Source organism: Heterodontus francisci, chromosome 6 (genome assembly GCF_036365525.1).
Source record: "Heterodontus francisci isolate sHetFra1 chromosome 6, sHetFra1.hap1, whole genome shotgun sequence".
In the NCBI taxonomy this organism is placed as follows: Eukaryota; Metazoa; Chordata; class Chondrichthyes; order Heterodontiformes; family Heterodontidae; genus Heterodontus; species Heterodontus francisci.
The window spans coordinates 95743326-95815414 of record NC_090376.1 but is presented as its reverse complement, the minus strand read 5'-3'; the positions used below and the strand labels follow the sequence as shown (position 1 = coordinate 95815414).

The 72089-nt window shown below is 43.2% G+C and overlaps 1 protein-coding gene across 1 annotated transcript; it reads left to right on the top strand.

The window, feature by feature from the left end:
• Positions 1-13837: 13837 nt before the first annotated feature.
• Positions 13838-31815, top strand: LOC137371458 (collagenase 3-like). The gene is made up of 10 exons (XM_068034088.1): positions 13838-13978; positions 14095-14351; positions 15761-15909; positions 19258-19383; positions 19906-20067; positions 21072-21198; positions 21786-21919; positions 22333-22492; positions 22583-22686; positions 31715-31815. The coding sequence occupies exons 1-10, from the start codon at positions 13865-13867 to the stop codon at positions 31813-31815; spliced, it is 1434 nt and encodes a 477-aa protein (XP_067890189.1). The 5' UTR covers positions 13838-13864.
• The last annotated feature ends 40274 nt before the right edge of the window (positions 31816-72089 follow it).

Sequence of the window (72089 nt, the reverse complement as noted above, 5' to 3'; positions counted from 1 at the left end):
TTGTTCACAGGTCTGTTGGAGTATCTGTTGTTCACAGGTCTACAGGCATATCTGTTTTTTAGAGGTCAATTGGAGCATCTGTTGCTAACAAGTCTTTCATTTCCATCCTGGTGCTCGATAAGGTGTCTACCAAAAGTACTTTTTCACAGCTACATTCCCTTCCTCAGCAACAGCCGTCTGCACTCAATATTGAGTTCAATAATTTCAGACCATGAGCCCCATTATTTGTTTACTGATTGATTTATATCTTTATGTATTTATTGTGCCATTAGCACTCTTTCTGGACAAATGCTTTGTCTTTTACTACAGCTAACTAGCACTCTATTTGCCTTAAAATGATTTCTGATGACAGGTCACAGACCTGAAGCATTAACTCTGTTTCTCTCTCTACAGATGCTGCCAGACCCCCTGAGTATTTCCGCCATGTTTGTTCTTATTTCAGGAGTTCTAGCATCCGCAGTATTTTGCTCCCAGTCATCTCTGGCTTGTACATCTGTTGCTGAGAACAGAATCTTTTGGCTACTGATGGAGCTCAGAGCCAGACAGTGCCAATTGTCTCTATGCATCCTAAACAGGTTCCACCTACCTTGCCTTGATTTCTTCTGCTTATTACTGGACCCCTTCAGTCATTGGGATGTTTAGGAATAAGGCCATAGTGAAAGTTTCACAGGGAGGCCAGGAACACTGGCCTAATTAGCATGTTCATCCTTCACATCCTGCAGGCAAGTCCCAGATATCCCAGAGCAACATGAAAGGGACAGTGATCTTGCGAAGCAGGTCTCCCCCCTTTCCCTGATCTTTTCACCACATAAATTAGGTTGTTCATTCAGGATAAAAACCAGGAAGATCTGCTCTCATAATTTTACCATAGACTGTAACAGGTTAATCCAAATTGCGTATTCATTAATAAATAGTCATGCGATTCACCATTGAGCATTGAGTTATGTACCCTGAGTTTGTAAATCATACTACTTAGTGAATGTTACAGAATATGGACAGGACATGGACAGATCTGCTCTAATTTAATGTGGGGTGGGGGAAATCACATCATGAATTATTCAGAATAGCTTCAGTGGATGTTCTAGATGTGGATGCATGAAACAAAAGCTACTTATTAAATCACAAAACAGATTTGCAGTCAGTAGGGCAGATCAAGTGGTCTGGCAGAATCATATGACAAGACACATAACTGGACTTGTTTAAAAATATTTGCTCTGCTTAGAACTGGGCAAGGTTTAAATTAATTAAAGGGAATACTACGTAGCATTTCTAATTCAGTTTCATTCAGCTTCCAGTAAACAATCAATTTGTTAAAGAATTACACAAATGCATCCAGTAAGCTGAAAAAATGGCTTTATCTGGTCTAGAGAAAGAGTTGGATGGAACATTAAAATCACGTAACTGCTTCAGGAAGTTGTTTCGTAATCCCATTTATTATTGTAGGGTAGATTCTATTGCAATAAATCTATGGCTGTGCACATACTGTTGTTTTAAAGTTGATGTTTAACTTTTTACTCTGGCTCCTGCCATCCACAACCCTTGGGCTGACAAAATGCTAATGATCAATGATCAGCAATGATCTTCTTTTGAGGCTCATTCTCTGTGCTAAACCCAAGAGAAGAACCACACCTCTCTTGACCTCTAGTAGGTGCAAAGGGCTTCATATGCAATGAAGTGATTTTGAAGTGTCGTCATTGTTATAGTGTGGCGAAACATGGCAGTCAATTTGTGCAGAGCAGGATCTCCCAAAACACAATTGATAAATGACCAGCTGATCTTAATATTGGTATTGGTTGAAGGATAAATTTTGACTGGAAGATGAGGAGAGCTCTCCAGTTCTTCTTCAAATAGCAACATGGGATCCTTTGGGGTGAATGCGCACAAACAGGTGGGTTGGGTTTGGGTGAGATGTTAAAATTTTAAAAATCTGAACCCCCATCCCAACCTGTCCATTTCCATCCAGGTTTTGTGAAGGTGGAACAAGACGTGGACAGTCAAACTGCTCCCAGAGACAGATCGTTAATTCAAATATTTTAATGAAGCTGGCAGCCACTGATTTAATGTGCTTTCCCAGGCCTTGGGAAACACAGCAGCTGATGTGAGGCAAGGACAGTGTCAGGGAGGAGGCATGAGTGCTTCCCCTGGCCTCTCCAAGCTCCACCTATCAGACTCTGCACCTCCATACATAGACCCCGAGGATAATGGATTGGACTCCCCTCACATCGGGATCAGACAATCTCTCTTCGGGTTGAATCTCACTCCATAGAATCAGCCCCCACCCTGAGATCGAATGCTCCCACACTGTTGGGATCAGAACGCACCTCCTCTCAATCCCAGGATTGGCCCTTCCCCACGATTGGACCCCTCCGATCTCACCCCCAGAATCATACCTTACCCCACCACAGGGATTGGACATCCCCTGTGATTGTGGATTGGACCCCTTCAGCCTCCCAGAGTCGTGGATTGGATCCACCTGTTATGCAGCCTGCTCCGGAGTGCTTCCCGCCCGACTGCTAGCCAAGCCTGTTAATCAGATTAGCTGCCTGGAAGTCAGCCTACCAGGGCCAAAAGATGTATGCTGCTGTGTTAAAACCATTCTGACGATAGGCCATCAACTTGAAACGTTAATTTTCTCTCTCCACAGATGTTGGCTGACTTGCTGTGTATTTTCACCATTTTCTGTTTTCGTTTGAGATTTCATGCATCCACAGTATTTTTGCTATTGCCTTTAATGTTAATTTCTAGGCTGAGTGTTCTGGTTGTGTGCCAGCCAGCCAGCCCATGATGAATCGGGGCAATCACAGGCTGATGAGTCCCTAAGTGGAAAACCCCAGCCAATGACTTACTGTATGATTCAAGGAAAGCAAGTTTATTCTCATTAGTACAGGAACAGTCATCTCGGAGTTTTTATTCATTGTTTCTATTAACAGATTGAGATAGCGAAGGAGTGCCCTGAGGGACTGACTGGTGACATTTAGAAAGTGTGAACACTGAATCCATCCATTGATTGCCAATTAGACGTTAACTGCAACTAATAAATTTATGTTTTTTTTTTGTTTTTTCCTGTTAAATAAACAGAGACTATATGCACTCAGCATAACAAATACAGCAACAAATTAGGAAGTGTAATTAACAAAGAACCAAGAATATTGTCATTATTCATGAATATATGTAGCTTCTCATTTCTAATAGAAACTCCAAAATGAATATAGAAACAACATCAAAATGACAAACCTAGCTAATCTGTAGAATTTTGTGAGGTCAATTTTCTTACCGGGTTCAAAATGGCCTTTTATGTTTTTTAGAATTTTGATCCTGTTTTGGAAGAATTTTTTTAAATCATTTTACAGGATGCAGGCATCACTAGCAAGGCCATTTATTGCCCATTTCAAACTGCCCTGAAGAAAGTGGTGGTGAGCCACTTTCTTCCACCACTGCAGCCTTCCTGCAAATGTCAGAGCAGCAGTGTCACTGAAGACTACACCTCTCCAGGGAGGTGGTCACCAAGCTGTGCGACACTCTGCAGGAGGATCTGAGCCCAATGGGAAGTGGTGGGCACCCATTGTCTGTGGCAGTGAAGGCCACCATGGCACTGAATTTCTATGCCTCAGTATCATTCCAGGAATCTTCTGGAGATATCTGTGGGATCTCCCAGTCTGCAGCTTATCGCTGCATCAAGATGGTCACCAGTGCTGTGTTTAAGTGGCCAGCCAGCACATGCGGTTTCCCACCAATTAGGCTGAGAAGACTATTGGACTTGGGGCCATCGCTGGATTCCTCTACGTGCAGGATATCATTGACTGCAACCGTATGGCCATCAATACTCCCACAGATCAGGCAACAGCCTTCATCAACAAGAAGGGCTACCACTCACTCAATGGGCAACTGGTCTGTGACCACCCCAAATGAATCTTTCAGGTCTGTGCAAGGTTCCCAGGAAGCTGTCATGCACCTACATACTAAGGCAGTCCGAGGTGCCTGACATTTTCAGGCCACCCACGCATCTTCAAGGTTGGTTACTGGGTGACAAGGGCTACCCACTGAAGACCTGTTCAGAGGATATAGCAGATGAATGCATGTCTGGACAGATGGTGCAGAAGGGAGGGTCTTGGATTCCTGGGGCATTGGGACCAGTTCTAGGGGAGGCGGGACCTATACAGGCCGGATGGATTGTGCCTCAACAGAGCCTGGACCAATGTCCTTGTGGGGCGGTTTGCTCGTGCTGTTGGGGAGAGTTTAGGCTAAATTAGTAAAGGGATGGGAATCGGACGTAGCATTGGAAAAGAGAAGCAAGATGCACAAAGTATTGGGAGAGTCAGATAGCACTAGAGTAAGAAATAATACATTATTAGTTAGGTCAGACTAAGTTGGAATACAATAAGGTTTAAATTAGATTTACAGTGCATGTATGGAAACACGTGAAGTGTGGCAAATAAGTTTGGTGAGCTGAAGTTATAGATAGCCACATGGGAATATGATGTTGGGCTGATAATGGAGACCTAGCTCAAAAGGACAGGACTAGATACTAAATATTCCTGGGTGCAAGGTGTTCAGGAAAGATAGGAAATGAAAGAAAGGAAGGGTGAGAGTATTGATTAAAGAGAATTTTTTTAAAATTCATTCATGGGATGCAGGCGTCACTGGCCAGGCCAGCATTTATTGCCCATCCCTAACTGCCCTTGAGAAGGTGGTGGTGAGCTGCCTTCTTGAACCGCTGCAGTCCATTTGTGGTAAGAATACTCACAGTGCGTTAGGAAGGGAGTTCCAGGATTTTTACCCAGTGACAGTGAAGGAACGGCAATAAAGTTCCAAGTCAGGATGGTGTGTGACTTGGAAGGGAACTTGTGGTGTTCCCATGTATTTGCTGCCCTTGTCCTTCTAGTTGGTTGAGGTCGCGGGTTTGGAAGGTGCTGTCTAAGGAGCCTTGGTGCATTGCTGCAGTGCATCTTGTAGATGATACACACTGCTGCCACTGTGCGTCGGTGGTGGAGGGAGTGAATGTTTATAGATGGGGTGCCAATCAAGCGGGCTGCTTTGTCCTGGATGGTGTCGAGCTTCTTGAGTGTTGTTGGAGCTGCACCCATCCAGGCAAGTTGAGAGTATTCCATCACACTCCTGACTTGTGCCTTGTAGATGGTGGACAGGCTTTGGGGAGTCAGGAGGTGAGTTACTCGCCTCAGGATTCCTAGCCTCTGACCTGCTCTTGTAGCCATGGTATTTATATGGCTACTCCAGTTCAGTTTCTGGTCCATGGTAGCCCCTAGGATGTTGATAGTGGGGGATTCAGCGATGGTAATGCCGTTGAATGTCAAGGGGAGATGGTTAGATTTTCTCTTGTTGGAGATGGTCATTGCCTGGCACATGTGTGGCGCGAATGTTACTTGCCACTTATCAGCCCAAGCCTGGATATTGTTCAGGTCTTGCTGCATTTCTACACGGACTGCTTCAGTATCTGAGGAGTCACGAATGGTGCTGAACATTGTGCAATCACCAGCGAACATCGCCACTTCTGACCTTCTGATTGAAGGAAGGTCATTGATGAAGCAGCTGAAGATGGTTGGGCCAAGGACACGACTCTGAGGAACTCCTGCAGTGATGTCTTGGAGCTCAGATGATTGACTTCCAACAACCACAACCATCTTCCTTTGCGCTAGGTATGACTCCAGCCAGCAGAGGGTTTTCCCCCTGATTCCCATTGACCTCAGTTTTGCTCGGGCTCCTTGATGCCATACTCGGTCAAATGCTGCCTTGATGTCAAGGGCAGTCACTCTCCCCTCACCTCTTGAGTTCAGCTTTTTTGTCCATGTTTGAACCAAGGCTGCAATGAGGTCAGGAGCTGAGTGGCCCTGGCGGAACCCAAACTGAGCGTCACTGAGCAGGTTATTGCTAAGCAAGTGCCACTTGATGGCACTGTTGATGACACCTTCCATCACTTTACTGATGATTGAGAGTAGGCTGATGGGGCGGTAATTGGCCGGGTTGGACTTGTCCTGCTTTTTGTGTACAGGACATACCTGGGCAATTTTCCACATTGCAGGGTAGATGCCAGTGTTGTAGCTGTACTGGAACAGCTTGGCTAGGGGCGGGGCAAGTTCTGGAGCACAGGTCTTCAGTACTATTGCCGGAACATTGTCCGGGCCCATAGCCTTTGCAGTATCCAGTGCCTTCAGTCGTTTCTTGATATCACACGGAGTGAATCAAATTGGCTGAAGTCTAGCATCTGTGATGCTGGGGACTTCAGGAAGAGGCCAAGATGGATCATCAACTCAGCACTTCTAGCTGAAGATTGTTGCAAATGCTTCAGCCTTATCTTTCACACTGATGTGCTGGGCTCCTCCATCATTGAGGATGGGGATATTTGTGGAGCCACCTCCTCCAGTTAGTTGTTTAATTGTCCACCACCATTCACGGCTGGATGTGGCAGGAATGCAGAGCTTAGAACTGATCCGTTGGTTATGGGATCACTTAGCTCTGTCTATCGCATGCTTCTTACGCAGTTTGGCATGCAAGTAGTCCTGGGTTGTAGCTTCACCAGCTTGACACCTCATTTTGAGGTATGCCTGGTGCTGCTCCTGGCATGCCCTCCTGCACTCTTCATTGAACCTGGGTTGGTCTCCTGGCTTGATGGTAATGTTAGAGTGGGGGATATGCCAGGCCATGAGGTTACAGATTGTGGTTGAGTACAATTCTACTGCTGCTGATGGCCCACAGCGCCTCATGGATGCCCAGTTTTGCATTGCTAGATCTGTTCGAAATCTATCCCATTTAGCACGGTGATAGTGCCACGCAACACGATGGACAGTATCCTCAATGTGAAGGCGGGACTTCGTCTCCACAAGGACTGGGCGGTGGTCACTCCTACCAATACTGTCATGGACAGAAGCAATTGCGGCAGTCAGATTGGTGAGGACAAGGTCAAGTATGTTTTTCCCTCGTGTTGGTTCCCTCACCACCTGCCGCATACCCAGTCTAGCAGATATGTCCTTTAGGACTCAGCCAGCTCGGTCAGTAGTGGCGCTACCAAGCCACTCTTGGTGATGGACATTGAAGTCCCCCACCCAGAGTACATTTTGTGCCCTTGCCACCCTCAGTGCTTCCTCTAAGTGGTGTTCAACATGGAGGAGTACTGAGTCATCAGCTGACGGAGGGCAGTAGGTGGTAATCAGTAGGAGGTTACTTTGCCCATGTTTGATCTGATGCCATGAGACTTCATGGGGTCCAGAGTCGATGTTGAGGACTCCCAGGGCAACTCCCTCCCTACTATATACCACTGTGCCACCACCTCTGGTGGGTCTGTCCTGCCGGTGAGACAGGATATACCCGGGGATGGTGATGGCAGTGTCTGGGACATTGTCTGTAAGGTATGATTCCGTGAGTATGACTATGTCAGGCTGTTGCTTGACTAGTCTGTGGGACAGCTCTCCCAACTTTGGCACAAACCCCCAGATGTTAGTAAGGAGGACTTTGCAGGGTCGACAGGGCTGGGTTTGCCGTTGTCATTTCCGGTGCCTAGGTCGATGCCAGGTGGTCCGTCCAGTTTCATTCCTTTTTATTGACTTCGTGGCGGTTAGGTACAACTGAGTGGCTTGCATGTAAGAGTTAAGCACATTGCTGTGGGTCTGGAGTCACATGTCGACCAGGTAAGGACAGAAGATTTCCTTCCCTAAAGGACATTAGTGAACCAGATGGGTTTTTACAACAATCGACTATGGTTTCTTGGCCATCATTAGACTAGTTTTTAATTCCAGATTTATTAATTAAATTCAAATTCCACCTTTTGCTGTGGTGGGATTCGAACCCATGTCCCTAGAGAAATACCCTGGGTCTCTGGGTTACTAGTCCGGTGATAATACCACTACGCCACCGCCTACCCAGTGCTAAAGAGAGAGGATGTCCTAGAAGGATCAAGGTCACATTCGATTTGGTTAAAGTTAAGAAAGAATAGAGGCACCATTACACTACTGGGTGTATTCTATAGGCTACAAACCAGTAGGAAGAATATACAGGAGGAAATTTGCAAGGAAATGACAGACAGGTGAAAAAGCTATAGAATGTTGATAATGGGACACCAAATATCCTACTGTAGACTGGGATAGTAATAGGAACAAAGGAAAAAGGAGCAGGAGTAGGCCATTCAGTCCATCAAGTCTGCTGTGCCATTCCATTCGATCATGGCTGATCATCTATCTCAATGCCACTTTCCCATGCTATCCCTATATCCTTGATGTTATTAGTATCCAGATATCTATCAATTTATGTCTTGAACATGCTCAATGATTGAGCTTGTGCAGCCCTCTGGGGTAAAGAATTCCAAAGATTCACCACCCTCTGATTAAAGAAATTCCAAAGATTCACCACCCTCTGAGTAAAGAAATTCCAAAGATTCACCACCCTCTGAGTAAAGAAATTCCTCCACATCTCAGTCTTAAATGGCTTACCCCTTATTCTGAGATTATGTCATCTGGTTCTAGACTCACCAGCCAGGGGAAACATCCGAACTACATCCAACCTGTCATGTCCTGTAAGAATTTTGAGAGTTTTAATGAGATCACCTCTTATTCTATGAAACTCTAGTGAATACAGGCCCAGTTTCCTCAACCTCTCCTCATAAGACAGTCCCACCATCCCAAGAATAGTGTAAAGGGCAGAGAGGGGTAAGAGTTTCTGAAGTGTGCTCAGGAGAATGTTCTTGATCAGTATTGACATGCTCATGATGAAAATCCAGAACCCAAACTGAAGAATTATAAAATGGACTTTTCCTTTAAAAAAGTGGACAATATGCTAAAAAATGACCAGCAAAGGTCAAATTACATGGCCCTGCATATTCAAGCTGTCTTACTGTCTGTTAAAGACAAAAGGATACATTCCAAGCTAAAAGATGTCAATTACACCCATCCTGAACCCATCAAGAGACATTCCTGTATTGAGGTGTGAAGTAGCCACCTCCTGGTACATTGTTGGTCACCACAGGGAGAGGCTCCATGTCTCCTAACAGAGACAACATGTGAGAGATTTTTACCTTAAAATGTAGCTCTCTGGAGAGACAGAGGAAAGATCAAAGCAAGAAGCCAAAAGCCCATTCAGCCAGGAGCTGTGAGAGATCCAGTAAACGCCAAAGGAGCCCTGCTGTGAATTTCACCCTTCAAGTTGGCACAGCAGGGAACTGAAAGTGGCCACTGCCTCCAGACTGAAGTCTGAAACACCAGAAAATTCTACACACAACCGTGGCCTGCAACTTTAAAAGAGAAACTGCCCTCCGAGAAGATTCAACAAGTTTACCGTGAACCCCAAACACCTCCCTCACTTCAAACCAGTTACCTTTATCCTCTCTATCTTTCTATTCTTGTGTGTGTGTGTGTGTGTGTGTGTGTGTGTGTGTATGTGCACACGCGAGTGAATGCATGCATGGGGGCAGTTATGACCATTTCGGGAATTAATATTGTTCAATAAATAGTTAATCTTCTGTTTTAAATCTACAAGAAACCCTGTCACTGTCTGTTTATTTGACAAATGAAACCAAGGGGTTAAAACCCTGGTAGCAAAAATACTTGCTGTGGTCAGTTGGGAGGTGAACAGTGGAAACCACCCACACACCTTACCACCTGGCCATAACAGTATGTTTCCAGCCCAACAAAGAAGGAATCATTGCTGGATATGGTTCTGGGGAATGAGGTGGGTCAAGTGGATCAAGTATCAGTAGGGCAACATTTAGGGAACAGTGATCATAGTATTATAAGGTTTAAGTTAGCTATGGAAAAGGACAAGCAGAAATCTGGAGTAAAAATAATTGATTGGAGGAGGGCCAATTTCAGTGGACTGAGAATGGATTTATCCCAGGTAAACTGGAATCAAAGATTGACAGGCAGAACTGTAACAGAACAAAGGGCTGTCTTTAAAGAGGAGATGGTTTGGGTACAGCTGAGGCACATTCACACGAGGGAAAAAGGTAGGACAACCAAAGCCAGAGTTTCCTACATGAAGGAAGAGATAGAGAGTAAAAGGAAGCAGAAAATGGGTGCATATGAATGTCAGATTGATAATACAGGTAAGAAAAAGGCTGAATATAGAAAGCTCATAGGGCAAGTGAAAAGGGAAATATGAGAGGCAAAGAAAGAATATGAGAAAAGATTGGCAGCTAGGAAAAAAGTGAATTCAAAAGTCTTCCCTAGGCGTATAAATACTACAATGGTAGTAAGAGAAGGGGTGAGCCTGATTAGGAACCAAAAGGCAGATCTAACATGGAGACAGAGGTCATGGCTGAGGCATAAAATTAGTACTTTGCATCTGTCTTTATCAATGAATAAGATGTTGCTAAAGTCACAGTGAAAGAGGAGGTATTTGAGACACTGGATGAGCTTGAAATTGACAAAGAGGAGGTATTAGAAAAGCTGGCTTTATTTAAAGTTGCTAAGTTACTGGGACAGGATGGGATTCATTGGAGGATGCTGGGGGAAGTAAGGGTGGAAGTTGCAGAGGCAATTCATCCAATCCTCCTGAGGTACAGGAGTGGGCGCCAGAGGACTGGAGAGTTGTAAATGTTACACCCTTGTTCAAAAAAGGGTGTAAGGATAAACCAACAACAACTTCTTATTTATATTGCACCTTTAACATAATAAAACATCCCAAGGTGCTTTACAGGAGCATTATAAAACAAGGTATGATACCGGGCCACAAAGGAAATATTAGGTCAGATGATTAAAAGTTCAGTCGAAGAATTAGGTTTTAAGGAGTGTCTTAAAAGAGAAAGAGAGGTAGAGTCAGAGAGGGATAGGGAGGATATTCCAGAGCTTGGGATCTAAGCAACTGAAGGTGCAGCACCAATTGTGGAGCAATTAAAATCAAGTATGCACAAGAGGCCAGAATTAGAGGAGCTCAGATATCTTGGAGGGTTGTGGAGTTGGAGGAGATTACAGAGATAGAGAGGGGTGAGGCCATGGAAGGATTTGAAAACAAGGATTAGAATTTTAAAATCAAGACTTTGCTTGACTGGGGACCAATGTAGATCAGCAAGTACAGGGGTGATAGGGTAATGGGTCTTGGTGTGAGTTAAGGCATGGGGCAGCAAAACACAGCAACTACAGGCCAGTCAGTTTAACTTCAGTGGTGGGAAAGCTTTTGGAAACAATAAGCTGGGACAACACTAACAGTCATTTGGACAAATGTGGATTAATTAAGAAAAGCCAACATGGATTTGTTAAAGGCAAATTGTGTTTAACTAACATAATTGCGTTTTACGATGAGCTAACAGAAAAGGTTGATGAGGTTAATGCAGTTGATGTGGTGTACATGGACTTCCAAAAGGTGTTTGACAAAGTGTCACATAATAGGCTTGCCAGCAAAATTGAAGCCTATGGAGTAAGATGGAGAGTGGTCACACGGATACAAAGTTGGCTGAGTGATAGGAAACAGAAACTAGTGATGAATGGTTGCTTTTCGGACTGGAGGATGATATATAGTAGAGTTTCCAAGGGGGTCGGTGTTAGGACCCCTGCTTTTCTTGATTTATATTAATGACCTAGACTTGGGTGTGCGGGGCACAATTTCAAAATTTGCAGATGACGCAATGCTTGGAAATATAGTAAACTATGTGGAGGATAGTGATAGACTTCAAGAGGACATAGACAGGCTAGCGGAATTGGCATACATGTGGCAGATGAAATTTAATGCAGAGAACTGTGAACTGATACATCTTGGTAGGAGAAACAAGGAGAAGCAATTCAAGATAAAGGACACAATTCTAAAGTGGGTGCAGGAACAGAGAGAGACCTGTGGGTATATGTGCACAAATTGTTGAAGGTGATAGGCAGGTTGAGAAAGTGGTTAAAAGGCGTACAGAATTCTGGGCTTTATAAATAAAGGCATAGAGTAAAAAAGCAAGGAAATTATAGTAGGCTTTTATAAAACACTAATTTAGCCTCAGCTGGAGTATTGTGTCCAATTCTCTGCACCACACTTTCGGAAAGATGTGAAGGCTTTAGAGAGGATGCAGAAAAGATTTATGAGAATGGTTCCAGAGATGAGAGACTTCCGTTATGTGAATAGATTGGAGAGGCTGAGGTTCAGAAGAGAAGGCTGAGAGGAGATTTAACAAAGGTGTTCAAAAGGTGTTCATGAAGGATCTGGACAGAGTAGATCGAGAAAAACTGTTCCCATTGGTGGAAGGGTCAAGAACTAGAGGGACATCGATTTAAGGTTATTGGCAAAAGAACCACTGGTGACATGAGGAAAAATTTTCATTGAGCAAGTGCTTAGGATCTGGAATGACTGCTTGAGAGCATGGTGGAGGCAGATTCATTTGTGGCTTTCAAATGGGAATTAGATAAGTAGCTGAAGAGAAAAAAATGCAGGTCTACGGGGAAGGGGCAGGGGAGTAGGACTAGCTAAATTGCTCTTGCATTGAACTGGCATGGACACAACTGGCCGAATGGCCTCCTTCTGTACTGTAATTATTTTATGATTCCATGAAGCTATGATTCTATAAGAAAGGTGGGGAGGAAAGAGGTGAGGGAATGAAGTGAGGGGGGATGAGGAGAGCGAGTGAAAGAAAGGAGAGTGAAGGACAGCAAAAGGAGAATGGGAAAGAAAGGAGGAGGGAAAAGTGAGGGGAAACAGAAAGATAAAGGGGAAGGGGTAAGAGAGGGAGAGAAAGAGAGCAGGGGCAGGGAGGGGGGGAGAAGAGGAAGAGAGAGATACTGGGGAGGGAGAAAGAAAAGGAGAAGTATACAGTTTTGAGCTATATCATCCTCACTGTGCTTTACCATGAAGGCTTTTTCCCCATTTCTGCACAATTTTAATTGCAGGAAATGTGGAGATCACACTTTTTGTGGATCACAGTAACCTAAATTTCGGAAGTATTCAAATGCAATCAAGCGTTGAGTGTGTGGACTGGCCACAGGAATGTCTCCTTAAGTTCTCGGTCAATTCCTGACGTTGATTTTTTGTGTGCCTCCACAGTCAATGCAGCTGATAACCACAGGGAATGCACAAGCACATTTTATCAGGATCCCTGTAGTCTTGGTAGATGTCTCCAGTAAGAAATCATCCATGTAAGGGTGAAAATTAGCCAGTTTTTTCTCGTCTCCTGACCATTACCTACTGGCCCTAGATGAGTGTACGTGGATGTTGCATTTGGTTGCTATGCCACCCCACACCAGCATAGTAAACAATAGATCCCATTGTTTCTGCTCATAAAAAAATGCCTATATGGCCAAAGTTGCAGGCAGCTTCTAGCACCTATAGAACTGTGCCTTGAGGAGAATGGGATTGTGAAATCCATAGTGTAATAAACATAGCCATGGATCATATCAATAAACACATGGAATTAATAAAGGGAAGGATTTCTGTTTCCAGTGGTTAGAAAATAACAGTTTCCTAGAAAATTAACATTCATCTTATTACAACATGCCAAGATAAAAATTTACACTCATTTTACTGACATTGGATAATTTGAACATAGTTTTAAATTACTTTTTTATAGATATATTTTTAAGTATACCTGAAAGAATTACAAATACTAGATAAGGGGAGTAGTCCTTTAATATCAAAAGCAAGATATTGTGGACGCTGGAAATCTGAAATAAGAACAGAAAATGCTGGAAATTCTCAGCAGGTCGGGCAGCATCTGCGGAGACAGGAACAGTTAACGCTTCAGGTCTGTTCACAGCATTTCCAGTATTTTCTGTTTTCCTTTAATGGACATCCTGGCTTTGCTTAACCAGTCATGACACAGCTGTGAGTTTAATTCTTACTCACATCTGAGTCATTCTAGAATCAACAAAACACGGAATATACAACACTATAAAAGCTACAAGGAGAAAATAAGAGGCAGAAGCTTCTCTCATAACCTTCAGTTGAGAGCAGGAAGATGAAGTGCCTTTGGTTTTCAGTTTTGTTTGTCTTAGCTTATGTAATGTTTTCTTCTGCTGTTCCACTACTTTCAGAAATAGAGAAAACTGAGGACGACTGGAAATTTGCAGAGGTACTGTGTGGAATGCAACTAACAAAAACCTGTCAAATGCATTTAACCAGATTAATTTTTCTTCTTCAACAGATAAGGTCAATATTAATAACACTAACACTTTTTATTTCTTGAAGACGTATTTGAACCGATTTTACAAGCTTGAAGACAGTTTACCAGGGTTTGCGAAAAAGATCAGAGGCTATGTATCAAAGAACTCTCTATCAGATAAGATTAGGAAAATGCAAGAATTTTTTGGTCTTAAGATAACTGGAAATCTGGATGCTGCAACTAAGGAAATAATGGAAAAGCCTCGATGTGGAGTTCCTGACATTGGTGAATATAATCACTTTCCAGGAAATCTTAAATGGAAAAGCAATAAAATAACATACAGGTAATATTTTTCACAGCACTTCATAACATCATATCAGTGGTTGGGCCAAATCTTGCTGGAAAAGTAAAGATGCTATCAATGCGCCAGTCGGCCAGCAAGTTCAGGGGATGAACGGATACGGCGTGAAGTGCAAATTACCTGAATTTGCTGGTCGATTCAAGCCACTTTGCCGTTTGTGTTGCACTAATAGCATCTTGTTCTTAGCCTCTTTGTTAATTTTAAGAATTTGCTGGATTTTTGCATTAATTGACCATTAAACTCACTATCAATGATTAGGGCTGATAATAAAAAATGTAAGTAACCTATTAATGCTGTAAATAGAGACATGTTGTTGAAGCTTTTATCTTGCACTCATCAGGACAATCGCAAGAATAACCAATGTTAGGGAAACAACAACTTATACTGCATGAGAAGAGAGTGCTGGTTGGTTGGCAAGTGAACTCTGATTGGTAGAGACATTTTCATGGCGAATGCACCAGTTTACAGTGACTGACAGTTAACTGCCAAGCTTTGTTTAAAATTTAAACCAGGCAGTTTGACTCTAATTGGTCAAGGCATTGCCATGAGGAATGAACCAGCGAATGGCTGTCACTTATTATGACAGCCATTTGCTGGTTCATTCCTCATGGCAATGCCTTGACCAATCAGAGTCAAGCTGCCTGGTTTAAATTTTAAACAAAGCTTGTCAGTTAACTGTCAGTTACTGTGAACTAGTCCATTCGCCATGGCAACACCTCTACCAATCAGAGTTCACTTGCCAACAAATCACCACTCTCTGCTCATGCAGTGTAAGTTGTTGTTTTCCCTTACATTGGTTATTCTTGCGATTGTACTGATGAGTGCAAGATGAAAAGCTTTGACAACGTGTCTCTATTTTCAGCAATACTCAAGTTCTGTACTACTAAACGCCTATTTATTAATGGTGTGATAACTGTTAATTCAATGCCAAGAAAGGGAATAATTTAAACTGTTCAGTCTCATTCGTGCATGTAGTAAATCCTGTTTACAGATCTAAAAAATTAAAGTATTTTTCTTTTTAAAAAAATTCTTACTTTTCCTTTGTCTTTTTCTTCTCTCTTAATTCAACATTTCTTTTCCCCCCTTTATATCTCTTCCTGTACCTGATTTTATCTCTAATTTACCTTCCTTCTCTGTTATTCCTCTGTTCCTTTCTCAATCTTAAACCTCATTGGTTAAGAAGATAGATTGTTGGTCTCACTGTTCACTGAGATCCCAGATATTCCATTGCCCTCGCTGTGGCATAATCATTCCCATCAAGTTACAGCACAAGAAATTTTTGAGTTGATGGATGTAGGAAAAGATCTAACTAATGGTTGCGTCGTCAGATACTGCACTCCAGCAAGATTGCTTTATTATATTCAGCACAAAATGTTACTTTCTCTTCAAAGAATTGTAAACTATACACCAGACATTTCATCTGTGAATGTGGATACAGCGATTTGGAAAGCTTTGAAGGTTTGGAGTGACTTCACACCTTTGAAGTTCAGAAGAATCTATGACGGAGAAGCTGATATCATGATTTCATTTGGGGCTCGAGGTATCAAAAGATTTGTTTACATTATTGCTGGTTTCAGAGTAAATTTAGGAATCAAGGTTTCTTATAATTATTTTGTGAATGATATTGCAACAAAAGAACAAGAAAATAAACAGTATAAATAGAATTTAAGGTAAATACTGTACATAAGATCATGGTTTAATGCATGTTTGATATTGTAGGCCAATCATGATTTGTAAGAATGGAAGTACACAGACACAGTAGATCTCATAACGCCATTCTAAAAATACATCTCATAATTTTTTTTGCTGGGATTAGATTTTCAAGACTTTTGAAGGACGAGGGAGGGGGATGATTCAGTCATTGTGGTCATGTTAGAACCAATAACATAGGGAAGCATAGGCAAGAGATGCTGCTTGGACAGTAAATTAAAGAACAAGACCTCAAGGTTTGTAATCTGTAGTTGCTCTAGCTGTATTTCTAAAGGATCATGGGCATCCTTCTCCATTAGATAGAGACAGTTGGCAATGTACAGCTTGAGGGGCACCACTCCTCAAGCATAGGGCAAAACAAGGAGGTAGGCAAACTACCACAGTCAGTATGGAGATTGAACCCACACTGTTGGCATTATTCTGCGTCACATTCTAGCTGTTTAGCCAACTGAGTTAACCAACCCCCAGATTATTACTTGACCAACATGTAAATTGACATAGTGTAAGCAGATTAGGAAGGTGAACATATGACGGAAGGTGTGGTGTGGAAAAGTCGGGGGGGTGGGGGGGAATGTTCCATTTCATGGGATACTGGGACAGTGAAGGAACTGTATCATTGGGACAGGCACTAACTGAACCAAGCTGGGACCAAGGTCCTAGCGGAAAGGATAAATAGGGTGGTCACAAGACTTTAAACTAGTAAGTAGGGAAGGTAATAGAAGATGTAGAGAGAGGTAGCCACTGCTGAGGCTGCAGGGGGAAGGACAGGGCACCTCCATGTTGAGGCACCTTCGAAGGGGCCAGTAATAGTTTTTTTTAATGTGCCAGAGTCCCTCCAGCAGTAGCGTTGGCGACATGGGGATAACCATGGCCACTGAGGGGACCCTCTGTGGGATACGGAGCCTTCGAGTAGGAAGGCCCTCCCAGGAAGCCTCTGGGAAGCTGCCTTGATGTACTTGGTGGTCTTCTCATGCATTCAGCAGCCATTCTGATGCTGTTAAAATGCCGACAGGGGTGTCAAATGGCCATTAATAGTCCAGTTAATTGGATTAATTGGCCTCCGGTTGGTAGGCAGCCAAGCCGCTACCATTCCCGCCTCTCAAAATATCCTGTGGGAGCTGGAAGACATCGGGCTTCACTCAATTTCTGCCACCATTTTCTCAACCATCCCACCTCCCAGCACGTCTCCAGAGGGCTGGTAAAATCCCAGCCGATATGTCCTAAAACCAACAAAGGGGCATGCCACATTAGATTTAGTAATGATCAATGAGCCATATTTAGTTAACAGCATTGGCACTTATCCAATAGCAAGCATAATATGATTGAGTTCAATGCAGTGTTTGGAAGGGAGCAATGCAAAACAACTGCTAAGGTTCTATATTTAGGTAAGACTGGCTTCAATGCGATGAGACAGAGACCATCTACAGTTAACTGGGAAATTCTGTTGATGGGTAAAACAACAGAAGATCAATGGGAGGTTTTCAAAAAGATTTAATGCAATACAGAACGAGTTTATACCCCTAAGGGGCAAGAGATCTACTTGCCAAAAAGCCGTGGCCAGGATTTAATGAGGAGGCAGTTGCCCTGCCCACTGGCTAGAAAGTCGGGACAAGCTAGCTTCTGTCTGCCCTGGAAGCCATGACTGTATTTTATGGTCCTCAGGCAGTTAATGGCCTGAGGTTGTGGCTTCCACCCCTCTGAGGCAGGATGTCCTGCTTCCAAGAGCTGCTGCCCAATCAGAGGGCCGGCAGCTCTTCAGTCTAGCAGCACCACCGGCATTGGTGGCCACTTCTGGGACTGCAGCAATCCCTGCAGCAGCAGCCATTGAGGCAGCCTGGAGTGCACCTCAGTGCGGTCGTGGATCACTGTGGGCAAATCAGGCAGACCCCGACAAAGGGTTGGGGGTAAATGTGAGGTCATCCAATTTGGACCTAAAAAGATAGAGCATGGTAATTTCTAAATGGTGAAATGTTAGAAACAGTGAGGGCCCAAAGAGACTTGGGATCGAGGTCCATAGGTCATTAAAATGTCATGAACAGGTACAGAAAATAATCAAAAAGGCTAATAGAATGCTGGCCTTTATATCTAGAGGACTAGCATACAAGAGGGTAAAAGTCATGCTACAGCTGTACAAAGCCCTGGTTAGACCACACCTGGAGTACTGTGAGCAGTTCTGGGCATCACAGCTTAGGAAGGATATATTGGCCTTGGAGGGAATGCAGCGTAGACTTACCAGAGTGGACTTCAAAGGTTAAATTACAAGAAGAGATTACACAAACTAGAGTTGGATTCTCTGGAGTTTAGAAGATTTAGGTGTGATTTAACAGAAGTTTTCAAGATATTAAGGGGAACAGCTAGGATAGAGAGAAATTAGTTCCATTGGTTGGGGAGTCTGGGACTAGGGGGGTCATAGTTTAAAAATTAGAGCCAGACATTTAAGGGGTGCAATTAGGAAAACTTCTACACACAAAGGTTGGTAGAAGTTTGGAACTCTGTTTCACAAATGGCAATTGATACTGGATCAAATGTTAGATTTTTGTGAATGAATTTCAGATTTAAAATTATCAATGATATTAAGAAAGATGAAGCAAAAGTGAGGACGTGGTGTTAGGTTGCAGATCAGCCATGATTTCATTGAATGGTGGAACAGGCTCAAGGGGTTAAATGGCCTACTCCTGTTCCTATGTTCTCATAAGTGGGTCTCCAGGCCACCAATATTGTAGTGGCCCAGAGTCAGTGAGCTGCAGTGGGGTATCCTTCTGTGGGATCTTACTACTAATTGTGTTCTGTGATAGGTTGGTACATGCTATTACATGCATGTAATGACCTATCAGCAGTAAGATCCTGCCCACACTCCCATTTCCCACCACATATAAACCTACTGTTTCCATGCATTCCAATTATTCTTCCAGATGACGGGCAGAGTACTCTACTTGAAACATCGTGGCCAGTTCTTCTAAGAAGTCCTTTTTCAAGGAAACAACTGCTTTTTTTCAGAGAAAATTCACATGGTGTAAAACCATGAAATTATCTTACTCAATGTTACCACCATGAAAACCTTCAATGAAAATTCGTAGCTCTGTGTTTATTTACCGTAAAACTTAAAATTGTTTGCATTTAGTCAGCCATTCGCAGCTTATGAATTCACCTTGATGATTTTTTATTCCATTATTTCCAGAACATGGTGACAATTATCCATTTGATGGAGCTAATGGATTACTGGCCCATGCTTTTCCGCCTGCAGCAGGCATGGGAGGGGACACACACTTTGATGAAGATGAAACCTGGACAATGGGATCAAATGGTACAAAAATTGACCAATGTTATTACTGTAATCAGTGCAGAAAATGTGAACAAACTAATAGGATTTTCTAGTTGGAAACCAATTTATGTAAGTTGTTAGTGATGCTAATTGAGAGCTTTTTCTCCTTGCAGTAGCTTAAGATAAGATCCTATTTTCTGATAGGCATATCAGTGCAGATTTAAGGATTATCATTTAATTTTAGGCCACCACGAAATGTAATTTGATTATAAATTTGTTAAAGATTTTCACTATGATGTATATCTAGTTCTGAATATTTGTCCAGTTACATTTGGTAATATTAAACTTTGGGAGAGTATTTAAAATGGTTTAAACCCATTGTAAGGTGTGAACCACTCATATCTGAGATAAGGACAGAGCATTTACATGAAATTGAGGAATTAAGGTTGTATACCATATGATTAATAGTTATTTAGATGTTGGTTTATGATTTTTGAATAAGCATCAGAGGGACATGAGTTTTGACAGATTTTAAATCTGCTGCTTTGTGACTATTTTATGTAGGATATAACCTGTTTCTTGTGGCTGCCCATGAATTTGGCCATGCACTGGGACTTGCTCACTCTCGTGATCCTGGGGCTTTGATGTACCCCACATATACATATGCAAGTATGAATGAGTTCCGTCTTTCTATGGATGATGTGAATGGAATCCAGGATCTGTATGGTAGGTTTAAGTCTCAAATACACACAGATATTCCTTCCTGAATAATTAGTGATCATACAGATAATTAAAGAGCTGTTACTCTGTCAATGTAATAACATAATGGATTTGACTGGACTATAAAGAATGAATTATCCTTATACCTAGTAATTTATACAGAATAAGCAAGTTGCTGTGAAATAAAGCTTTAAAGTTTACAGATGTTGTGTTTAACTTACTTCTGTTGGGCATTTTGATTACATATGGTCCTCAGTGCAATCTTTCAGTCTTTTGTACCTTTTATCTTGATGGTTGTTTAAATGATACTAAAGCCCTGAAATTAAACTCAGAAATAAAACTCTGCAGTTTTCCACATTGCAGTATCCATTATCCGAGCCAGAAATCTATTCCAAATGTTGAGTGCTCTATGCATAAAGAATAGACATCAGACCTAACTTTGCTTTTCAGGAGATGGAAAGGGCACAAATGAAGTAGACTCCCATAATGAAAAGGAAATTTGTCAAAGACTCAGCTTTCATGATGAATGCTCTCTTATCTTGCTGGTATGGCTAATCTGGATGTATTGATCTAGATTAACCTTTTTTATGGTGGTCAGTCTGTTCTTTGCTTCCTTGAGGTCCCTTCTCAATTACTTTCTTTCTAAGTTTCTCCAATCTACCCTCATAGCTCAGTCCCTGAGTGGTCAGTGTATGGCTCTTTGCACTGCCTCCAGGCCTGGAGCGTTCACCACGAATCCATGACCAAAAAAGGACACAGTAAACCAGAGCACTGTACAATTACACTTTACTGAGTTAACTATTATTCAGCATTTTACACAACTTATTGATTGTTGCTCCACATTGACCTAACCTATCAGATCACAGATCTCTTTCAATCTTACCATTAGCTAGTGTACACCTGTTTAAAAAGTATATATGTTGTGGATTCTGTGACTTTAGTATGGGAAATACTGCTTTGAACAATATTTTCTACACTGTTTAGTAATGTGTGTGATTACTTTTCATAAGGTACATCAAATGAGATCCATCCAAACCCCAGACCAACACCACCAAGAACACCGGAGAAATGTGATCCTAACTTGTCCTTTGATGCAGTTGCTGGGCTTCGAGGAGAGATGATTTTATTCAAAGACAGGTATGAACTATGTTGAATATCTAAGAACATTTCTTATTCATAATATTGATCTAGTTTCCTATTAGAAATGTTTTTAGCAAAAAATATTTGCATACATTTTTGGTAAACGTTCCTGTCTCTTTACCTTAGTGTGGTAGGTTCCTGTTCCATGGAGATCTATGGAAGTGGTGATGATTCAAGCCATAGTGCTTTATTGGATAAGACCATGAAAACGATCAAGCCTGGCTACTCTGGCATAAGTTCCAGTGGCTGGTTATGGAGTAAAAGCACTTAGCAACAACTTACATCTATATTGCTCCTTTCATGATCTCAGGATGATCCAAAGTACTTTGCAGCTAATAAAGTATTGTAATGTAGGTGTAGTATTCACAGAGGCATGGAATCAGTCATCTACCTACTTTTTTTGTTAGAAGAGTATTTTAAGGTATGAGATGTACCTAGAAAAGTAACTGTTTTTGGTGAACAGTTTACTAATGTGTTACAAAATAACGAAATATAATTCCGCTAAGGCAATGGTAAATGCTGAAGATTTATTTCCGCAGTGGGTTACTTCTGATATATTCTAATAAATCCCTGTTATTCATTAGGTTTTTCTGGAGGAAACATCCACAACTGCCTGAGCCTGAACTGACTTTAATTAAATCATTCTGGCCAAAGATCCCTGCAGGAATTGATGCTGCATATGAAAATCTGGAGAGGGATTTTCTTGTTGTTATTAAAGGTTGAGTACTGTTACTTTTCTTTGCTAAAGAACATAGGAACAGGATTTTGGGATAATATAGTGATGGAAACAGTAATGCTACAGTGAAGTGGGACAGAGATTTCAGGAACATGGGTCAAATTCGCATTGCATTTTTAGTACACACATTTCGAGATTGAAACTATGATGTTAAGCTGTGCTATGTATGGTGGGCTCAGCTTCATTAGACAGAGCCATTGCACTTCTCCAGAACTGCACCTCTTGCAAAAAAAAAAATCAATGATAGTGCAGTATCAAGAGAGACTTGGGACTAGGTTGACTGTCCAGCATCTTAGCTGAGAAATGGTGCCCTCAGGAGGAGACATTTAGAGGGTAAGAGAAAAACGCAACTTTACCAATATTCAGATGCTAACATAAGCTCTGTAATCCAATAGGAAACAAATACTGGTCCATCAATGGCTATGAAGTCATGCCAGGTTATCCAAAGTACATCTACCGGTTCGGTCTTCCAAGATCCATCCAAAAAATAGATGCAGCTGTTCATATTGGGAAGACTTCAAAGACTTTATTCTTCGCAAGAGACCAGTACTGGAGGTAATGGTTCACTCCTATATATATTCATGTTAATATTTTATGCCACCTGACGTGTCACTGTTTACATAACGAATGTGCTTCTCCTTCCAGTTATGATGAAATCAAACGAACCATGGATGAAGGTTACCCACGCCTGATAGCAGATGACTGGCCAGGAATCCCTCAGAGAGTGGATGCAGCATTCGAACGTCATGGTAAATTTAAAACCAAGTATTCAGTAAAGTATTGAGATAGTCAAAGTATTTATGCGCTCTTTTCCAGTGCAAAGGTAATATTTAACTGCCTTTGCAATGAAAAAGAGCACAGAATTTTTTTTTGTTAAGTAAGTACTGCACAGAGCTTCTTCATGCTCAGTGCATTAATCCAATGAGTACATGAGACACGTAGGCCCCAGGTTTTATCCTTAGTCTATATGACCATAGGTTGGACAATAATTGAACCAATATGATTAAGTTTAATGCCTCTGGTTTAGGGATAATAAAATCAATTGGTGTTCCTGTTCCTAATTGAAGTGTATTAATTCCTACTGGAAGTGGGTGCAGGTGCGTGCACGAGTTGTCAAGTGGGGACGGAACTGGTCATACACTTGTTGCCCTATGTCCAGCAGTGACGATGCAACAACTACATTTATTTGAACTTTCCATTTTATGGCCTTGAGAAAGATGAAAGATCTTCACTTGATCAGTTTGGGTTGAATTTTGACTCTGAACTCTGGAGTGGAGCTTTCACTTTATTCTTCGTTCTCTTGTTTATTTGAACATAAAGGTAGAATTTCTGCAGGGGTTCCTCACCTACCACCATAACGTCAGCAGAACATTGATAGGAACCCGAGAGGAATGCCATAAATGGCCATTTATGCCGTTTCCAAGGGCGTTTTACTGATATATTGCAGACGATCAGGAGAAGCCCTGTAGAAATTCTTAGTAACAGTGATCTCACTTTTATGATTGAAACCTGGGAACAAGGAAGAAGATAATTGGGAAAAAGAATTCCAATAAGCGAGCTTCAGTTTAGAACGGTCTTCCCTGCACTGTTGAAGGTATTCATATATTTTAAACAATCCCTGTCTATTGAATTCAGTTTCATTTGTTTAACATTAGCCATCATTCATTGTTCAGTGAAAAGGACAACACAGGGTCAGATATTCATTGCCATCTAAGAACCTGATGAGATCACTGATGGTGAGGAAGGCCATTCGCTCCATTTAATGGAGAGAATTGGGAAAGACACATAGAACTAGAGTAAAAAATAGTAAGCTAATAGGTGGGGTCAGTAAGAGGGACGGCAGTAATTGGGTTTACTGTGCATGTATGTGAATGTTTACCATACTCCGTAAAATGTTGGTGAGCTGCAGGTGCAGATAACCATGTGGGAATATGATGTCGTGGCAATAATGGAGACCTGGCTCAAAAAAGGACAGACTGGGCATGAAATATTCCTGGATTCAAGGTGTTCAGGAAAGAAAGGAGGAGGGATAGCAGTACTGATTAAGAATAATATTATAGTGCTGGAGAAAGAGGATGTCCTAGAGGGGGGAAGGACAGAACCTATTTGGTTAGAGCTAAGAAACAATTGAGGTACCTTAACAATACTTGGTTTATGCTATAGGCCACCAACTCTTGGGAAAGATATAGCGGAACAAATTTGCAAGGAAATTACAGAGAGGTGCAAAAACTATAAGAGTAGTTATAATAGGGGGACTTCAATTATCCTAATATAGACAGGAATAGTAATAGTGTAAAGGGCAGAGAGGGGAAGAGTTTATGAAGTGTGTTCAGGAGAATTTTCTAGATCAATATGTTTCCAGTCTAATGAGGAAGGAGGCACTGCTGGATCTGGTTCTGGGGAATGAGGTGGGTCAAGTGAATCAAGTGTCAGTCAGAACATTTAGGGGACAGTGATCATAGTATCATAAGGTTTAGGTTATCTATGGAAAAGTACAAAGTGCAATCCAGAGTTAAAATAATTAACTGGGGGAGCACCAATTTCAAGAGGGTGAGAACATTTCTGGCCCAGATAATACGGAATCAAAGACTGGCAGGCAAAACTGTAGTTGAGAAATGGGCTGCCTTTAAAGAGGAGATAGTTTGGGTATGGTCGAGGTACATTCCTACAAGGGGGAAAGGTAGAACAAACAAAGCCTGAGCTCTGTAGAGAGAGTAAGGTGAAGCAGAAAAAAGGATGCCTATGACAGATGTCAGGTGTATAATATAAGTGAGAACCGGGATAAATATAGAAAGCTCAGAGGGGCTGTGAGAAAAGAAATGAGAGGCAAAGAGAGTATGACAAGAGATTGGCAGCCAAAATAAAAGGGAATCCAAAAGCCTTCTACAGTCATATAAACTTTAAAAAGGGTGGTAAAAAGAGGAGCAGAGCCGATTAGGTACCAAAAATGAGATTGACACATGGAGGCAGAGGGCATGGTTGATGTACTAAATGAGTATTTTGCATCTTTTTTAACCAAGCAATAATATTCTGCCAAAATCATAGTGATGTAGTTGAGCCACTAGGCTAGAAATTGATGGAGGAGGTAGTAGAAAGGCTGGCTGTACTTAATGTTGATAAGTCACCAGGACCGGATCCGAGGATACTAAGGGAAATAAGGGTGGAATAAGGGTGCAGAGGCACTGCCCATAATTTTCCAATCATCCTTAGATACAGGGTGGTGCCAGAGGACTGGGGAATTGAAAATGTTACACTGTTGTTCAAAAAAGGGTAAAAGGATGCAGCCAGCAACTGCAGGTCAGTCAGTTTAGCCCCGATGGTGGGAAAGATTTTAGAAATAGTAATCAGGACAAAATTAACAGTTACATGGACAAATGTGGATTAAATAAGGAAAGTCAGCATGGATTTGTTAAGGGCAAATCATGTTTAACTAATTTGAGTAAATAATTTGATTGAGTTTTTGATGAGAGTAATGTGGTTTGTGATGTACACAAACTTCCAAAAGGTATTTGATAAAGTCCCACATAACAGACTTGTCAGCAATGCTGAAACATAGAAATATAGAAACATAGAAAAATAGGAGCAGGAGTAGGCCATTCAGCCCTTTGAGCCTGCTCCGCCATTCAATACGATCATGGCTGATCATCCACTCGCAGTACCCTGTTCCCGCTTTTGCCCCGTATCCCTGGATCCCTTTAGCCCTAAGAACTACATCTAACTCTTTCTTGAATATATTTAATGATTTGCCCTCAGCTGCTTTCCGTGGTAGAGAATTCCACAGGTTCACCACTCTCTGGGTGAAGAAATCTCTCCTCATCTTAGTCCTAAATGGCTTACCCCTTATCCTTAGAATGTGACCACTGGTGCTGGACTCTCCCGCCATTGGGAACATCCTTCCTGCATCTAGTCTGTCCAGTCCTGTTAGAATTTTGTAGGTTTCTGTGAGATCCCCTCTCATTCTTCTAAACTCTAGCGAATACAAGCCTAATCGACCCAATCTCTCTTCATACGTTGGTCCTGCCATCCCTTCGCTGCTCTCCCTCCATAGCAAGAACATCCTTCCTCAGATAAGGAGACCAAAACTGCACACAACACTCAAGTTGTGGTCTCACCAAGGCCTTGTATAATTGCAGCAAGATATCCCTGCTCCTGTACTCGAATCCTTTCACTATGAAGGCCAACATACCATTTGCCTTCTTAACTGCCTGCTGCACCTGCATGCTTACTTTCAGCGACTGGTGCACAAGGACACCCAGGTCTCGCTGCATCTCCGTCTTTCCCAATCTATTGCCGTTCAGATAATAGTCTGCCTTCCTGTTTTTGCCTCCAAAGTGGATAACCTCACATTTATCCACATTATACTGCATCTGCCATATATTTGCCTACTCACTCAACCTGTCCAAATCACACTGGAGCTTCTCTGCAACCTCCTCACAGGTCACACTCCCACCCAGCTTTGTGTCGTCTGCAAACTTGGATATATTAGATTTAATTCCCTCATCTTTATAATTAACATATATTGTGAATAGCTGGGGTCCTAGCAGTGATCCCTGTGGTACCCCACTAGTCACTGCCTGCCACTCGGAAAAAGACCTGTTTATTCATACTCTTTGTTTCCTGTCTGCCAACCAGTTCTCTATCCACGTCAGTACCTTACCCCCAATCCCATGTGCTTTAATTTTGCACGCTAATCTCTTAGGTGGGACCTTATCGAAAGCCTTCTGAAAGTCCAAATGCACCACATCCACTGGTTCTCCCTTATCTATTCTACTAGTTACATCCTCAAAAAATTCCAGTAGATTTGTCAAGCGTGATTTCCCTTTCGTAAATCCATGTTGACTTTGTCCGATCCTGTCACTGTTTTCCAAATGCTCTGCTATTTACTTTTATAATGGACTCTAGCATTTTCCCCACTACTGATGTCAGGCTAACCGGTCTATAATTCCCTGTTTTCTCTGGACCTCCTTTTTTAAATAGTAGGGTTACACTATCTACCCACCAATCTGTTGGAACTTTCCCAGAGTTTATAGAACTTTGAAAAATGACCAGCAATGCATCTGTTATTTCTAGGTCCACTTCCTTAAGTACTCTGGGATGTAAATTATCAGGCCTTGGGGATTTATTGGCTTTCAATCCCGTCAATTTCCCTAATACTATTTCCTTACTAATACTGATTTCATACAGTTCTCCTTCTCACTAGACCTTATGTTCCCCAGCATTTTTGGGAGGTAATTTGGGTCCTCCTTTGTGAAGACAGAACCAAAGTATATATTTAATTGGTCAGCCATTTCTTTGCTCCCCATTATAAATTCCCCCGTTTCTGACTGTAAGAGACCCACATTTGTCTTCACTAATCTTTTTCTCTTCACATATCTATAGAAGCTTTTACAGTCAGTTTTTATGTTCTCTGCAAGTTTACTCTCATACTCTATTTTCCCCTTCTTAATTAATCCCTTTGTCCTCCTTTGCTGAATTCTAAACTGCTCCCAATCCTCAGGTTTGCTGCTTGTTCTGGCCATTTTACAGTTCTCCTCCTTGGATCTAATACTATCCCTAATTTCTTTTGTAAGTCACGGTTTTATTTTTGTGCCAGACAGGAATGAACAATTGTTGTAATTCATCCATGCGCTTTTTAAATGCTAGCCATTGCCTATCCACTGTCAACCCTTTAAGTAACGTTCCCCAATCTATCATAGCCAACTCACGCCTCATACCTTCATAGTTTCCTTTATTTAGATTCAGGACCCTAGTCTTGGAATCAACTCTCTCACTCTCCATCTTAAGGAAGAATTCCATTATGTTATGGTCGCTGTTCTCCAAGGGACCCCCCACAACAAGAATGTTAACTAATCCTTTCTCATTACACAATGCCCAGTCTAGGATGGCCTGTTCTCTAGTTGGTTCCTAAACGTATTGGTCCAAAAAACCATCACGTATGCACTCCAGGAATTCCTCCTCCACAGTATTATTGCTAATTTGGTTTACCCAATCTATATGTAGATTAAAATCACCCATAATTACAGTTGTACCTTTATTGCATACGTTTCTAATTTCCTGTTTAATGCCATCCTCTACATCACCACTGCTGTTTAGGGGTCTATATACAGCCCCCACCAATGTTTTCTGCCACTTGGTATTTCTTAGCTCCACCCATACAGATTCCACATCAGGATTCTCTGAGCTAATATCCTTCCTCACTATTGTATTGATTTCCTCTTTTACTAACAACGCTACTCCACCTCCTTTCCCTTTTTGCCTATCCTTCCTAAATATTGAATACCCCTGGATGTTCACTTCCCATCCTTGGTCATCCTGCAGCCATTTCTCCGTAATCGCAACTATATCATATCCATTTACATCTATTTGCGCGGTTAATTCGCCTACCTTATTGTGAATACTTGAGACGCAATGCCTTTAAGCTTGACTTTTTAACATTCTTAGTCATCTTAGCATTACTTTGCACTATGGCCCTACTTGTTTCTTGCCCTTGATTTCTATGTCTTCCACTTTTGCCTTTTTGTTTCCTGTTTTTCGTTTCTGTCCCTGTTTCCTCCTCCTCAGTCTCCCCGCTCAGGTTCCCATCCCCCTGCCATTCTAGTTTAAATCCTCCCCAACAGCACTAGCAAACGTCCCTGCGAGGACATCGATCTGGTCCTGTCCCGCTTCTACAGGTCCCACCTTCCCCAGAACTGTTCTCGATGCCCCAGGAATCTAAATCCTTCCCTCCTGCACCATTTCTCCAGCTACGCATTCAGGTCTATTCTCCTGTTCCTATACTCACTAACATGTGGCACAGGAAGTAATCCTGAGATTACTACCTTTGAGGTCCTGCTTTTTAATTTAGCTCCTAACTCCTTAAATTCATCTTGCAGGACCTCATCCCTTTTTCTACTTATGTCGTTGGTACCGACGTGTACCACGACCACTGGCTGTTCACCCTCCCCCTTCAGAATGTCCTGCAGCCACTGCGAGACATCCTTGACCCTAGCACCAAGGAGGCAACATACCATCCTAGAGTCTCGTTTGCGGCTACAGAAATGCCTGTCTGTTCCACTTACAATTGAATCTCCTGCCACTATGGCTCTCTCAGTCTTTATCCTCCCCTCCTGTGCAGCAGAGCCATCCATGGTGCCAAGAACTTGGCCGTTGCTGCTTTCCCCTGGGAGGCCATCCCCCACCCCCAACAGTATTCAAAGTGATATATCTGTTTGAGAGGGGGATGGCCATAGGGGACTCCTGCACTACATGCCTGTGCCTACAACTCCGCCTGGTGGTCACCCATCCCTTTTCTGCCTGTGCAGCCATTACTTGCGGTGTGACCACCTCGCTCAACATGCTATCCACGACGTCCTCAGCATCGCAGATGCTCCACAGTGAATCCATCCGCAGCTCCAGCTGTGCAATGCGGCCAGCTAGTAGCTGCAGCTGGACACACTTCCTGCACATATGGTCGCCAGGGACACTGGAATAAAAGGAACAGTGGCAGCATGGATATGATGTTGACTGAGTGACAAGAAACAGAATGTAGTAGTGAATGGTTGCTTTTTAGACTGGAGGCCAATATATAGTGGGGTTTGCCAGAGGTTGATATTAGAACCACTGCTTTTTTTGATCTATATTAAGGACCTAGACTTGGGTGTGCAGGGCACAATTTCAAAATTTGCAGATGACACAAAACTTGGAAGCATTGTGAACTGTGAGGAGGATAGTGATAGACTTCACGAGGATATAGGCTGGTGGAATGGGCAGACAAATGGCAGATGAAATTTAATGCAGAAAGTGTGATGTGATACATTTTAGTAAGAATTATGAGGAAAGTCAATATAAGTTAAAGGATACAACTCTAAAGGGAATGCAGGAGAGATTTGGGTATATGTGCACAAATCACCTGAAAGTCACAGGGCAGTTTGGGAAAGTGGTTAAGAAGACATATGGGATCCTGGACTTTATAAATAGAGCAATAGAGTACAAAAGCAAGGAGGTTATGGTGAACCTTTGTAAAACACTGGTTCGGCCTCAACTGGAGTATTGTGCGCAATTCTGGGCACCACACTTCAGGAAGGATGTGAAGGCATCGGAGAGGGTGCAGAAAGGATTTACGAAAATGGTTCCATGGAAAGGGACTTCAGTTACGTGGATCCTTTTTCTTATTCTTTCAAGAAATGTCCCTGGCAAGGCCAGCATTTATTGTACATCCCTAATTGCCCTTGAAGGTTGTGGTGAGCCACCTTCTTGAACTGCTGCAGTCCATCTGGTGCGGGTACTCCCACAGTGCTGGTAGGAAGGGCGTTTCAGGAGGAATGGTGATATATTTCCAAGTCAGGATGATGTTTGGCTGGGAGGGGAACTTGCAGATGATGGTGTTCCCATGTGTCTGCTACCCTAGTCCTAGGTAAATAGATTGGAGAAGCTAGGGTTGCTCTCCTTTATAGAAGAGAAAGTTGAGAGATTTGATGGAGGTATTCAAAATCATGAGGGGTCTGGACAGAGTAGATGGAGAGAAACTGTTCCCATTGGTGGAAGGGTTGAGAACCAGAGGACACCAATTTAACGTGATTGGCAAAAGAACCAGAGGCAACATGAGGAAAAACCTTTTCATGCAGTGAGTGGTTATGATCTGGAATGCACTGCCTGAGAGTGTGGTGGAATTCAATTGTGGCTTTCAAAAGTGAATTGGATAATTATCTGAAGAGAAGATTCGCAGGGCTATGGGGAAATGGCAGAAGAGTGGGACTAGAAGAGTTGCTGTTGCAGCAGCCAGCATGGACACGTTGGGCTGAATGGCCTCGTTCTGTGCTGTACCATTCTATGATATCAACCTTATTTGCCTTTTAGTAGTTGGAATCTTTTGTCCTCTTGCCCTAATCTCATAAATGAATTTGAAGTAATTTTCCATATCTACTACTTGCTCCCCTTTGTACCTCTTTAAGATCTCCTCTTAGCCATTTCCTTTTGAGGCTGAAAGTCTCAACTTTGTCCATTCTTCCTCTTTCTACAGTTACTAGATATCAGCCTTGTGACTCTTTTTCTTCACAGCCTTAAGTGCTTGAATGTCTACCTTGTATTTTAGTTATCAGAACAGGACATAATACTCAATGTGTCCAATCATAGGACTGCAGTTTGATTCTGACTTTATCTAGCTTGTACTCTGCTGTTTGAACTATATAGTTCAGTATTCTCTTGGTTTTTTTGATTGCTATCTGCATTGATTGGGCATGTTGATATTTTAAGTCTACGAAGGTGTCTTTTTGCTATTTTGATATTTCATGCTGTGTATGCATTATTTCTTATATTTAGTGGATTACAGTCATTAGTATTGACTTTTGTCTGTCATTGTTCTTTCCACTTACATATTTTGTGAGATTCATTTGTAGTTCCTGAGCTACCTCTGCTGATTTCACTGCCCGTCCTAGTTTGGTAATCATGCAAATTTAATTAATTTGCACTGAGTTTCTGAATCCAAGTTTAATGCAGATTTGAAATAGTACTGTTCCTAACACTAAACCGAGAGATACCTTACTCAACTCTAACCCCTAATTCCTTCAATTAGTATCGTCAGCCAATTTTCTTAATTCAAATTCAAATTTAGTTTTCTATGTTGGAGTTCACAACATCTGCATATCAGCATTTTTAAAGAAAATGTTGTAGAATGCTCCTTGTATAATGCAGAAATAAAAATGTATCTGAAAGGTATAGCATATTGATTTTGTTTTTGTTATATGATACATCAATTTGGAGCCTGAGGTGAGGCTTATCTTTTATATTCTGTTTTTGCAGGATATATTTACTTCTTCCGTGGATCAGTTCAGTATCTGTTCAACATCAGGAGGCAACGAGTGCTTCATGCTGACAGAATCAATCGATGGGTGGGCTGTTAGATACATGCCTTATCAAGCCTCTCACCATTAAATGATCTAATACACCTAATAAACCACATTATACAGATTATAAATAACCTGCCTTTCAGCATAGCCTAATTTTATGGCTTTAAATAACATTGTATCAAAGAGTTATTGTTATTGTAAACAGGTGCATTGTTTGAAAACATTAATATAATTTTATTTTGTATTTGTCATTTCTACACACTTGTTATTTATTATATTGCTATGTGGCGTACTTTCCAAAATTTGTTTTTAATTATTTACATTTTTAATATTTATGCTGCAATACATGTGTAGCTGTGGAAAATCTACAGTTATGCTATAGAAGTATTTTTATCTAACATTAAATTATGTCATTGTGTATATTTTTGAAGAATGTAGGGCTAACGTTTTTTGCTAACTTTGGCAAAAATGTTGTCATGAGTAAATAAAGTGTAGGAATATAGGAAATTGCACCCCATCATTTTTCATGTAGTATGTTGTAAACAAAATAAAATGTTACGAAATTTAATTTGCTTACTGATACTATTTGGTCTGTGTGACACATTTGAGTTTTAGTGTATTCTGATGTTTTAAAATTTAAACGTGAAACTACTTTTAGAACATGTTCAACCTTATGTTCAAATTGTTGGTTTTCAAACTGGGGTCTCCAGTCCTTAGAATCCTCAGGAGTCCAGAAATTATCAGATTTTTATCTGCCTGTTTTCAGAATTCTGTTGTCTTCCAACCACCTTTTTCCTACTGCTGTGTTTGTTCAAGTAAAGAATGTTTCTTGCAAAGGAAAATGGAGGCGATGTTGGGTGTAGGAATTTGTTTTTGGCCATGGCTCAAACCGGGCAGTACCAGACTGGCCACCCATTATACACTGCATCTGATAGTCAGTTCCATTGACGGCAATGGAAGTAATTCTTTCCTTGAAGGAAACTACCTTACTTGCTCAAACAGCTGATCTGCTATTTCTACAAGAAGTTCCCTGTGTGAGATAAGGTTGAGCAATGGGTGGGTGGCTGCCATGGTTGTTGTGGAGCCTTAGTGGACAGAGGTGACTTCCAGCTCAGTGCAGTAACTGTCCCAGAGAAACCATTCTTTCTCTTGCAGTGTCAAGGAGCTGTCCTATGTCTCAACCTCACTCATATGCAGACATTGGAGTTGTCTTTAACAGAACAGGCTCATTGCCAGGCACAGCCAAATCTGTGACCACTCCTTGCAGCCCACTGGTGCAGGCATAGGGTGAGAGGTGCTTCTGTTGTTGTTACAAACCAAATAGTCTGAACTAGGTCTTGGAAACAGCTTCCATCATTCAAACTGATAATCAAAGCATCTACTGAAGCTGTGGTACTTATTTGGTGTTGGCTTATTGAATCAAGTGATGACTATTGACATGACCAAGGAGAGGCTAAGAGGACTGATGTCACATTCTAGGATGGGTAGTGGATTGAAGGACTGTTCCTTTATTTGAAGGTGGGGAATGGAGGAGGTAAGGCACTGCTATCAAAGGTAGATGGTAATGGACAGTGATTTCAGGATGAGATATTCCTGAAGAGGCCTCTGTGTGAAGGCTTTCATGATAATCTCTTCCATGTGGTTCTGCCTGCACAGCAGCTGGGTCACCTCGCCAGGAATGTCCATGTACAGGTCTTTTTGCATGGTGAAGTTGTGTAAGACACAATAGGCTAAAACTATATGTGACACAAGTGATGAAGCATGCTGTAGAGCTCTTCAGACCTCTCTAAGCAGCAAAAGTGCCCTTTATCTGGTAAAAGAAAACTTTTGTCGAGGCATTGCCTCATTGTAGTTCTTCTCTGCAGCTGTTTGGGTCACACATGGGAGCAGGGGGTGTGTTTTGTTACCCACAAGCCATCTCTTGATATGATTTTTTTCCATGCAGAAGTCAGAAAGGATCAAATTTCAAAGTATGGGACACATTCCAGCACATCTTGCATTGACATGTTGTCACACATAATCTGTATATTGAGAGAATGGATGCTCTATTGAGGTAGTTGAGATGGTTTCCTGTAGGAACTTCTAAAGCAATGTGGGTACCATCAATAGTATCCTTGGCCTTGAGAACGCCAACAATCCCATTAAACATAATGGCCCTAACTTGCTGCTGCTTTGCTGTGATACCAAAGATAATGAATTCCCCTGCTCTACGGTGTTGAGTGCTGTCGTCACCATAGAACCATAGAACAGGTATGGCACAGAAAGAGGCCATTCAGCCCATCGTGTCTGCGTCAGCTAAAAAACTAGCCGCCCAATCTAATCCCACCTTCCAGCACCTGCTCCGTAGCCTTGCAGGTTACAGCACTTTAAGTGCAGGTCCAGGTACCTTTTAAATGAGTTGAGAGTTTCTGCTTCCATCACCAATACAGGCAGTGAATTCCAGACACCCACCACCCTCTGGGTGCAAAAACTTTTCCTCATGTCACCTTAATAACCACATAGTGAGCAGTAAAGACAGATGACCATGGGGGCTGATCCTCCTTCACTAAGTAGTACAGCTCTGTTAGTGCTTCTTTGATGAGGTTCACTCTTTTTATACACTCACTGAAACTCTCATATGACCTAAGTTGCCACTAGATTTTATGGGGATGGGAATATCTGGTGGGGTCCACCCTCCTTAAATGCTGCCTGACTCTTCTTTGCTCCATACTGTGCTGCTACTGCCAATGATAATAGTATATAATTGTCTGTCCATAGGAAATGCCATGTCTGCTCATGAGAAGTCCTCAATATGGACAGGTGAGGTGTCAATTATTTCCAGTAGTCTCACACTGGCAGAAGCAGTGATAATCAGAGTCAGGTCTCTGTAGGCAGAATGCCATTGAACCATTGTGAAAAGTTATTCCTAGTGGCAGGAATCGCTACTGAAATTTTCCACACTCCTTAGGCTCATAAACTCCTCACTTCTGCCTTTCTCAGATGATGCTGGCAGCAGCTGTGCCTTATATTTCTCAGTCTAACTGGTTTCAAGTGTTGTGATATCACTTTAACAATGTAAGTACTCGACACAGCATCACAGGAAATGATGTCATTCAGTATGTGATCAGTTGGTTGGAGTTGAGCAAGCCACCTAGTCACATGTGTAGGTTAGAGCTCTCTTGTAAATGTGTTACTCTACAATAAAGAACCCACAGTTTATATCCACTCAACTTAACATTGTTTGGTACCTTATTGCTACATAAAAGCAATAATACAATATGGTGGTTTCTGAAGATTTTTCAACTTTTAAGCGCACCATTATTGACATAGTAGCAGTGTGTCGTCTCTGAAGAATCACACCCTCAATAACACTGCGGCAGTGTGTGGTCTCTCTGAAGAATCTTCTTTTTCTTTTTCTTTGGCCTCCTTGTCTCACGAGACAATGGGTAAGCGCCTGGAGGTGGTCAGTGGTTTGTGAAGCAGCGTCTGGAGTGGCTATAAAGGCCAATTCTAGAGTGGCAGGCTCTTCCACAGGTGCTGCAGATAAAATTGGTTGACAGGACTGTTATGCAGTTGGCTCTCTCCTTGCGCTTCTGACTTTTTCCTGCCAACTGCTAAGTCTCTTTGACTCGCCACGCTTTAGCCCCGCCTTTATGGTTGCCCGCCAGCTCTGGCGATCGCTGGCAACTGACTCCCATGACTTGTGATCAATGTCACAAGACTTCATGTCGCGTTTGCAGACGTCTTTAAAGCGGAGACAAGGACGGCCGGTGGGTCTGATACCAGTGGCGAGCTCGCTGTACAATGTGTCCTTGGGGATCCTGCCATCTTACATGCGGCTCACATGGCCAAGCCATCTCAGGCGCCGCTGACTCAGTAGTGTGTACAAGCTGGGGATGTTGGCCGCCTCGAAGACTTCAGTGTTGGAGATACGGTTCTGCCACCTGATGCCAAGGATTCTCCGGAGGCAGCGAAGATGGAATGAATTGAGACGTCGCTCTTGGCTGGCGTACGTTGTCTAGGCCTCGCTGCCGTAGAGCAAGGTACTGAGGACACAGGCTTGATACACTTGGACTTTTGTGTTTTGTGTCAGTGCGCCATTTTCCCACACTCTCTTGGCCAGTCTGGACATAGCAGAGGAAGCCTTTCCCATGTGCTTGTTGATTTCTGCATCGAGAGACAGGTTACTGGTGATAGTTGAGCCTAGGTAGGTGAACTCCTGGACCACTTCCAGAGTGTGGTCGCCGATATTGATGGATGGGGCATTTGTGACATCCTGTCCCATGATGTTCGTTTTCTTGAGGCTGATGGTTAGGCCAAATTCGGTGCAGGCAGCCGCAAACCTGTCGATGAGTCTCTGAGACACTCTTCAGTGTGAGATGTTAATGCAGCATCGTCAGCAAAGAGGAGTCCCCTGATGAGGACTTTCCATACTTTGGTCTTCGCTCTTAGATGGGCAAGGTTGAACAACCTGCCACCTGATCTTGTGTGGAGGAAAATTCCTTCTTCTGAAGACTTGAACGCATGAGAGAGCAGCAGGGAGAAGAAGATCCCAAACAGTGTAGGTGCGAGAACACAGCCCTGTTACACGCCACTCAGGATAGGAAAGGGGTCTGATGAGGCGCCGCTGTGGCAGTGTGTGGTCTCTGAAGAATCACATCCTCAACAACACTGTGGCAGTGTGTGGTCTCTGAAGCAACACACCATTTGCAACATGGTGATTGCGTTGCACAGTTGAAGATTATAGCTTTGAAGTAACACTACTGCAGCGAGGCTCAGGAACTGTACTGAGGAGACCAGCGATCTCCGGCAAGATATCGAGACCAGCGATCTCTCCCGTCATGGTCCAACATGGACAGGGAAGCACAACTCATTGTCAGGGGCAGCGGTGATTCAGCATAGGCATGTTCGACGGCCTTCCATAAAGTTGGTGCTCAAGACACAGTGAGTACACGAAGCAGGTGGTTCAGATCAATGGTGGCTGGAAAGAAACAGCAAAAATTGGTTGGAAATGTGTTCAGCAAAAGCCAGCAGCGTAGATTCTCATTGAGGCTGCGGACCGGCCTTGCCATTGCGCATTAGTTTTATTCCTGCCATTAGAGCTTCGTGGGTGGGCCTTCTCTGATCGCAGGCAGAAAGACTGCACTGCAGGCACAGATTCTGGGCACGGCTGAAGCTTGATGCTGCAGACACAGAAGATCTGCAAGTTTTTGTTCCCTCCAATAAAGCCCCAGAAAAAGAAAAAAAAGAGGCTGAAATTTAAAGGGGAAAGCTCCAGCTGCATTTCTAACACCAGGAATCTGGCACTATGTCCACGAAATATCCTTCCATGAAGTGGAAAGCCCAAGACCTCCTCCATGTGTTTCAACTTTTTAAACAACAGATGGAGTTGTGTTTCTTGGATCTGGCCATCAAGGAGCTGGAAAAGCAAGCGGTCAAGATAAAGTAGCTTTTGGTTCGAAAAGCGTATCCCTCACACAAGCCAACTATTCCAACACAGAAAGGGAAACATCAGCACGTGTGTTTGGAATCACAAAGTTTCATTCTTATCTCTTTGGAAAATACTTTGTTGTTGAAACAAATCATAAGCCATTAGCGATGATCTGGCAGAAACCACTCACAAACGCGTCTCCCCCACTGCAAAGGCTGTTGATAAAAGTGCAAGGATATGACTGCGAGATCAAATACAAGCCATAGAATCTCATGGTGACCTCTGACACTTCAAGTAGATGACCTAATCCGAGAAAGCGTGAAGATGTTCCACTAGACGTCCAGGTTGACAAAGTTGACATTGAGCTGTAAGATGTATACCAGATCGATTTGATGAGTTTCGGGCAGAAGAAGATTTCAGAGTTACTGGAAGAAACCTCAAAAGACCCATTCTTGAACAAGTTATTGTTAATGGATGGTCTGATAGCATACAGGAGTTTCCTGTGGAGCTCAGAACGTTTTGGCCAAAACAAGTGCAATTTTCAGCTTGTTCGGTCCCCTGGAAGAGATAGTATCAGATAATGGTCTTCAATATGTTTCCAAGCCATTCCAGGATATGTGCAGGAGATGGGGTGTAAACCATGTCACTTCTTCACCACATTACCCTTGGTCAAATGGCCTAGCAGAAAGAATGGTACGTATAGTCAAATCACTGACTGTAAAGTGTCGTGAAACAAAACAGGATCTACATATATCCATGTTACAACTGAGGGCAACAACAATCGGCACGGGACTGTCATCTCCTGCAGAAATTATATTTGGAAGACAAATTAAGACAATGCTCCCATGTCACCATCTCATGAAATCCTCCTTTATACAAGATAGGCTGCTCACAAAACAAGAAAAGATGAAAACAATGCATGATAAGCAAGTCGGTGTGGAACTACCACCGTTACAGCTAGGGCAGAATGTCAGGGTAATTCATCCACAAGAAAATGTGTGGTTCCTGCAGGGGAGTCCAAAATCTGCAATGAACCAAGATCTTATGAAGTAACCACTCCCAATGGAGCAGTGCTAAAAAGAAACCAAAGTCAGCTTCGAGAACTTGCTAACCACACTGTGCCTAACAACCCTATTGCACTGAGAACACAGTCACATTCAGATCTGCAGAATGTAGCAAGAGAAAATGACCAGCGTAACAATCGAGCACAGAATGACTGTCAGAATGCACACAAAAGCCAAGCAAAGAAAGCTGATAAGTCTAGCTCTCCATCAAGTAACACTGTGACAAGACCAGATTGAGTCAGTAGACCACCCATACAGTTCAGAGTCACTTGACTACAGGACATTAGAGTCAATGCACGTGTAAATATTTTTTGAAGTCCTTTCATTCTATTATGTATATTTCCTTTTGAGGAAAGGGGATGTTGTGATATCACTTTAACAATGTAAATACGCCACACAGAATCACAGGAAGTGATGTCATTCAGCATGTGATCAGTTGGATGGAGTTGAGCAAGACACCCAGTCTTGCATGTATGATAGAGCTCTCTTGTAAATGTGTTACTCTACAATAAAGAACCCACAGTTTTATAACCACACAACCTAAGATTGTTTGGTACCTTATTGCTACATAAAAGCAATAATGCAACACATTGTAAGTGTAAAAGTCGGGAACTCGTTGCTGCATTATCTCTAGCCCTCATTATACATGCTTCTTTCTACCTGATACTTTTTGATCTCAGCGTACCAGTTCTCAATCATCTTCATGATTTCCATTGTGTTGCAATTGCAGAATGCTACTGGAATAATTTGGATTCAATATCTTCAAGTCATTATTTTCTACCTGTTAAAAAATGTATAGCTGCAGTCAGTGCTGGCTGTATATAAATGTACCTACTGATAGCCACTGGATAATCGCTCACCAAAGGAACAGATAAAAAAAACTTGTCCTGCATTAGAGCGTCTTTAATTTACTTTAATTTACCACCATCACAATTACATAGGATGTCATTTGTGGCTTTGGTATGGGTAACTTTGTTGCTGTGGCAATGGCGGACACCTGATTGGAGGGGTTCAAACATGAATTTGCATGAGAAACGGGCATGTACTGGGAGGCAACAACACATTCAAGGACTTTAGAGAGGAAAGGGATTTTGGAGATGGGGTGGTAGTTTTCTATGGATCTACAATTATATACCATTATCAAGGAGGAGGAGGTGGGGTAATGATGCAGATTTGAAGGTGATGGGGACAGTACCTGAGGAGAGGGAACTGTTAACAATATCAGCTAACTGGGGGAGCAGGAAGGGAAGTTGCATGATCAGCAATTTAGTGGGAATAGGGTTGAGGGAGCAGGAGGTGGCTCTTGTGAGCAAGTTGAGCTCAGAGAGGCATAAGGGGAGATAGACGAGAAACTAGAGAAAGATGCAAGTTCATGGTAAGGGCAGCGGGAATCCTTAGGGGAGGTTTGGCTTGTTGGGCTAAGGAAAGGAGCAAATTGGCAGAGGCAGCTGAACAGATGGTCTCAAATTTTGTGACAAAAAGGTCCATCCTCACAAATTTTATTGGAAGTGAGAGAGGAGGAGGAAGGGGAGTGGATTTTAAGAAGACAGTTTGTAGTGGAGAAAATAAACCAGGAATTATCTTTGCATTCCAGGACAATCCTGGAATTGGGATCAGTTTTGGCAGAAGTGAGCAGAACCAGTGGCCGGCCAGATGCGGTGATGAATGGTTAAACCAATTGTCCAGCATAAACATTCACATCTGTGTTACTTTGGCTTAAGAGATTGGAGATGAAGGCCATAACAGGGGGACTGACCAGGGGAGAGAAAGTAATGGTTTTATTGGGGTTAAGGGCATCAAAGATGAAGGTGAGGGTGTGATTGAGCAGATTGGTAGCTGCAGAAATGTTGTAGTGTTCGGAAGCCCAAAGGCACAACAGTTAGGAATTATAAAGTTCAGTTTTATGAAACTTGGGGAGAGTTTTTCCAGCGAGGAACATAGAAGAAAGAAGGGTTGGGAGGGGAAAGTGGGATCTGTGCAGAGCTGTCTTGAAAAATATTCAGATTTATGAAATGCATCAACAATATCATAGAGCCATAGAAATATATACTACAGGAGGTTATTCAGCCTAATCTGATTGTGCCAGAACTTTGCAAAAGCAATGATCATATGGTATGGTTGTAAAACTAACATGACTGTCCTGCTTTCTCCTCATAGCCCTGTAACTTCCTCTACTTCAAATGTTTACCTACTTACCCTTTAAAAATATGCAATGATTCACACCTCAAATATTTTCTGTATTTAAGCATGCTCTGCTAACTCGCTACATAAAGACATTTCACCCAATCCCTACCCATTGAGTTGACAATCAGAGAAAAACAAACAGTAAATGCTGGAAGTACTCAGCTGGTTAGACAGTATCTGTGGAGAGAGAACAGAGTTAACGGGCTGGATTTTTAAAGTCCTCTGAATGCGGGGTGTGAGGGCAAGTACAATTTGAAGATTGCATTCTTGGAGGTTGGGACACAACGCCATTTTTAAAGGGATGGCAGGAGGGAGGGAATGGCTCAGGCTCACGTCTCCAATTAATAGGCTTGTCAGCAACAGGTTTTAATTTTCAAAGGCTGGGATTGTGGAGGATGCCATGAGGGGAACATGACAGGGCGTTCAAAACAGGAACACTATGGGCGGATATGAAGGCTAAGGGAAGGGCAGATCAAAATACTGCAGAAGCACAAAGTAAAGCTCAGCTGCTTCAAAAGTACCATAGAGTCTTCTTGTTCTTAGGCAGTCCCTCAGGATAGAGGATTACTTGCTTCCACGCTGGTTCAGTGTGTTCTAACATGGCTAATGAGTTCGATGCGCGAACCTCAGACTATAACACACGTGGGGCAGGTGGTGTTTGAAGAGTTGGATAGACGAGTTTCCTAGGGGCTGTGTCGTCCTTCCGCTGCCAGGACTTGGCTTCCGTATGCTCCCGTTGAAATCTTGTGATGTGCACAGTGTTTTTTTTTAAATCTCTGTTGTCAATTTAGTGCAGAGGGGATGGAAGCTAGGGCAGTTGCATGCTCCTCTTGCAGGATGTGGGAGGTAAGGGTCACCACTTGTGTCCCTGCTGACTTCACCTGTGAGAAGTGCACCCAACTCCAGCTCCTCGCAGACCGCGTTAGGGAACTGGAGCTGGAGCCGGATGAACTTCGGATCATTCAGGATGCTGAGGGGGTGATAGCGAGCAGTTATAGGGAAGTAGTGACACCTAAGTTACAGGATAAAGGTAGCTGGGTGACCGTCAGAGGAGGGAAAGGGAATAGGCGCACAGTTCAGGGATCCCCTGTGGCCGTTCCCCTCAATAATACGTATACCGTTTTGGATACGGTTGGGGGAGGGATGACCTACCAGAGGAAAGCCACAGTGGCCAGGTCTCTGGCGCTGAGCCTGGTCCAGTGGCTCAGAAGGAAAGGGGGGAGAATAGGAGAGCGATAGTGATAGGAGATTCAATGGTTAGAGGAACAGACAGGAGATTCTGTGGTCGCGAACGAGACTCCCGGATGGTATGTTGCCTCCCGGGTGCCAGGGTCAGGGATGTCTCAGATCGAGTCTACAGGATTCTTAAGGGGGAGGGGGAGCAGCCAGAGGTCGTGGTACATATCGGTACCAATGACATAGCTAGGAAAAGGGATGAGGACCTGAAAAGCGAATATAGGGAGTTAGGTTGGAAGCTGAAAGGCAGGACGAGCAGAGTAGTAATCTTAGGATTGTTACCGGTGCCACGTGCTAGTGAGGCTAGAAACAGGGAGCGACTGCAGCTAAACACGTGGCTACAGAACTGGTGTAGGAGGGAGGGATTCAGATATGTGGATCATTGGGATACCTTCTGGGGAAGGTGGGACCTGTACAAGAAGGACGGGTTGCATCTGAACTGGAGGGGCACCAATATCCTGGGCGGGAGGTTTGCTAGAGCTCTTCAGGAGGGTTTAAACTAGTTTGGCAGGGGGATGGGAACTGGAGCCACGGATCAGTGGATGGGGTAGCTGTTGAACAGGCAGATACCAAGTGCAGACAGTCTGTGAGGAAGGTTAGACAATTGACACGACAAAGTTGCAGCCAGTATGATGGATTGAAGTGTGTCTATTTTAACGGAAGAAGTGTCAGAAATAAGGGTGATGAACTTAGAGCATGGATCAGTACTTGGAGCTACGATGTTGTGGCCATTACGGAGACTTGGATATCACAGGGGCAGGAATGGATGTTGGATGTTCCGGGGTTTAGACATTTCAAAAGGAATAGGGAGGGAGGTAAAAGAGGTGGGGGAGTGGCATTGCTAATTAGGGATAATATCACAGCTGCAGAAGGGGAGGTCGTTGAGGAGGGTTTGTCTACTGAGTCATTATGGGTGGAAGTCAGAAACAGGAAAGGAGCAGTCACTTTGTTGGGAGTTTTCTATAGACCCCCCAATAGCAACAGAGACACGGAGGAACAGATTGGGAGGCAGATTTCGGAAAGGTGCAGAAGTAACAGGGTTGTGGTCATGGGTGACTTCAACTTCGCTAATATTGATTGGAACCTCCTTAGTGCAAATAGTTTGGATGGAGCAGTTTTTGTCAGGTGTGTCCAGGAAGGTTTTCTGACTCAATATGTAGACAGGCTGACTAGAGGGGAGGCGATGTTGGACTTGGTGCTTGGCAATGAACCAGGCCAGGTGGCAGATCTCTCGGTGGGAGAGCATTTCGGTGATAGTGATCACAACTCCCTGACCTTTACTATAGTCATGGAGAGGGACAGGAGCAGACGGGATGGGAAAATATTTAATTGGGGGAGGGGGAATTACAATGCTATTAGGCAGGAACTGGGGAGCATAAACTGGGAACAGATATTCTCAGGGAAATGCACGACAGAAATGTGGAGGTTGTTTAGGGAGCACTTGCTGCGACTGCTGGATAGGTTTGTCCCGATGAGGCAAGGAAGGGATGGTAGGGTGAAGGAACCTTGGATGACAAGAGATGTGGAACAGTTAGTCAAGAGGAAGAAGGAAGCTTACTTAAGGTTGAGGAAGCAAGGATCAGACAGGGCTCTAGAGGGTTACAAGGTAGCCAGGAAGGAACTGAAGAATGGACTTAGGAGAGCTAGAAGGGGACATGAAAAAGTCTTGGCGGGTAGGATTAAGGAAAATCCCAAGGCGTTCTACACTTATGTGAGGAACAAGAGGATGTCCAGAGTGAGGGTAGGGCCGATCAGGGATAGTGGAGGGAACTTGTGCCTGGAGTCGGAGGAGGTAGGGGAGGTGCTAAGTGAATACTTTGCTTCAGTATTCACTAGTGAGAGGGACCTGGTCGTTTGTGAGGACAGTGTGGAACAGGCTGAATTGCTCGAACAGGTTGAGGTTAAGAGGGAGGATGTGCTGGAAAGTTTGAATGATATGAGGACAGATAAGTCCCCGGGGCCTGACGGGATATACCCAAGGATATTACGGGAAGCGAGGGAACAGATTGCTGCGCCTTTGGCGATGATCTTTGTGTCCTCACTGTCCACTGGAGTAGTACCGGATGATTGGAGGGTGGCAAATGTTGTTCCCTTGTTCAAGAAAGGGAATAAGGACAACCCTGGGAATTATAGACCAGTCAGTCTTACGTCAGTAGTGGGCAAATTATTGGAGAGGATTCTGAGAGGCAGGATTTATGATTATTTGGAAAAGCATGGTTTGATTAGAGATAATCAGCATGGCTTTGTAAGGGGCAGGTTAGCCTCACAAGCCTTATTGAATTCTTTGAAGATGTGACAAAACACGTTGATGAAGGAAGAGCAGTGGATGTGGTGTATATGGATTTTAGCAAGGCGTTTGATAAGGTTCCCCATGGTAGGCTCATTCAGAAGGTGAGGAGGCATGGGATTCAGGGGAAGTTGGCTGTCTGGATACAAAATTGGCTGGCCCATAGAAGACAGAGGGTGGTAGTAGATGGAAAGTATTCAGCATGGAGCTTGGTGACCAGTGGTGTTCCGCAGGGATCTGTTCTGGGACCTCTGCTCTTTGTGATTTTTATAAATGACTTGGATGAGGAAGTGGAAGGCTGGGTTAGCAAGTTTGCCGATGACACGAAGGTTGCTGGAGTTGTGGATAGTGTAGAAGGCTGTTGTAGGTTGCAACGGGACATTGACAGGATGCAGAGCTGGGCTGAGAAGTGGCAGATGGAGTTCAACCTGGAAAAGTGTGAAGTGATTCATTTTGGAAGGTCGAATTTGAATGCAGAATACAGGCTTAAAGACAGGATTCTTGGTAGTGTGGAGGAACAAAGGGATCTTGGGGTCCATGTCCATAGATCGCTCAAAGTTGCCACCCAAGTTGATAGGGTTGTTAAGAAGGCATATGGTGTGTTGGCTTTCATTAACAGGGGGATTGAGTTTAAGAGCCGCGAGGTTATGCTGCAGCTCTATAAGGCCCTGATTCGACCACGCTTGGAATATTGTGTTCAGTTCTGGTCGCCTCATTATAGGAAAGATGTGGAAGCTTTACAGAGGGCGCAGACGAGATTTACCAGGATTGTGCCTGGACTGGAGGGCATGTCTTACGAAGAAAGGTTGAGGGAGCTAGGGCTTTTCTCATTGGAGCGAAGAAGGATGAGAGGTGACTTGATAGAGGGGTACAAGATGATGAGAGGCATAGATAGAGTGGATAGCCAGAGACTTTTTCCCAGGGTGGAAAGGGCTATCACCAGGGGGCATAATTTTAAGGTGATTGGAGGAAGGTTTCGGGGAGATGTCAGAGGTAGGTTCTTTACACAGAGAGTGGTGGGTGCGTGGAATGCGCTGCCAGCGATGGTAGTAGAAGCAGATACATTAGGGACATTTAAGCGACTCTTGGATAGGTACATGGATGATAGTAGAATGAAGGGTAGGTAGTTAGTTTGATCTTAGAGTAGGTTAAAGGTTCGGCACAATATCGTGGGCCGAAGGGCCTGTACTGTGCTGTACTGTTCTATGTTTTATGTTCTGTATCACTTTAATAGTTTGAGTACTTCACATATCATCACAGGAAGTGATGTCAGCCAACATGTGATAGAGCAGTTGGAGTTACACATGTATTATAGAGCTCTCTTGTAAACTTGTTACTTCACAATAACGAACCCACAGTTTAATTACCATTCAGCTCAAGATTGTTTGGTACCTTAGTGCTGAAGAAAGCAATAACACAATATGGTGGCAGCAGTGGCAGCGATGTGTATTTAAAGACCACAGCATGGAGGCAATAGAACACATCAAAGTAGCAGTACTGCAGAGAAGCTCAGATATGGTGTTTAACGGGGGCAGCAATCTCGAGTGAGACATCGGGAGCAGCGATCTCTCCCGTTGGAGTCCATTGGAGACAGGACAATGCGACATATCATCGGCAGTGGCTCAACACTGTCAGATTCGATGACCATCTGCTGAATTCCGCACTCAGGAGTGTGTGAGTACACGAACGGAGTTGTTTATTTTGACAGCGGCTGGCAAGAAAAGGCAGGAATCAGGCAGAATCGAGCTCTAGAAAAGCAAGCAGAGTCGGTTCACATCTGGGCTGCAGAACAGCATCTTCATTATGTGCTGTGTGTTTTCCGGCCATAATGGCTTCATGGGTGGAGTCTCCGCAATTGTAGGCGTAGGTCCACAGCTGCAGTCACTGAGCTCAGGGCGTGGCTGAAGTCCGATGCTGTAGATACAGCAGACAAGCAATTATTTTTCCCTTTAGAGGGGAGTTATTAAAAGGGGAAAGCTCCAGCAAAGCATTCTTGCAGACAAGAAATTTGGTACTATAACTACCAAATGCCGATCAATGAATTGGAAAGCCCAAGAGCTCCTCCACAAATTCTAACTCTTCGAACAGAGCATGGAATTGTGCCTTTTGGATATTGCTGTCACGGAGTTTGACAAGCAAGTGATCAATATAAAAATCTCAATCGGCAATGAAGGGTTGCATCATATCAACACCTCGGGACTATCTGAAGTGGGCCAAAGGATATTCAGTCCATGCCTAGACCACAAGACAAAGTAGACTTACAGAGATGTCTTGGTCTATTTAATTTCTTCGCTTCCTAAATCCCAAGTTTTTCTGAGAAGTATTCATCTCTACAGGAACTCCTCAAAAAGGAGTACAGCTGTACTTGTGGCATGAAGACTACAAGCATGTATTTGACTTGCTGAAGCAAATACTGTTGTCAGAGGCATGTTTACAGTATTACGACCCAATACATTCTTGAAGTACATGCTTCGTTAAAAGGTCTTGGAACATGCTTATTGCAAGCAGGTTGTCCAATCACTTTGGTTCGAAAATCTTATCGCCCACACAGGCCAACTATTCCAACATAGAAAGGGAAACACTAGCACTGGTATTCAGGGTCACCAGGTTTCACACTTACCTTTTTGGGAAGCATTTCATAGTTGAGTTGGATCACAAACCACTGGCGATGATATGGCAGAAACCAATTACCAGCGCGCCAGCTCAACCACAACGGCTATTAAGGTGCAAGGCTATGACTGCAAAGTCAGATATAAGCATGAGAATCTTATGGTGACCTCTGACACCCTTAGCAGATTACCCACTCCCAGAAAGTATGAAGACATTCCACTAGATGTCCAGGTTGACGAAGGCGACGTAGAGCTGGAAGATGCATACCAGATAAATTTGATGCATTTCGGACAAAGGAAGCATGAAGAACTACAGGGAGAGACTTCCAAAGATCCAGTTTTAATGGAACTATGGCAGCTCATTGTCAAAGGATGGCCTGAGACAACACAAGAAGTTACTACAGAACTCAGAATCCTTTGGCCATACCGAGATGAGTTGGGGGTATCTAGTGGCATCATCTTCAAAAGGAAGACAGATGTTAATTCCACAAACATTTTGCCTTGACATTCTCTTTCAGTTGCAGCAACGTCATGTGGGCATCAAGAAGTCCAGAAGACTTGCACGTGAAACAGTCTACTGTCCGGGAATTAATAGCGACATCGAGCGAGTGGTAAGGATGGATGCCAAGAGCATCAACCAAGCCAACACAAAGAGCCACTCCATCTGCCCAAAGTTCCGTCACATCCTTGATCAAGGATAGCTACTGAGCTCTTCTCTGCAAAAGGCGACGATCTATTATAAATAAAAACGATTTTCTATTGCTTACCAACTGCTTTTCCAAATTTCCCATAATCTGTCAATTGAGGGACACATCAAGCACATCAGTTGCTTACATTATCAGTGCAATCTTCAGATTATTTGGAAATTCTTGTTGTGTTTGCGGACCAGTTGGACGTTGAGGGTGTGGATGCCCTTTCTGTTGATGGATCTCACTAGCCAGTAACTGGGTACCTTGATGGACACATGGGTGCAAGTGATGATGCCCTGCACCTGGGAAATCCAGCGATAGAGGCTGAACCCAATGCCCTCTATGCCTGCACAGGCCCATCTGTGGCAAAGAGGATGTAGTTCCCTGCACTCCTAAATATGGCATCCGTCACCTGCCTGATGGCATGATGAGCTGCCAACTGCAATATGCCACCTAGTTCCACAGCTGATCACTGAAAAGACCCAGTTGCATAGAAGTTTAGGGTGACAGAGACTTTGATGGCTGCAGGTAGGGGACTGACATGGGGGCTGTTAGGCCTCAGGCCATTGTGAATCAAAGCAGGCAGGTCCAAGACCATCTGCCTAGATAGGCACAGACTCCTACAACACTGACGCTCTGTCATTTGCAGATAGCTGACTCTTGGGCTGTGCACCTGTGCTCCCCTTGCAGCCCCTCCGCTGTGCTCCCCTGGCTTCCTGCTGTCCAGAAGGTTGCATCTGCTGAAACTCATTCTGGCTATGCCATCCAATGTCAGAGTAGCCTGTTCCAATCTGAACCCCCTTACCTGGGCTTGTGCAATCATCAGGTCTTTTCCTGCCAATGCCAGGTGCCCAAGTGATGCCAGTGGGCTCACGTCCCTCTCCAGTTTCCTGCCATTCATCACTGAGAAAAGCAAGTCGTACAGCTGCAGCAGTGGCCACTCTGTGGCACTTTTGAAGCAGCTAAGCTTTTTTTGGGGCCTCTGCAGTATTTTAATCAGCCCTTCCCATAGCCCTCATGGCTCTCCACAGTGTTCACGTCTTGAACGCCCAGTCATATTCCCCTCGTGGGCTCTTCAATGAGTTCAACAGGCAATTAATTGGAGACATGAGCCCAGCCCATTCCCTCCCTTCCAACCTCCCTTTAAAAATGGCGCTGCATTCCCGAGGTAGCAGGTCCCAGTGCCGACCTCCGAGAATGTGATTTTTAAATCACACTCCCTCCACACCCAAACTTAGTGGATTTTAAAAATCTGGCCCAAAGCCTCCGATAGTGCAAGAGGGTGATCTTACGGTAGCCGTCCTGGCAGACGAGAAAAGTACAAGTACAGGCAGTAGCTGAATAGATTACACAGTAAAATAAAGGCCACAGAACAGTCTCAGAGCAAAACTAGAAGCAGAAGTCCTCATCACCGTGATGTTTTGGTGGCCAACAATAAACTTAGGGATAGACAAATAAGAAAGGCAAAATAAAGGGAATTATTTAATTAAAGAGAGTTTGGAGTTTATTCTGAGATACCAGATAAGGGCCAACCCGTTTTGCCATATAGGTGGATTTGTACTGAAAATGGTTTGCAGATGGGACTTATAATGCTAACAGAAGGCCAGTTGCTAGGGGTTTTGAAGAGCAACTGGGTGATACAAATGTTAGAGTGGACTCTCCCACAGCTAGAAAGGGAATCCTGAAAATCTTTTTAACAATTCTGGCTACATATTCATGGAAGTGTATATCAATCAACTTAATAGCTGCATTTCTGCAGGGTGATACTTTTCAGAGTGAAGTGTTTCTGAAACTGATCAAAGAAGCAGCAGATGCAGAATGAAAACTATGGAAACTAAACCAATGTATCTCTGGCATGAATGATGCTTCCAGGGTCTGGTATTTTTCAGTGAGATTTGTTTTGATGAAAGTCAGTTGTACTCAACTAAAAGCAGATACTGTAGTGTTTTATTGGTATCATAAAGGAAAACTTTCAGGGATCTTCATGATGCGTGTTGATGATTTCTTATGGTGTGATACTAAGGAATTTGAGAAATATGTTTTAAGTCAAATAAAATATTAAAAAATTAAATCCAGGAGAAAAGCGTACTTAAGTTCCCATCCTTTGGTTACCCCTGGAACATGAAACTAATCATTTTGAGTGATGCTTCACATGCTAATCTTTATGATGGGTATTCTAGTGCAGCTGGTATCATAAGATTTCTTATAGGTGAAAATGGGAAATATTGTCCCTGAGTTTGGGGAGCTAAGAAAATAAAAAGGGTTGTTTAAAGTACTTTGGCTCCTGAAACACTGGCTCTTGTGGAGGCAGTGGATACGTGATTCTATTTGTCAAATATTTTAAGTGCGATTCTGTACAATGGGCATACTGAAGTTAATCTAGCCTTTGAATATTATGTAGATAATCGTGGGATAATGTACACTCTACGAAAAAGTGAGTGAGAAAAGGTTACAGATTGACCTTGCAGGCTTGAAACAAATGCTGGAGAGAAAGTAAATCTCTAAAATTAAATGGGTGGATGCATGTCATCAACTGTCTAATTGTTTTACAAAAAGAAATGCATGTACAAAGAAATTGTTAGGGATTCTACAGGAGGAACAACTCACCATGTAATTCTTTGTACAGATTATGGGAGTTTTTAATGTAATTTGTTTTGAAATTTTGGTTCTACATAGAAAATCTAATTTTATTTAAATAGAGAGAAGGGAATCTGTTAATTATATATTAATTGTGTTTAGTTGGAGGCAGGTGGTAGGCATGAACTGGGGATTCACTTGTGCCCCTATAAATAGACACTGACTTAAACTGCAAGGAGAATTTTATGCTCTCCCCTACAGCGGGTTTGGAGGTGGGAAAAACATGTAATCGGGTGGGATGGTGGTACAGGGTTGAAGGGATCCCCGTCTCCTTCCTATCTCTGCTGAAATTAAGTCCGGGGTAGGAAGGCTTGTAAATGGCCTTCCTGCCCTGCCACCAATTGAGGCCCTTAAGTGGGCAATTACTACCCAAGTAAAGAACTCATCCTGCCAGCGCCGCAATTAGCCCAGCGGCAGACAGGCATGCTGGCTCCAGGAAGGTTGTGGCGGTGAGGGTCTGTGGGGTGGGGAGGCGGTGACTGGGGGACTCCCTTGTTAAAAGGCATAGTGCCTGAATGAAGGACACAGCATCAGGAAGTGGGGGGCCCACTGAGAGCCAAGGGGAGGTCGAAACCTCCATCACCCAGATAAAATCTGGGCCTGCAGTTGTTGATTTAGGAGGTGTTTGCTTGTAGTCTGTCACAATGTAAATAAATGCTTATAAACATGTGTAAAGATAGCTTCTGGCTATATCTTTCACCAACTGGCTTTCTGGACTATAACATGCTGAGATTCCATTGATGCCAGTGCCTCCTCCTCTACAGCTCGTAGTTGCAAGATAGTGAGGCTAGACAGCCTTCAATAAGAGCCATGGAGTGACCCGCAACACCTTGGAGCAAGTCATCAGCATCTTCAAGCAGTGGCTTTGCTACCTAGATTGCTCAGGGTGATCTCTGCCAAAGTGTGGCCATGTTTGTGATGGTGTGGTGTGTCTCCACAACCTTGGAATTCTTAGGGCCCAGCCACGACCTCCTGGGATCCAGAGGGCACTTCTGGAGGAGGAGGAGGAAGAGAAGAAAAGGATGATGAAGAGGCAGGGAAACCACATCCACTGTGTGCAACTGGGCGCAGTGAAAGGGACCACATGGTGAGGCTACGTTTTCGTTAAAAGGAACTTCGCCACCGCAACATGGACTCACCGTTCCTCAACCATATCAGACACTCCATCACAAAGTCCCCTTGGCTAATACCATTCAATAAAGGTTAACAGCAAAACCTTCACTCAACAACTTTATCCAGAAACACATCAATAATACAAAAGCTCAGAACTAATTACTCTTATGCAATCCTTCTGGCTGTGATTCTGGCTGGCAGACAGGCAACAGCAAGGGCATTGGCATTGTGGCAGTGGTCGGAGCATGAATATTGTTATTCTGAGAGAGGACAGCAGGTTTGTGCTCCAAGGAGTCACTGCCACTATCACTGGGCAGTACCTCTGCCATCCTAGTAATCTGCTGGATCAGATTTCTGCACTGCTGTGAGAGCCTGCCTGCCCCTTTGAGCACTGAGATCTGCATCCATGATGGCAGCAGTCAGCACCTGCATGGCAGCGGTCAGAGACTGTATAGCAGCAGTCGTGGATCTCAATACATCCATCTCAGCTTCCGCCACAGCAGACATCGGGAGCCTCGGTCTGCGCTGCAGTGAAAATTAGTAACTAATTAACTAATCAAATAAATAAGTAAGGTTAAGCAGACATGACAGGGCAGGTGGTGTGCTGTAACTGCAACATGTGGGAGATTGTGGACAGCATTGCAATCCCGGACAACCATATCTGCAGTAAGTGTCTGCAGCTTGCGCAACTTTGGCTCAGATAGCTGGAATCCAAGCTTCAGATATTGCAGGGCATCAGGGAGGGGGAGAGTTACCTGTACACTGTTCCAGGAGGCAGTCACACTCCTTAGGTTAAGTAGAACTTTAGAGTTGTTCAATGGTCAGGGACATGAGGGTGTGTTATGAGTCAGACAGGTATAGGGTTCTATGATATAGTGATGGAGGAGTCTTGGCCCTTGACTTTGTCCAACAGGTATGAGGTACTTGCTACCTGTGTGGATGAGAACAAGGACTGCAGTGTGGATGGGCAAACTGACCATAGCACCATGTTGTAGGATTCCATTCAAATGGGGAGAGTGAAAAGGAATGTGGTAGTGATAGGGGACAGGAGAGTCAGGGGGATAGATGTTGTTCTCTGCAACCACAAGCGGGAGTGCTGACGATTGTGTGTCTGTCCAGTGCCAGGGTTAAAGACATCTCCTTGCGGCTGGAGCCAAACTTGTATTGGGAAGGGGCGGATCGCGCTGTCGTGGTCCACGTAGGAGGCAACAACAAAGGTAAAACTAGGAATGATCTGCTGAGAGAGTTTGAGGAGTTAGGGTCCAAATTAAAATGTCGAACCTCAAAGGTAATGATCACTGGATTGTTGCTTGAGCTACTGCCAATTGGCATAGGGTCAAGCAGTTTAGAGAACTAAACATGTGACTCAAAGAGTGGCAGTCTTATTAATAGAAACGTTTACTGGGGCGGCACAGTGGCGCATTGGTTAGCACTTCAGCCTCATAGGTCCAGCAACCTGGCTTCAGTTCTGGGTACTGCCTGTGCAGAGTTTGCAAGTTCTCCCTGTGACCGTGTGGGTTTCTGCCAGGTGCTCCGGTTTCCTTCCACAGCCAAAGACTTGCAGGTTGATAGGTAAATTGGCCATTGTAAATTGCCCCTAGTGCAGGTAGGTGGTAAGAGAATGGTGGGGATGTAGTAGGGAATATGGGTTTAATGTAGGATTAGTGTAAATGGGTGGTTGTTGGTCAGCACAGACTCGGTGGGCCGAAGGGCCTGTTTCAGTGCTGTATCTATAAATAAATAAAAAGGGGTTTCAATTCATGGGGCACTGGCACCAGTACTGGGGAAAGAGGAAACAGTTCCACTGGGATGGGCGCCACTTAAAGCAGGCTGTGATCAGTATCCTGGCAAATTGTATAACTAGAGCTGAGGATGGGGCTGTAAACTAAAGGTGGGGAGGGATCAGCTGAAGGGATATTTAGAAATCGGAAGAAAAAAAGTTGAGGCAATGGAGCCATGTAGCTTTTTGAGTAAAGACAAGCAGAGTGGGATAGAATGGAACAGAAAGATTAACAGTAATAGTGCATCAGCAAATAAGGTCTATGCAAAGAATAGTAGTAAAAACAAATTAAAGGCTCTTTATTTGAATGCATGAAGCATTCATAATAAGGTATATGAACTAGCAGCACAAATAGAGGTAAATGGTTTAGATCTAATCATCATTACAGAGACATGGTTACAAGGTGACCAAAGTTGGGAAATAAATATTGCAGGGTACACAACATTTCAAAAAGACAAACAGAATAGAAAAGGAGGAGGAGTAGCCTGATAGTAAAGGACCATGGTGAGAAAGATCATACTCTGATTTTCTAAGGAGGGAGACAGAAAACAGGGAACTACAGGCCAGTTAGCCTGTCATTGGGACAACAGTCATTGGGAAAATGTTGGAATCTATTAATAAGGAGTGGTGAGAAAGGATCATGGCTCCAAAGATCAGGAAGTAGAATCAGTATGGGTAGAGATTAGGAATAACAAGGGTCAGAAAATACTGGTGGGTGTACTTCATAGACCCCGTAACAGCAGTTATACTGTTGGACAGAGCATTAGGCAAGAAATAATTGGAGCTTGTAACAAAGGCAATGTGATAATTGTGAGAGACTTTAATCTTCATATAGACTGGACAAATCAAATTGGCAAAGATAATCTGGAAGTTGAGTTTGTAGAATGCTTTTGTGACAGTTTCCTGGAGCAATACATTGTGGAACCAATTAGGGATAAAGCTGTTTTAGATCCAATATTGCACAATGAGTCAGATTTAATTAGTAATCTCATATTAGAAGATTCTCTGGGGAAAAGTGATCATAATACAATTGAATTCCATATCAAATTTGAGAGTGACATACTCCAGTTGCAAACAAGAATCTTAAACCTAAACAAAACCAATTACATAGGTATGCAGGGAGAGCTGGAGAACTTAAAGTAATTAATATTAATTAATTAACAGAGGTAAAGTATTGGAGAAACTTAAAGGACTAAAAGCCAACAAATCCCCAGTACCTGATGGCCTACACCGTAGGGTTCTAAAAGAAGTAACTGCAGAGATAGTAGGTGCACTGTTTATGATTTTCAAAAATTCCCAAGATTCTAGAATGGCCCCAGTGGACTGGAAGTTAGCAAATCTAACACTGCCATTGAAGAAAGGAGGGAGACAGAAAACAGGGAACTACAGGCCAGTTAGCCTGTCATTGGGACAACAGTCATTAGGAAAATGTTGGAATCTATTAATAAGGAAGTCTTCACAATGCACTTAGAAAATCAGAGTATGATCAGACAAACGCAACATAGTTTTATGAAAGGGAAATTGTGTTTGATAAATTTTGAGTTTTTTGAGCATGTAACTAGCAGGGTAGGTAAAGGGGACCCAGTAGATGTAGTATACTTGGAGTTCCAAAAGGCATTCAACTGCAGATGTGAATCCAGGTATGTTGCCTCCTTGGTGCCAAAGTCAAGGATGTTACTGAGCAGCTGCCGAGCACTCTGAGGGGGGAGGGTGAACAGCCAGTGGTTGTGGTCCATCTTGGTACCAATGAAATTAGTAAAAAGAGGGATGAAGTCCTGCAAGCAGAGTTCAGGGAGCTAGGGAAGCAACGAAGAAGCAGGACCTCAAAGGTAGTTGGGTTTGGTTGGCATCCTTCCATCTACAAAAGATGATGGACAAGCAGCAAATAATCCATTTAGGTGGGGTGTCTTCACTTGGTGCACCTTTGTGTTGATGGCTCTGAAGGCCAATCCTTGAGAGGCAGGTTCTGCCACAAGTGCTGCACGTGAAACTGCCAAGTGACACTGTGAGCTGTTGTTTTTGACATTGGCGCCTGTCGCCAAGCTGCTGTAGTAACTGGTCATCGTGGTAATGCACACCAGTTCACAGGCTGTGCCAGCAATTCCCTCTTTCGCCAACTGGTGACTCCCAAGGGCAATAGTTGACATTTAAGCAACATTGAAGCAAAACTCTGGGTGCCTCACTGTTCATCTGGCCTGACTACCTCACCATACAGAAGGTCCTTAGGTATGTGACTGTCTTCCATCATGCAGACGTGTCCAATCCACCAAAGCCATCTCTGTTTGATTACTGCCAACAAGCTTGGGAGCTCTGCCTTTGAGAGGACTGCCATATTTGTGATTTTAGTCTTCCAGGATATACCCAGAATCTGCTGCAGACAGTGTAGATGGAAATTATTGAGCTTCTTTTCCTGGTAGCTGTAAACCGCCCATGTTTCACAGCCATACTGCAAGGTGCTGAGGCCTTATAAACCATCAGCTTGGTCCTAAGGGTCACCTTAGTGTTATCCCGTGTGTGTTTCGCAAGTCAGCCAAAGGTGGTAGTTGCTTTCCCTATGCGTGTATCAAGCTCTGCATCGAGAGACAGATTTTCTGTTACCACCAACCCAAGAATTACTCCCAGTATCATGCGCTAGTGAGTATAGAAATAGGATGGGAGAGCAGATGAATGTGTGGCTGGAGCAATGGTGTAGGAGGAGGAGGGCTTTAGATTCCTGGGGCATTGGGACCGGCTCTGGGGCAGATGGTACCTGTAAAGGCAGGACAAGTTGCACCTGAACAGACCAGTATACAAGCAGGGCAATTTGCTTGTTTTAATGGGGAGGGTTTAAACTAACTTGGGAGGGAACCAGGAGTTAATATTACCAAGGAAAAACAAGGTGCAGAGAGAATTGGGAGAGACAGATAGCACTTGAGAAGGAAATAGTAAGGTATTAGGTGGAGCCAGAGTAAGAAGGTATGAAATAAGGTCTAAATTAAGTTTACTGTGCATGTATGTGAATGCGCAGAGTATGGTAAATAAGGTTCATGAGCTGCAGGCACAGGTAGCTATGTGGGAATATGATGGCGTGGTGATAATGGAGACCTGGCTTTAAAAAGCGCAGAACTGGGTACTAAATATTCCTGGATACAAGGTGTTCAAGAAGGATAGAGAAGGAAATAAAGGACCACAAACAAGAAATGCTGGAAATACTCAGCAGGCCTGGCAGCATCTGTAGAGAGAGAAGCAGAGCTAACGTTTCAGGTCAGTGACCCTTCATCAGAACTGCTCAGGGTCACTGACCTGAAATGTTAGCTCTGCTTCTCTCTCCACAGATGCTGCCAGACCTGTTGAATGTTTTCAGCATTTCTTGTTTGTGTTTCAGATTTCCAGCGTCCACAGTATTTTGCTTTTATTTTAAGGAAATAAAGGAGGTTGGTTAGCAGTACTGATAAAGGAGAACATCACAGTGCTGAAGAGAGATGATGTCCTAGAGGGGTCAAGGATAGAATCTACCTGGTTAGAGCTAAGAAACAATAGAGGTACCATTACACAACCGGGTGTATTCTAAAGGCCACCATCTAGGAGGAAAGATATAGAGGAACGAATTTGCAAGGAAATTACAGAGAGGTGCAAAACCTATAGAGTAGTTATAATGGAGCACTTTAATTATCCTAAAATAGATTGGGATAATAATAGTGTAATGGACAGAGAGGGGGAAGAGTTTATGAAGTGTGTTCAGAAGAATTTTCCAGATCAATATGTTTCCAGTCAAATGAGGAAGGAGGCACTGCTGGAAATGGTTCTGAGGAATGAGGTGGGCCAAGGGAGTCAAGTGATAATAGGGGAATATTTAGGGGACAGTGATCATAGTAACATTATGTTTAGATTAGCTATGGAAAAGGACAAGGTAAAAATCCAGAGTAAAAATAATTAATTGAGTGAGAGCCAACTTCAATGAGGTGAGAACAGATCCAGCCCAGGTAAATTGGAATCAAAGATTAGCAGACAAAACTGTAATGGAACAATGGGCTGCCTTTAGAATGGAAATAGTTCAGGTACAGTCAAGGTACATTCCCATGGTGGGGGAAAGGTAGGACAAACAAATCCAGATCCCCCTGGATGACGACAGCCATAGACAGGAAGATGAAGCAGGAAAAGGGTGCGTATGACAGATGTCAGGTTGATAATACAAGTTATGATGAACCTGTGTAAGATCCTGGTTCAGCCTCAACTGGAGTATTGTGTCCAATTCTGGGCACCACACTTTAGGAAGGATGTGAAGGCATTACAGAGGGGTGAAGAAAAGATTTATGGGAATGGTTCCAGGGATGAGGAACTTCAATTATGTGGATTGTTTGGAGAAGCTGGGGCTGTTCTGCTGGAGAAGAGAAGATTAAGAAAAGATTAGATAGAGGTGTTCAAAATCATGAGGAGTCTGGACAGAGTTGATAGGGAGAAACTGGTCCCATTGGCAGAAGGATCCATAACCAGAGGACACCGATTTAAGATGATTGGCAAAAGAAGCAATGACAACATGAGGAAAAACCTCTTTATGCAGTGTGTGGCTAATAGCTAGAATGCACTGTCTGATAGTATGGTGGAGGCAGATTCAATTGTGGCTTTCAAAAGAGAATTAGATTGTTACCTGAAATGAAAAAAATTGCAAGGCAACTGGGAAAAGGCAAGGGAGTGGGACTAGGTGAGTTGCTCATCCAAAGGGCTGGCAGAGACACAATGGGCCAAATGGCCTCCTTCTGTGCTGTAGCCATTCTATGATTCTATTTGATGATTCTAAGGTGCCACACAAAATATTAATAGACAAGATAAGGGCTCATGGAGTTGAGGTAATATATCAGCATGGATGGAGGATTGTTTAGTGGACAGGAAGCAAAGAGTAGGGATAAACAGGACATTTTCAAGTCGGCAGACTATACCTAGTGGAGTGTCACAAGGATCAGTGCTGGGGCCTCAGCTATTTACAATCTGTAATAATGACTTAGACGAAGAGACCGAGAGTAATGTATCCAAGTTTGCTGACGATACAAAGCTAGGTGGAAATGTTAGACACAAATCAGGTGCGAAGAGATGTAGACAGGTTAAGTGAGTGGATAACAAGGTGGCAGATGGAGTATAATGTGGTGAAGTGTGAGATTATTCACTATGGTAGTAAGAATAGAACAGCAGAACATATTTTTAAAGGTGTGAAATATTTAAATTTTCATGTTCATGTTCGGAGAGACCCGAGTGTACTCGTACAAGGTGCAATGAGAAGCTTTTTTTATCCCACAGCTGCCACCATGCAATGAGAGGTTTTTTATGTTGCCTGATGCAACATAAATGAGATGTGTGGAGTTCAGGTTGTTTTAAGATCTCAAAACAGGTTTTCTTTTCCTTTTGGGCCTCCTTATCTCGAGAGACAATGGATACGCGCCTGGAGGTGGTCAGTGGTTTGTGAAGCAGCGCCTGGAGTGGCTATAAAGGCCAATTCTGGAGTGACAGGCTCTTCCACAGGTGCTGCAGAGAAATTTGTTTGTTGGGGCTGTTGCACAGTTGGCTCTCCCCTTGCGCCTCTGTCTTTTTTCCTGCCAACTACTAAGTCTCTTCGACTCGCCACAATTTAGCCCTGTCTTTATGGCTGCCCGCCAGCTCTGGCGAATGCTGGCAACTGACTCCCACGACTTGTGATCAATGTCACACGATTTCATGTCGCGTTTGCAGACGTCTTTATAACGGAGACATGGACGGCCGGTGGGTCTGATACCAGTGGCGAGCTCGCTGTACAATGTGTCTTTGGGGATCCTGCCATCTTCCATGCGGCTCACATGGCCAAGCCATCTCAAGCGCCGCTGACTCAGTAGTGTGTATAAGCTGGGGATGTTGGCCGCTTCAAGGACTTCTGTGTTGGAGATATAGTCCTGCCACCTGATGCCAAGTATTCTCCGAAGGCAGCGAAGATGGAATGAATTGAGACGTCGCTCTTGGCTGGCATACGTTGTCCAGGCCTCGCTGCCGTAGAGCAAGGTACTGAGGACACAGGCCTGATACACTCGGACTTTTGTGTTCCGTGTCAGTGCGCCATTTTCCCACACTCTCTTGGCCAGTCTGAACATAGCAGTGGAAGCCTTACCCATGCGCTTGTTGATTTCTGCATCTAGAGACAGGTTACTGGTGATAGTTGAGCCTAGGTAGGTGAACTCTTGAACCACTTCCAGAGCGTGGTCGCCAATATTGATGGATGGAGCATTTCTGACATCCTGCCCCATGATGTTCGTTTTCTTGAGGCTGATGGTTAGGCCAAATTCATTGCAAGCAGACGCAAACCTGTCGATGAGACTCTGCAGGCATTCTTCAGTGTGAGATGTTAAAGCAGCATCGTCAGCAAAGAGGAGTTCTCTGATGAGGACTTTCCGTACTTTGGACTTCGCTCTTAGACGGGCAAGGTTGAACAACCTGCCCCCTGATCTTGTGTGGAGGAAAATTCCTTCTTCAGAGGATTTGAACGCATGTGAAAGCAGCAGGGAGAAGAAAATCCCAAAAAGTGTGGGTGCGAGAACACAGCCCTGTTTCACACCACTCAGGATAGGAAAGGGCTCCGATGAGGAGCCACCATGTTGAATTGTGCCTTTCATATTGTCATGGAATGAGGTGATGATACTTAGTAGCTTTGGTGGACATCCGATCTTTTCTAGTAGTCTGAAGAGACCACGTCTGCTGACGAGGTCAAAGGCTTTGGTGAGATCAATGAAAGCAATGTAGAGGGGCATCTGTTGTTCACGGCATTTCTCCTGTATCTGACGAAGGGAGAACAGCATGTCAATAGTCGATCTCTCTGCACGAAAGCCACACTGTGCCTCAGGGTAGACGCGCTCGGCCAGCTTCTGGAGCCTGTTCAGAGCGACTCGAGCTGTTTATTAAACAGCTAACTAAGATCGTCTCAGTCATCTCATTATCAAAAAGGAGGAGGTGTTGGGTGTCTTGCAAAGCATTAAGGTAGATAAGTCCCCAGGGCCTGATGGGATCTACCCCAGAATACTGAGGGAGGCAAGGGAAGAAATTGCTGGGGCCTTGACAGAAATCTTTGTATCCTCATTGGCTACAGGTGAGGTCCCAGAGGACTGGAGAATAGCCAATGTTGTTCCTTTGTTTAAGAAGGGTAGCAAGGATAATCCAGGAAATTATAGGCCAGTGAGCCTTACGTCAGTGGTAGGGAAATTATTAGAGAGGATTCTTCGGGACACGATTTACTCCCATTTGGAAACAAACGAACTTATTAGCGAGAGACAGCATGGTTTTGTGGAGGGGAGGTCGTGTCTTACTAATTTGATTGAGTTTTTTGAGGAAGTGACGAAGATGATTGATGAGGGAAGGGCAGTGGATGTTGTCTATATGGACTTTAGTAAAGCCTTTGACAAGGTCCCGCATGGCAGACTGATACAAAAGGTGAAGTCACACGGGATCAGAGCTGACAAGATGGATTCAGAACTGGCTCGGTCATAGAAGACAGAGAGTAGCAGTGGATGGGTGTTTTTCTGAATGGGAGGATGGGACTAGTGGTGTTCCGCAGGGATCAGTGCTGGGACCTTTGCTGTTTGTAGTATATATAAATGATTTGGAGGAAAATGTAGCTGGTCTGATTAGTAAGTTTGCGGACGACACAAAGGTTGGTGGAGTTGCGGATAATGATGAGGATTGTCAGAGGATACAGCAGGATATAGATCGGTTGGAGACTTGGGCGGAGAAATGGCAGATGGAGTTTAATCCGGACAAATGTGAGGCAATGCATTTTGGAAGGTCTAATGCAGGTGGGAGGTATACAGTAAATGGCAGAACCCTTAGGAGTATTGACAGGCAGAGAGATCTGGGCGTACAGGTCCACAGGTCACTGAAAGTGGCAATGCAGGTGGATAAGGTAGTCAAGGAGGCATACGGCATGCTTGCCTTCATCAGTCGGGGCATAGAGTATAAAAATTGGCAAGTCATGTTGCAGCTGTACAGAACTTTAGTTAGGCCACACTTAGAATATTGCGTGCAATTCTGGTCGCTACACTACCAGAAGGATGTGGAGGCTTTGGAGAGGGTACAGAGGAGGTTTACCAGGATGTTGCCTGGTCTGGAGGGCATTAGCTATGAGGAGAGGTTGGAAAAGCTCGGATTGTTTTCACTGGAACGACGGAGGTGGAGGGGCGACATGATAGAGGTTTACAAAGTTATGAGCGGCATGGACAGAGTGGATAGTCAGAAGCTTTTTCCCAGGGTGGAAGAGTCAGTTACTAGGGGACATAGGTTTAAGGTGTGAGGTGAAAAGTTTAGAGGGGATGTGCGAGGCAAGTTTTTTACACAGAGGGTGGTGAGTGCCTGGAACTTGCTGCCAGGGGAGGTGGTGGAAGCAGATACGATAGCGACGTTTAAGAGACATCTTGACAAATATATGAATAGGAAGGGAATAGAGGGATATGGGCCCCGGAAGTGCAGAAGGTGTTAGTTTCGGCAGGCATCAAGATCGCCGCAGGCTTGGAGGGCCGAATGGCCTGTTCCTGTGCTGTACTGTTCTTTGTTCTTTGTTCTTTGTTATATACAGCACAGACCTATGACAGGACTTGCCTCTTGGTGTTACAATAGCAGAGTCAGACTGGCATGTAGTCACATGACTACATCCTGGTACTCAGCTCATTGGCATACTAAGATCTACTTTACTCTTAAAGGCAATCACACAACCAAGGAACACAGAAAGTTAGCATGTAGGTACAGCAAGCAATTAGGAAGGCAAATGGCATGTCGGCCTTTATTGCAAGGGGTTTGCAGTACAAGAATAAAGAAGTCTTGTTACAATTTATAGGGCTTTGGTGTGACTGATCTCATTGAAACTTTTTATTTCTGAAGGGGCTTGACAGGGTAGTTACTGAGAAATTATTTCCCATGGTGGGCAATCCAGAACATAAGGCACAGTCTCAGGATAAAGGGTTGATCATTTAGGACTGAGATGAGGAAAAATTTCTTCCATGAGAGAGTCGTGAATCTTTGGAATTGTTTACCCCGGAGGGTTGTGGGTGCTCCATCATTGAGTATATTTAAGTCTGAGATAGACAGATGTTTGGTCTCTCAAGGAATTGAAGGATATGAGGAATGGGCAGGAAAGTGGAGTTGAGGCAGAAAATCAACCATGATCGTAATGAATGGCGGAGCAAGATTAAGGGGTCGCATGGTCTACTCCTGCTCCTGTTTCTCATGTTCTTGAAGGACAAGGTGGCACACAATAGAAGGAAGCAAAGCAGAGCCGGCAAGGAACAAAGACTCCTGCATTTCCTGAGCCCTATGAAGGACATGGTTCTCCACATCATGGGGACAGCTGTGACAGACCCTCTCTGCTAACAGTAATAGGTCTTTCCTATTCGCTCTATCTAAGCCCCTTATAATTTTATATACCTCATTTAAATCTCTCCTCAGATTCCTGTGTTCCAAAGAAAACAACCCCAGCCTATCTTATATTTCCTCATAGCTAAAAATCTCCACACCCAGAATAATTTTCTAAGTTTCCTTTGTACCCTGTCCACTGCATCACATCCTTCCTGTACTGCGGTGACCAGAACTTTACACAGTATCTAGTTGCAGTCTAACTAGTGGTTTATACATTTCTAGCATAACCTCCCAGCTCTTCTACTCTATGCCTCGACCAATAAAGGGAATAAAAACAGAAAGTTCTGGAAATAGTCAGCAGGTCTGGCAGCATCTGTGGAGAAAGAAACAGAGTTAACTTTTCAGGTCTGTGACCTTTCATCAGAACAATAAAGGGAAGTAGTCCGTATGCCTTCTGAGCACATTATCTACCTGTCCTGCTACCTATAAGGATCCAAGGCACATGCATTCCAAAGTCGCTTTGTTCCTCTACATTTCTCTGTATCCTATGATTTATTGTGTATTTCCTTGCCTTGTTTACCCTGCCCAAATGCATTACCTTTCACTTCTCTGGACTGAATTCCATTTGCCACATAATTATTAAGCTACTTTATTTCATAGGTGACCAAACTGAGCAGTGTATATCATTGTACTCAATTCAATCAGTACAATTTATCTTTGCATAGTAATACAGAATAAAGAACACTCCATTCTCCCCTAAGTCTGTGGGTTTACATACTTAACAGTACCAGGATGATTTTTAACTACCCTCTAGCATTTCTAACCTTTTAGATTGGCCTTTTCTGGGCCTGACAGCTTCACAAGTTTCTGTTTCGAAATCCTTAAATGCCTGCCTGTGTCTTTGTCTCTGTTTTATCTCCCTCTTTTCACACCTAGAAAGGGGTCAGAAACTTTCTATACAATGAGTGCGAGGTGTTTACTGATTGCTGAGATGAGCTAACAAATTGCTTATTATTTCCAGTCAATAGCGAAACAGCATAAAAGCCCAATCAATCTATTTTAGCGTTATTGGCTGGCAGATGAATACTGACCACATCGCATGGAGAACTTCTTGCTGTTGTTCAAAGAGTTCCTTGGAGCTTTGTTAGCAGCAAAAGTCTCAGGTTAACATCTCATCTAAAGGACAGCACCTTCAACAATTCCCCATCCCTCCAGTATTGCACAGTGATCAAAAAGTCTTCAACTTACAATCTTCTGAATCAGAAGTATTGTTACCAACTGAGCTAAAACTGACACTCAATATATGCAGCAATGCATTCAAATATCATTTCATTCATGAACACATACAATTGTGCACAACGCGCTCGGAATCATAGTACCCTATATGCTTAAATATAGTATAATAACATCTCTCTTGCAGTCACATACTCAGCTAAAGTTCGCAAGGTTTTTTCAAAGAGGTAGAGAAAGAGGAGCTGGGTGTTCCTTTCAGCGGGCTACAGGCCCAACCACCTCCAAAACAGTCCACATCCCAACTGAATCAAACCAATATCCCAAAAGTGAAACCTCCTGACAACCATAAATCTTGAAATGTCACTTCTCTGTAAGCATCTCCTCCAAGTCACCAAGGTTTCTATTGTTTATTGAGCTTAAGGCATGTGACATCCAGTAAAGATTTGTTTTCAAACAAGACCTCCCAGTGACCCTTGAAGAAAAACACATCCATGGAATATTTTCAGTTTTCTAAATGAACCAAAGTCCATAATTCTTAAAATAATAGTCCTCAAAAGAAAATATTAAAAAGATAGGAGCACTTTTATAACAATAATGACACACAGATCTTACAATTCATTGATAGATTTATATAGACATTAAATAGTAAACAAGTAAATAGTTGTGAAATTATGATTAATGTATATTCTCTACAGTTGTCTCTACAGTTTATTCAGAAAAACTTTTTTGCCTCCAAATTGATGGAGATAGTTGGTCACATTCTTGTCATCTTCATTCCAGGCATAATAAAAGGTGACAATTGTATCAATATTAGTCAAGGGTTAGGTGGGATTAGGTCCACTGGGATGCTTAGGTCCTGCTGCACAGATAAACTGGTCTAAAGCAAGCCTAAGGAGAGTGAATTTTTATAAATAAATGTCCTTATTAAATGGAATAAAGGGATGCAATTTTGAAGAATTTCTTATTTGATGAATTGTGTCATCAAACTTAATATTTAATTTCCCTCCAAATGAATCATACCCTAATGAACTAATATTAATCCAGGACTTTGACATTTTAAGAACATTGAGATGTAAACACCTGGATGCGAGGGACAAGCATAACTATTAAAGGAAGAAGGGGAAGGGGGGGGGGGGGTGCATAATTGGCTTCAAAGGAAATCCTTAAGGTAAAACCAAACTACATTTTCAAAGCCATGGAACTCATTTATACCTGTAAGAAATCCATTAAATTGATTTCCAGTTTAGAAAGAATAGGATTTGGGAATAAATTTGAAATCTAAAGTTGGTGCCAGAAAAGCCAAGGATGAGAAATGGTTTCCTGGTTCATTGAAGCTCCTTACTCTAGAATCCTAAATATCCTAATGGTAAGGGGAAAAGGCACCAAATTTGTGAAGAGGGAGTAAGGAAGAAAGGGAGGTAGGGACAGGAGGAGAAGGGAGAACAACAGGGACAGTAAGAGTAGGGGGTATCTGGGAAACATGGTCAGTGGGTCAAACGGAGAAAGATTTGATCATTTTGGGGCCAGGATAGGGGAAAGGCTGGTCCTGAATGGAAAATGTTGGTTGGGAGAAGGGTGGGTGGGGGAAGAAAGGAGGGAATGAGCAGGCGTAGGAAACAGAGGGGAAAAGGAAGGAGAGAGATCGAAAAGTGCTTGGGATGTGGTAGGAGTAAATAATGGTGGAATAGGAAAAGAAGGGAACTGGGAAGGGAAGGGAGGGTTAGATGGAGAAGAAGTAAGATGAAGGCAGAGGAACTAAAAAGGGAAGGAAAGGGAGAGAAGGGATGAGAGAGGGAGATGAAAGACAGAGAGGGGAAGAAAGGGGTGTTGGGAAATAGGTTCAGTGAAGTACAGGGAGGAAGGCTGGAATGGTTTAAATGATGTTGCTCATTGTGCGCCCAGTGTAGGGGAAAGGCTGGTATAGATTTGAATAATGTTGATCAGTGGGGTGGGAATTCAAACTACCAAATGTTGATTTACTGCTGCAAATTGACAATATTAGGTTAGACTGAATGTCAATCATTATTTTTGTGACTTGAATGGAGAGCATGGAGAGAGCATGTAGTGTTACCAAGATGGCCATCTTTCTCCAGTACTTTCATTGTTGCAGTGACATCTGGTGGTGAATGTTAGGATTTGTAATGAAACTGCAAATGAATGGAATGATACCAGTTGGTTGATGATTACATAATGTTAGGCCTCGCCCATTACACTCAATTAGTCATGTAATGTTACATTTACAGTGCCACCTACGGGTTCATTACTAGAAACACAGTCACCAATTTTAATATATCATAGATTTTAATATATAATTGATCACATTTTTGTGGGTTTGGCAAACCTTGTGAAACCGGGCAGAAGAAATTCAACTAATGCTGGTTGGATCGTGAAATGCTTGGAACGATCCCAAACCATGCCCAAAGACAGTGATCTGAGGCACAAGCAAAATAGAATATTAGAATCATAGGAATTTACAGCATGGAAGGAGGCCATTCGGCCCATTGTGTTTATGCTGGCTGACAAGCAGCCCCCAGCCTTATCCCACTTTCCAGCTCCTGGTCCATAGTCTTCTAGGTTACAGAACTTCAAGTTTATATCCAAGGACTTTTGAAATGTTTGAGGGTTTTTGCCTCTATCACCCTTTTAGGCAGTAAGTTCCAGATCCCCACCACTCTCTGGCTTAAAAAAATTCCCCTTGAATCCCCTCTAAGCCTCTTACATCTTTGCCTAAATCTATGCTTCCTGGTAATGGACTGCTCAACCAAGGGGAATCAGGCCTTCCTATCAGTCTCCCCTCAGTTTCCTATGTTCCAAAGAAAACAACCCCAGCTTATCCAATCTTCCCTCATAACTAACATTCTCCAGTCCAGGCAATATCCTCGTAAATCGTCTTTGCACCCTCTCTAGGGCAATCATATCTTTCCTATAGTATGGTGACCAGAACTGCACACAGTACTCCAAGTTTGGCCTAACTAATGGTCTTTACAGTTCCAGCATAACCTCCTTGCTCTTATATTCTGTACCTCGGTTAATAAAGAAAAGTATGCCTTCTTGACCATCTTAGCTTTCTGTCCAGCTACCTTCAGGGATCTGTGGACATGCACTCCAAGGTCCCTCTGTTCCTCTACATTTCTCAGTATCCTACCATTTTTTGTGCCTCGTTAGTCTTCCCCAAATGCATTACCTCACATTTCCCCAAATTGAACTCCATTTGCCCAGTTCCACCCACCTGACGAGTCGATTGATATCTTCCTGCAGTCTAAAGTCTCCTGCAGTTTTCCTGAATGTGTAATGAATCAGGCCATGATCAAACCAGCTCCCCCAGAGGAGACTACATTGGCACTGCAGGCAGATGACCAGGAGGTCTAAGTTAGAAGACCCAAGGAATGAGTGAAATAAATCTTTCCTAGCTGAGGCTCAGCAAACTGACCCAGTATTGAGAGAGTTAGCACAGGCTGCCCAGTCTGAAATTGAAGCAGAGGGAGTCCCTGATCGCTACTACTTAAAGAATGAGGTACTGATGAGGAAATGGAGCTCTCCGCACAGACCTGAGAGTAAGGAATGGACAGTGGTTCACCAGTTAGTGGTGCTGCAGAGGTACCAGAGAGAAATAGTAAGAATGGCCCATGAGATTGCAGTGGTTGTACATGTTGGTATACAAAAAACCAAAGCCTGCATAAGACAGCAGTTTGACTGACCAAAACGCCACAAAGATGTGGTGGAGTACGTAGGAGTTGCCATATGTTCCAGGTTGAGGGGAAACCCCAACCTACAGTGAAATCTTCACCCCTAAGTTCTGTATCGGTGTTTGGAGGACCCTCCAGCAGAGGGCTGGTGAACTGTAAGGGACCCCTGCCGAGAACAAAAGGGGACAGGCATAAGAACATAAGAAATAGGAGCAGCAGTAGGCCATTCGGCCCCTCAAGCCTGCCCCGCCATTCAATAAGATCATGGCTGATCTGCCCCAGCCCTCAACTCCTCTGTCGTGCCAACTCCTCATAGCCCTCAACTACCCGATATTTCAAAAATCTATCTACATTCTCTTTAAATACTTTCAGTGATCTAGCCTCCACAACTCTCTGGGGTAGAGAATTCCAGACATTCACTACCCTCTGAGAGAAGAAATTCCCTTGCATCTCAGTTTTAAATGAGTGTCTTCTTATTCTGTAACTATGTCCCCTAGTTCGAAATTCCCCCACTAGTGGAAACATCTTCTCAACGTCTACCCTGTAAAGCCCTCTCAGAATCTTGTACATTTCAATAAGATAACCCGTCATTCTTCTAAACTCTAATGAATAAAGGCCTAACCTGTTTAGCCGTTCTTGATAAGTCAACCCCTTCATCCCAGGAATCAGCCTAGTGAATCTCTTGTTAGCTGCCTCCAATGCCAGTATATCCTTTCATAAATAAGGGGACCAAAACTGTACGCAGTACTCCAGGTTCGGCCTCACCAACACTCTGTCCAGTTGTAACAAGACTTGCCTATTTTTAATCTCCAACCCCCTAGCAATAAAGGCCAAAATTCCATTTGCCTTCTTAATTACTTGCTGTACCTGGATACTAACTTTTTGTGTTTCATGCACAAGAACACCGAGATCCCTCTGTGCTGCACTTTTTGGAGTCTCTCTCCATTTAAATAATAGTTTGCATTCTAATTCTTCCTACCAAAGTGCATGACCTCACACTTTCCTAAACTCCATCTGCCAAGTGTTTGCCCACTCACTCAACCTATCTATATCCCCTTGCAGATTTCTTATGTCCTCATCACAACATGCCCTCCCACTTATTTTTGTATCGTTAGCAAATTTGGATATATTACACTTTGCCCCCTCCTCCAAGTCATTAATATAGAGAGTAAATAATTAAGGCCCTAGGACTGATCCTTGTGGCACTCCACTAGTTATGTCTTTACAACCTGAGTAAAACCCATTAATCCTGATTCTCTGTCTTCTGTGAGTTAACCAATCCTCATCCAGGTTTAAGGAGATATTCAATTCCTCCCAACTAAAATATATTCCAGTGAGGAAGAAAGATTCTAAGAGGGGGAAAAACATCCATGGCTAAGCAAGGAAGTTAAGGATAACATAAAGACAAAAACTACGGCATACCATATTGCAAAGGCCAGTGGCAGGATGGAAGATTGGGAAACTTTTAAAGATCAATAAAGGGTTACTAAAAAAGTAATAAAAAGAGCAAAGGTAAATTTGAAAGAAAACTAGTGCAAAATATAAAAACGGATAGCAAAAGCTTCTATAAGTATATAAAAGGTAAGAGAATAGCTAAAGTGAATGTTGGTCCTTCAGAGGATGAGACAGGAGTTAATAGAGGGGAACACAGAAATGGCGGAGACACTAAATCAGTATTTTGCCTCAGTTTTCACGGTGGAGGACACTTGTACCAACCCAATGGTAACAGGAAAAGCAGAGGTTATAGAAAGGGAGGAACTTAGAATAATCATCATCACTAGGGAAAAAGTACTGAGAAAACTATTGGGATTGAAGGCAGACATTTATCCAGGGCCTGATGGCCTATCCTCGGGTCTAAAAGGAAGTGGCAGCGGAGATAGTGGATCCATTGGTTATATTATTCCAAAATTCCCTGGATGCGGGAAAGGTTCCAGTGGAATGGAAAAAAGCTAATATAACGCCCTTATTCAAAAAGGGAGGGAGGCAGAAAGTAGGAAGCTATAGACCAGTTAGTTTAACATCTGTCATTGGGAAATTGTTAGAATCCATTTTTAAGGAAGTAATAACAAGACATTTAGAAAGTCAAAACACAATCCATCAGAGTCAGTATGGTTTTATGAAGGGTAAATCGTGTTTGACTAATTTTCTAGAACTCTTTGAAGCTGTAATAAGCAAAGTGGATAATGAGGATCCTGCAGATGTAGTATATCTGGACTTCCAGAAGGCATTTGTTAAGGTGCCGCACAAAAGGTTAATACACAAAGTAAGATCACATGGGGCAAGGAGCAATTTATTAGCTTGGATAGAGGATTGGCTAACCAACAGAAAACAGAGTCAGGATAAATGGGTCTTTTTCTGGCTGGCAAGATGTAACTAGTGGGGTAACACAGGGTTTGTTCCTTGGGCCCCAACTATTTACAATCTATATTAATGACTTAGATGCAGGAATAGAAGGTACTATAGCCAAGTTTGCAAATGACACTAAAATATGTGGGATAGTAAGTTGCAATAAAGAAATAAGAAAATAAGAAATTTACAAATGGATATGAATAGGCTAGATGAATGGGTCAAAATTTGGCAGATGGAGTTTAATGTGGATAAGTGTGAGGTTATCCATTTTGGTCGGAAGAATAGAAAGGCAAATTATTATCTAAATGGAGAGAAACTTCAGAGTGCTTCAGTGCAGAGGGATCTGGGTGTCCTCATGCATGATTCGTTGAAAACTAGTATGCAGGTGCAGCAGGTAATAAGGAAGGCAAATGGAATTTTGGCATTTATTGCTAAAGGATTAGAGTATAAAAGTAGGGAAGTGTTGCTGCAACTGTACAAGGCATTAGTGAGACCACCCTTGGAGTATTGCATACAGTTTTGGTCCCCTTACTTGAGGAGGGATGTAGTTGCACTGGAGGCAGTTCAGAGGAGGTTCACTAGATTGATTCCAGAGGTGAGGGGTTTGTCTTATGAAGACAGATTGAGCAGTTTAGGCCTTTACTCTCTAGAGTTTAGACGAACGAGAAGAGATCTAATTGAGGTATATAAGATGATTAAGGGGTTTGACAAAGTAGACGTAAAGAGGATGTTTCCTCTTGTGGAGCAATTTAGAATGAGAAGTCATAGTTTTTGGATAAGGGGTAGCAGATTTAAAACAGAGATGAGGGGAAATTACTTCTCTCAAAGGGTATTGACTCTGTGGAATTGACTACCCCAGAGTGCGGTGGATGCTGGGACATTGAGTCAATTTAGGGAGGAGAGAGACAGATTTTTAATTAGTAATGGGTTGAAGGGTTATGGAGAATGGGCAGGAAAGTGGAGCTGAGACCGAGATGAGATCAGCCATGATCGTATTGAATGGGGGAGCAGGCTCGAGGGGCTGAATTGCCTACTCCTGCTCCTAGTTCTTATGCTCTTATGTTCTTATTACCCCCAATACTGTGAGCTTCTATATTGTGCAATAATCTTTTATGTGGCACCTTATCGAATGCCTTCTGGAAATTCAAATACACTACATCTACTGGTTCCCCTTTATCAACTCTGCTTGTTATGTCCTCAAAGAACTCGAGCAAATTTGTAAAACCTGATTTTCCTTTCACAAAACCATGTTGACTCTGTTTGATTGCGTTAAGCTTTTCTAAATGTCCTGCTATTTCTGCCTTAATAATGGACTCTAGCATTTTCCCAACGACCAATAGGCTGACTGGCCTATAGTTTCCTGCTTTTTGTCTCCATCCCTTCTTGAACAGGGACATCACATTAACAGTCTTCCAATCTGCTGGGACCCTCCTGGAATTCAGTGAGTTCTGGAATACTTCGACCAATGCCTCCACTATCTCTGCAGCCACTTCCTTTAAAACCCTTGGATGCAGGCCATCAGGTCCTGGCGACTTGTCTGCCTTTAGTCCCATTAGCTTGTCAAATACTTTGTCCCTCGTGATAAGAGACAGATACAAGATCTTTCCTCCCATTAGTTTCTTGCTTATCTGATATCTGTGGGATGTTTATAGTGTCCTCCACCATGAAGACCGATGCAAAATATTGATTTAAATTATCTGCCATTTCCCTGTTCCCCGTTATCAATCCTCCAGTCGCATCCTCCAAGGGTCCCAAGCTCACTTTAGCTACTCTCTTTTTATATACCCGTAGAAGCTCTTGCAGGCACCAGGCTGGTAACAGGTTATAAAGGAACGGGGAAAAAGGGACCAAGAGGGCAGGTTTAAGAAAGTCTGGGAAGAATCCCAGATGAAAACCCCTACTGTCCAGTCAGCTAACCCCAAAATGTTTGAAAAATTAGATTCCACATCTTCCTATGTAAATGCAGACAGTAGAAGCACCCCACCAGAGTTGCTAATAGCATTTACAGGAACATGCAGAGACAAAGAAAGTCCTCTAGAGGGCAGAGAAACCGTGACAGTGATGCCTCGCCTAGTCAAAATGCCGCAGGGGACTGCAGTAGAATCTGGACAAATATCTGCAAGCAGGAGTGTCCCAGAGGACAAAGGGAGGATTAGCAAATAATCCCTCCCACAGTCAGGAAAAAAGGGAACCAGCCATCCCCTGAGGTGAAAAGCTCTTGCATGACTCATCAAGGCACTGAAAGAGAGTTCAGAGTGGAACCTCCCACTGCCACTCCCACTGCCCCTGAGCAGAAGTCCAACCTAGGGCTAATTAAATCTAACCCTCCTCCTGCAAACCTCAACAAGAACAAAGGCCCCTTAGGCAGTCATGGAAATGTGCAAACTGAAAAAAACTGCCCCAAAAACCGCATGTTTACTGGGATGCCAGAAAGGGCAGTTTAAAGCAGCACTGCCATCAAGAAAAGAGGCTGCAACAATTGTTAGGGTTCTGAATGAATGAGAGAGATGCATGTGTGTGTTCCTGTCATTATCTTCTCTCTCAATCCCTTTTAACGAAATGCTGTTTTAAAATTCGCAGTTCATTCCGCTGTGTGTGGCCGTCTCATGCAGACCCCCACCTGCCAAGAATGAGGCATATTAATTTTGTCATATGAACATTGATTTTAAACTGTTACTGGAGTGAAGAAAGGACTTGTTAAAAAAATCAGCAGAC

Excerpts from the sequence above, each read along its gene's own strand:
- LOC137371458 (XM_068034088.1), top strand. The coding sequence starts at position 13,865 with ATGAAGTGCCTTTGGTTTTCAGTTTTGTTTGTCTTAGCTTATGTAATG. Across the intron at positions 21,199-21,785 it reads ATGATTTTATTCAAAGACAG|GTTTTTCTGGAGGAAACATC; the intron begins GTATGAACTATG and ends GTTATTCATTAG. Across the intron at positions 22,687-31,714 it reads TGCAGCATTCGAACGTCATG|GATATATTTACTTCTTCCGT; the intron begins GTAAATTTAAAA and ends CTGTTTTTGCAG.